The 71,634-nt window shown below is 49.0% G+C and overlaps 1 protein-coding gene across 1 annotated transcript; it reads right to left on the bottom strand.

The window, feature by feature from the left end:
* Window positions 1-41,728: 41,728 nt before the first annotated feature.
* On the bottom strand, window positions 41,729-49,108 carry LOC148161762 (cryptic protein-like). The gene is made up of 6 exons (XM_088020577.1): window positions 49,086-49,108; window positions 48,720-48,772; window positions 48,459-48,632; window positions 47,598-47,712; window positions 47,256-47,365; window positions 41,729-41,850 (listed from the first exon to the last, which is right to left on the bottom strand). The coding sequence occupies exons 1-6, from the start codon at window positions 49,106-49,108 to the stop codon at window positions 41,729-41,731; spliced, it is 597 nt and encodes a 198-aa protein (XP_087876703.1).
* Between the last annotated feature and the right edge of the window lie 22,526 nt (window positions 49,109-71,634).

The raw sequence follows: 71,634 nt of genomic DNA, 5'->3' as shown, positions 1-71,634 counted from the left end.
CGAAAATTCTCAACAAAATCCTAGCTAATAGGATCCAACAATACATTAAAAGGATCATCCACCACGACCAAGTGGGATTTATCCCCAGGATGCAAGGGTGGTTCAACATTCGCAAATCAATCAATGTGATAGAACACATTAAGAAGAGGAGGGAGAAGAACCATATGGTCCTCTCAATTGATGCAGAAAAAGCATTTGACAAAATACAACATCCTTTCCTGATCAAAACTCTTCAGAGTATAGAGATAGAGGAACATTCCTCAAGTTCATAAAATCCATCCATGAAAAACCCACAGCGAATATCATCCTCAATGGGGAAAGGCTGAAAGCCTTTCCCTTAAGATCAGGAACATGTTAAGGATGTCCACTCTCACCACTATTGTTCAACATAGTACTAGAAGTCCTAGCAACAACAATCAGACAACAAAAAGAAATCAAAGGTATTCAAATTGGCAAAGAAGAAGTCAAACTCTCTCTTTTCACAATGACATGATACTCTATGTGGGAAACCGAAAAGACTCCACCCCCAAATTACTAGAACTCATACAGCAATTCAGTAATGTGGCAGCACACAAAATCAATGCACAGAAATCAGTTGCTTTCTTATACACTAACCATGCAACTGTAGAAAGAGAAATTCGAGAAACGATTCCATTTACAATGGCACCAAAAACCGTAAGATACCTCGGAATAAACCTAACCAAAGAGGTAAAGGATCTATACTCTAGGAAATACACAACACTCATGAAAGAAATTGAAGAGGACACCAAAAGATGGAAAAATATTCCATGCTCATGGATCGGAAGAATAAACATTGTTAAAATGTCTATGCTACCCAGAGCAATCTATACCTTCAACGCCATCCCAATCAAAATTCCAATGACATTTTTCAAAGTGCTGGAACAAACAATCCTAAAATTTGTATGGAATCAGAAAAGACCCCGAATCGCCAAGGAAATGCTGAAAAAGAAAAAGAAAGCTGGGGGCATCACGTTGCCCGATTTCAAGCTATATTACAAAGCTGTGATCAGCAGGACACCATGGTACTGGCACAAAAACAGACACATAGACCAAGGGAACAAAATAGAGAACCCAGATATGGACGTTCAGTTCTATGGTCAAACAATCTTTGACAAAGCAGGAAAAAACATACAATGGAAAAAAGACAGTCTCTTCAATAAATGGTGCTGGGAAAATTGGACAGCCACATGCAGAAGAATGAAACTCGACCATTCTCTAACACCATTCACAAAGATAAACTCAAAGTAGATGAAAGACCTCAACGTGAGACAGAAATCCATCAAAATCCTAGAGGAGAACATAGGCAGTAACCTCTTGGACATCGCCCATAGCAACTTCTTTCAAGATACATCTCCAAAAGCTAGTGAAACAAAAGCAAAAATGAACTTTTGGGACTTCATCAAGATAAATAGCTTCTGCGCAGCAAAGGAAACAGTCAACAAAGAGGCAACCCACAGAATGGGAGAAGATATTTGCAAATGACACTACAGATAAAGGGCTGGTATCCAAGATCTCTAAAGAACTTCTCAAACTCAACACCCACAAAACAAATAATCAAGTCAAAAAGTGGGCAGAAGATATGAAAAGACACTTCTCTGAAGAATACATACAAATGGCTAACAGACATGAAAAACTGTTCATCATCATTAATCATCAGGGAAATTCAAATCAAAACCATATTGAGATACCACCTTACACCAGTTAGAATGGCAAAAATGGACAGTGCAAGAAACAACCAATGTTGGAGAGGTTGTGGAGAAATGGGAACCCTCTTACACTGTTGGTGGGAATGCAAGTTGGTATAGCCACTTTAGAAAACAGTGTGGAGGTTCCTCAAAAATTTAAAAATAGAGCTACCCTATGACCCAGCAATTGCACTACTGGGTATTTACCCCAAAGACACAGATGTAGTGAAAAGAAGGGCCATATGCACCCCAATGTTCATAGCAGCAGTGTGCGCAATAGCCAAACTGTGGAAACAGCCAAGACGCCCTTCAACAGATGAATGGATAAAGAAGATGTGGTTCATATATACAATGGAATATTATTCAGCCAACAGAAAGGATGACTACCCAACTTTTACATCAACATGGATGGAACTGGAGGAGATTATGCTAAGTGAAATAAGTCAAGCAGAGAAAGTCAATTATCATATGGTTTCACTTATTTGTGGATCATAAGGAATAGCATGGAGGACATTAGGAGAAGGAAGGGAAAAATGGGGGGGAATTGGAGGGAGAGATGAACCATGAAACTATGGACTCTGAGAAACAAACAGGGTTTTAGAGGGGAGGGGGGAGGGGGGATTGGTTAGCCCAATGATGGGTATTAAGGAGGGCACATACTGCACAGAGCACTGGGTGTTATATGAAAACAATGGATCGTGGATCACCACATCAAAAACTAACGATGTATTGTACGGTGACTAACATAACATAATAAAACAAAACAAAACAAAAAGGAACTAATAAACTCAACACCCAAAAAACAAAAAATCCAGCCAAGAAATGGGCAGAAGACATGAACAGACACTTCTCCAAGGAGACATACAAATGGCTAAAAGACTTATGAAGCAATGCTCCACATCACTAGGCATGAAGGAAATACAAATCAAAACCACAATGAGATCTGACACCAGTCAGAATGGTTAAAATTAACAAGACAGGGAACAACAAATATTGACAAGGATGTGGAGAAAGGGGGAAAACCTTTACACTGTTGCGGGGAATGCAAGCTGGTACAGCCACTCTGGAAATCAGTATGGAGGTTCTTCCAGGACTTAAAAAGAGAGTTACCCTACAACCCAGCAATTGCACTACTAGGTATTTACCCCCAAAGATACAGATGTACTGAAAAGAAGGGCCCCCTACACCTCAATGTTCATAGCAGCAATGTCCACAATAGCCAAACAGTGGAAGGAGCCAAGATGTCGTCCAACAGATGAATGGATAAAGATGTGGTTCATATATGCAACAAATATTACTCAGCCATCAGAAAGCCTGAATATCTACCATTTACATCGACATGGATGGAACTGGATGGTATTCTGCTAAGGGACCTCAGTCAAGCAGAGACTGTTATCATATGGTTTCACTCATAAGGACAAGTGCAGAAGACCATAGGGAAAGGGAGGGAAAACTGAATGGGAAGATATCGGAGAGGGAGACAAACCATGAGACTCTGGACTCTGGGAAACAGAGTTGTCGTGAGCCAGTGCGAAAAGGCCAGGAAAACCCGAGAGAGAGAACGGTGGGGAATGAAGAAAAACAAGAGTCAAGAAAGCTGGGATCTGGAGGTCTCCATGAGCTGATAACTCAATGGAGCCCCGATATGCTTGAGAAGCTTTATTTTATAGTTCAATAACAAGGATGTTTATCCAGAAACGGCACGTTAGTAAGAAACCTTTAAATGGAACAGACAACCACAAGTTCCTCCTGGCCACTTTGCCAAATAACATGAAAGCTTAATCAAGCATTTTTACAGAGGAACTATTGGGTTTGCCCCTCAAGTCCCAGAGCACTTATGTAGGCCAAATCAAATACTGGGTGACATGCAGGGATTGCGGGAGCCGGCCCCTGGCTAAGCTCCCTGACCGCAAGGACCGTGTCAGCTTACAGTCAGTTCCACACGCTGAGGGTTACACAAGGAAGGGTGTTGGGGAGATTGGCTAACTGGGTGACGGATATTAAAGAAGGCACATGATGTGATGAGTCCTGGGTATTATACACACCTAATGAATTTTTGAACACTACATCAAAAACTAATGAAAAACTACACGTTGGCTAATTGAACATAATAAAAAAAAAGGAAATGAATGTTATCTGGGACTGTGATGTCTAACTTCATCACCCCTTGCCCCAGAAATGAGGAAAGCTCCCTCCCAAACCTCAAGCCATGCCTACACACAATAATTTGAGCACATTCAGACGCCCTAGACTTCCTGATGTCAACATTGCTCTGAAGCAAATTACAAGGGGCCCTGTGGAACAATCTAGCTAAGAGTTGCAGAGACTCGTTCAGCCTCCCCTGTTTCAATAAGAAACTATTGTTCTGAGAACACTGGCTCTCAAATTCTTCCAGGAAGAATGTAGGTTGAAAAAAAAGAGCTCAGGGATGTATATGTAGTTATACATGTCAAATGGCAATGGAATAAATTTGGGTTGAATATGGCTAACTTAATTTCTCCTTGCCCCAGAAATGGCACCAGACCCCTCCAAATCCTCCGGCCCAATCTAAACTGGTGGGCACCTTCAAAATATCCTTGGTTTCATGATGTTCAGAGTTCTGAAACTTGACCTCAAGGGACCCTGTTGTCCTAGGTATGCCACAGTCCCAAGAACTCTGCCACACTCCCTAGATTAAAGCAGAAAATATGGTTCTGAGACAATTCTTCTGAAAATGGCCCCCTAGATTGAATCGATTTTGAAAAAAGAGCAAATAAATGGAAATGGACACATGGAGGGCCATGCATAATCCATCTAATCTTAAGAATGAAAGCTTCATGGAGATGAGAATGGGTAGTATTGGGAACGACGTGGATAGAACAATGTCCTAACAATCTGGCCATTTTAGGATTAAGAAACTACAGGGGTCTTGGGCCAAGGGAAAACTTCATGGATACATCTGAGAACTGAGTAAAAAAGAGGCCTTCATCCTTTTTTTTAAGATTTCTTTTATTCATTAGAGAGAGAGAGCACACAAGCAGGAGGAGAGGCAGCGGGAAAGAGAGAAGCAGACTCCTAACTGAGCGCAAACGTCATCTGTTGTGTGTTTTTGTGGAAGCATGAGCAACAGGACCTAGACGTGACCCTGACCGAGACAGAGGCCTGTTGTAAGGAAGGCGGCTCTCGACTCACCTCTTCCCTTAGGAGGTTAGCACTGCTGTACCCTGTGGGCCGGGCTGCCGAGGTACCCGGACACTATCACAAAGAATTCCAGCTGGAGAATTACCAAACTCTGGCTAACATTGCTCCTCTTGAAGGTGGAGGCACAGTGGTTAACAGGGTTCGTGCATGAGAGCCCGGGGAACGGGTCCCGTCCGTGAAACTGAGGGAGAAACAGGATCGTGCAGAAGGCAGCTCTCACTCCCCTCTTGTCCCATGAGGCTGGTCGTGAGGCCTCGTGTGTGCTTGCAGGCCGAAAGGAAGCCACCTCCCTTGAAAAGGCAACACTGTGGAGAACCCCGTTCTGCGCTTCAGTGGCCTTCCCTGAGACTGGAGGCGTTTGGCCGTGAGCGTGCGTGAGAGCACCTGCAAGGGCTCCTGAAACCATATGCTGAGTGAGACTCAGGATGGGGCAGAAGGCAGAAGACGACTCGACGCTTGTCTTCAGGAGAGCCAGCACTGCGGCCCCACTTGGCCCGGCAGTCTAATCGCTGCGTACCAACCCGAAGAAACGGCAGTGTAGAAGGACCGTGTTGGATAGCGTCCCTCTTCGGGCGGTGGAAGGACTTCCCAGCGGGTGTGCGTGAGAGCTTGGGAAACGATGCCCTCGATCACTGGGCGAGAGAAACAGCTTTGTGCGGAGGCGCCCCTCGAATCAGCTCGACTTTCACAAAGCCAGCACTCCTCCTGCATGGGTGCATGGAGGCCCAAGCTCCATGGGCCTCCCTCGAAGGGACAGCCGAGAGGGGGAAACCATGCTTTAGCTCCGGCCGATCAGTAACCGGCAGGAAGCCGTACCCCGTGTGCTGCGGCTGGGAGCCCCGGGCAACGGCCTCCCTACGTAAACCCGAGGGAGAAAAAGGCCGGTGCCGAAGACACCTCTCGACTCAGCTCTCGTCTCTGGGGTTGGTACCGTTTGCCCCATGTGTGCGTGCAGGCCGAAAGCCCACCACCTACCCCGAAGGAACCGCACTGTAGAGAACGCGGGCCTCAGCTAAGCTAGCCGTTGCCAAGGGTGGAAGCCTTCTGCTGTGTGCGTGCATGAGGGCCCCGCCAGTGAGTCCAAAGCGGTGTTCTGGGTGAGACTCAGGCCACAGCAGAAGGCAGAACACGGCTCCCCACCCGTTTCAGGAAGCCAGCCCCGCGGCCCCACTTTGGCAGGCAAGTCGAACTGCTAGGGCACTAACTGGAAGCAGCAACAGTGTAGAGAAACCGTGCTTTAGCGACCGCCGCCCTCTCTGAGGGAGGAGGTCGTGTACGGTGTACCGTGGGCGAGAGCCTGGGGAACGGGTCCCTTTCGTCAGAGCGAGGGAGAAGCAGGCCGGGGCGGAGGGCCCCTCTCGGCTTGGCTCTTGCTCCCTGAAGCTAACACTACTGCTCCGTGTGTGTCTGGAACACTCAGGGCCCAACCCTGACTTGGAAGAAACAAGCCTGTAAGGAGGCCCAGCTTCCACGCACGTCGCCCCTCCACAGGGTGGCCACATTTCCAACTGTGCTTGTGTGCCAACCTGGGGAGCGGGTCCCAGCAGAATTCCAAGGGAGAAAGAAGCACTGGGCCCAAGGCACCTCTCAACTCAACCCCCCCTTTCGCGAAGCGAGGTCGTCCGCCCCCGTGTGCATTTAGTCCCAAGGGCCGACCACCTGGCGCAAAGGAACAAAGCGGCAGAGAGCCCCGTGCCTCCGCCAAGAAGGCCCTTCCTGAGTGCAAACGTCCTCTGTTGTGTGTTTTTGTGGAAGCATGAGCAACGGGACCTAGCCGTGACCCTGACCGAGGCAGAGGCCTGTTGTAAGGAAGGCTGCTCTCGACTCACCTCTTGTCTTAGGAGTTTGGCACTGCTGTACCCTGGGGCCTGGGTGCTGAGGTACCCGAGGTACACTATCACAAAGAATCCCAGCTGGAGAGTTACCAAACTCTGGTCAACATGGCTGTTCTTGGAGCTGGAGGCACAGTGGTAAGAGTGTTCGTGCATGAGAGCCCGGGGAACGGATCCCCTCTGTGAAACAGAGGGAGAAACAGGATCGTGCAGAAGGCAGCTCTCGCTCCCCTCTTGTCCCATGAGGCTAGTCGCGAGGCCTCGTGTGTGCGCGCAGGCCGAAAGGAAGCCACCTCCCTTGAAAAGGCAACACTGTGGAGAACACGTTCTGCCACTTCAGTAGCCTTCCCTGAGACTGGAGGCGTATGGCCGTGAGCGTGCATGAGAGCACTTGCAAGGGCTCCTGAAACCATATGCTGAGTGAGACTCAGGATGGGGCAGAAGGCAGAAGACGACTCGACGCTTGTCTTCAGGAGAGCCAGCACTGCGGCCCCACTTGGCCCGGCAGTCTAATCGCTAGCGTACCACCCCGAAGAAACGGCAGTGTAGAGGGACAGTGTGGTGGATAGCATCCCTCTTCCGGGCGGTGGAAGCACTTCCCAGCAGGTGTGCGTGAGAGCCTGGGAAACGATGCCCTCGATCACTGGGCGAGAGAAAAGGCTTCGTGCGGAGGCGCCCCTCGAATAAGCTCGAGTTTCACGAAGCCAGCACTCCTCCTGCATGGGTGTGTGGAGGCCCAAGCTCCAGGCGCCTCCCTCGAAGGGACAGCCCTGTGGGGGAAACCGAGCTTAAGCTCCGGCCACTCACTGGCCGGCAGGAAGCCGTATCCCATGTGCTGCGGCTGGAAACCCCGGGCGATGGCCTCCCCACGTAATCGCGAGGGAGAAAAAGGCCGGTGCCATAGACACTTCTAGACTCAGCTCTCGTCTCTGGGACTGGTACCGTTTGCCCCGTGTGTGCGTGCAGACCGAAAGCCCACCACCTACTCCGAAGGAACCGCACTGTAGAGAACGCGAGCCTCAGCTAAGCTAGCTGTTGCAGAGGGTGGAAGTCTTCTGCTGTGTGCGTGCGTGAGGGCCCCGCCAGTGAGCCCAAACCGGTGTTCTGGGTGAGACTCGGGCTGCGGCAGAAGGCAGAACACGGTTCCCGACGCGTTTCAGGAAGCCAGCCCCGCGGCCCCACTTTGGCAGGCAAGTCGAACTGCTAGGGCACTAACGGGAAGCAGCAACAGTGTAGAGAAACCGTGCTTTAGCGGCCACGGCCCTCTCTGAGGGAGGAGGCCGTATACGGTGTACCGTGGGCGAGGGCCTGGGGAACGGGTCCCTTTCGTCAGAGCGAGGGAGAAGCGCGACGGGGCGGAGGGCCACTCTCGGCACGGCAATGGGTCCCTGAAGCTAACACTACTTCTCCGCGTGTGTCCGGAACGCTCAGGTGCCAACCATGACTGTGAAGAAACAAGCGCAGCTTCCACAACAGTCGCCCCTCCACAGGGTACACACATTGCCAACTGAGTCCCAGCAGAATTCCAAGGGAGAAAGAAGCAGGGGCCCAAGGCGCCTCTAGGCTCCCCCACCTCTGTCCTGAAGCTAGGTCGCCTGGCCCTGTGTGCGTTTAGCCCGAACAGCCATCCGCCTAACGCAAAGGAACGAAAGGCCAGAGGCCCCGCGCCTCACCCAAGAAGGCCCTTCCTGAGGGCCCACTTCACCTGTGGGCTGTTTGGGTGAAAGCACGAGCAATGGAACCTAGCCGTTACTCGGACCGAGACACAGGCCTGTGAGGAAGGCTGCTCTCTCGACTCCTCTTTGTGGGAAGCGGTTAACACTGCTATGCCCTGTGGGCCTGCCCGGAGGCCTAGGTCCCTTGCCGCTCCGCCTGAAGAATCCAGGCGAAGAGTGCCAGAACTTTAGCTCAGAGCAGTGGAGAGGAACCGTGATGGATAGACAGCATCACGGCTCCGGAGGGTGGCAACGTTTTCACCATGTCTGCGTGAGAGCCTTAGGAAACGATTCCGCGAAATCACAGGGCGAGAGAAACGGCTCCGCGCAGAGGCACCTCTCGTGCCGGCTCTCGGGTCACGAAGCCAGCACTCCTCCAGCATGGGTGCGTGTGGATCCCTGAGTTCCAGGCCCCCTCCTAAGAAGGCAGAGATCCGTGCAGATACCGGGCCTAGAGCTCCCGCCGGTCACTGGGTTAGGGGACGCCGGGTACTGGGTGCTGAGGCTGAGAGATCTGGGAACGGCCTCCCTGAGGCCCACCCTTGTGAGACAAAGGCCGGGCCCGAAGACCCACCTCTTGGCTCAGCTCTGGTCTCTGGGCCTCGTTGCATGGCCCTGTGTGTGAGTGCAGGCCGCAAACCAACCAGCTGACTCGGAGGAACCACACTGGGGAGCATCCTGGCTTCAGCCAGGATAGCCGTTGCTGAGGGTGGAAGCATTTTGCTGTGTGCCTGCGGGCGTGCGCTGCCAGCGAGTCCAAACCCATTTTCGGAGTGAGACTCAGGCGACGGGAGAAGGCGGGACACGACTCCCCACTTGTTTCATGAAGCCAGGCCCGCGGCCCCGCTTTGGCACGCAAGCCTTATGGCCAGCGTACGAACGCGGAGCAAACAGAGTGTATTGAATCGGTGCTGTAGCTACCGCCGACCTCCCTGCGTGAGGAAGCAGTGTTCGGTGTCCGTGCGCGAAAGCCTGGGGAACGGGTTCCATACGCCCGAGCGGGGTTAGAAACAGGCCATTGCGGGAGGCACCTCTCAGCTCAGCTCTTGCTACCTGGAGCTGCTAACTCGACACTGCTCCCCGTGGCTCTGGAACTCTCGGTGCTCAACTCTGCTCTGGAATAAAGAAGCCTGGGAACAAAGCACAGCTGTAGCTCCCGTCCCCTCTCCACAGAGTGCGGCCTCCTGTTCACCCGTGCTTGTGTGCCCGCCCGGGGAGTGGGTCCCTGCAGAATTCCAGGGGAGAAAGGAGCAGGGGCCCAAGGCGCCTCTCGGCTCCCCCAGCTCTGTTCTGAAGCTAGGTCGTCTGGCCCTGTGTGCGTTTAGCCAGAACTGCAATCCGCCTAACGCAAAGGACCCAAGGGCCAGAGGCCCCGCGCCTCAGCCAAGAAGGCCCTTCCTGAGCGCCCAATTCACCTGTGGGCTGTTTGGGTGAAAGCACGAGCAATGAAACCTAGCCGTTACTCTGACCGAGACAGGCCTGTGAGGAAGGCTGCTCTCTCGACTCCTCTCTTGTGGGGGGCGGTGAGCACTGCTATGCCCTGTGTGCCTGCCCGGAGGCCTAGGTCCCTTGCCGCTCCGCCTGAAGAATGCAGGCGAAGAGTGGCGAACTTTAGCTCAGAGCAGTGGAGAGGAACCGTGATGGATAGACAGCATCATGGCTCCGGAGGGTGGCAACGCTTTCAGCGTGTCTGTGTGAGAGCCTTAGGAAACGATTCCCCGAAATCACAGGGCGAGAGAAACGGCTCCGCGCAGAGGCAACTTTTGTGCCGGCTCTCGGGTCACGAAGAGAGCACTCCTCCGGCATGTTTGCGTGTGGATCCCTGAGTTGCAGGCCCCTCCTTCGAAGGCAGAGATCAGTGCAGATATCGTGCCTGGAGCTCCCGCCGGTCACTGGGTTAGAGGACGCCGGGTACTGGGTGCTGTGGCTGAGAGATATGGGAACGGCCTCCATGAGGCCCACCCGAGTGAGACAAAGGACGGGGGCCGAAGACCCACCTCTTGGCTCAGCTCTGGTCTCTGGGCCTCGTTGCATGGCCCCGTGTGTGAGTGCAGGCCGCAAAACAACCAGCTGACTCGGAGGAACCACACTGGGGAGCATCCTGGCTTCAGCCACGATAGCCGTTGCTGAGGGTGGAAGCATTTTGCTGTGTGCCTGCGGGCGTGCGCTGCCAGCGAGTCCAAACCCAATTTCGGAGTGAGACTCAGGCGGCGGCAGAAGGCGGGACACGACTCCCCACTTGTTTCATGAAGCCAGGCCCGCCGCCCCGCTTTGGCACGCAAGCCTCATGGCCAGCGTACGAACGCGGAGGAAACAGAGAGTAGAGAATCGGTGCTGTAGCTACCGCCGACCTCCCTGCGTGAGGAAGCAGTGTTCGGTGTCCGTGCGCGAAAGCCTGGGGAACGGGTTCCATACGCCCGAGCGGGGTTAGAAACAGGCCATTGCGGGAGGCACCTCTTGGCTCAGCTCTTGCTACCTGGAGCTGCTAACTCGACACTGCACCCCGTGGCTCTGGAACACTCGGTGGCAACTCTGTCCTGGAAGGAAGAAGCCTGGGAACAAAGCACAGCTCTAGCTCCTGTCCCCTCTCCACAGGGTACGGCCTCCTGTTCACCCGTGTTGTGTGCCCGCCCGGGGAGTGGGTCCCAGAAGAATTCCAAGGCAGAAAGGAGCAGGGGCCCAAGGCGCCTCTCGGCTCCCCCACCTCTGTTCTGAAGCTAGGTCGTCTGGCCCTGTGTGCGTTTAGCCAGAACTGCCATCCGCCTAACGCAAAGGAACCAAAGGCCAGAGGCCCCGCGCCTCGGCCAAGAAAGCCCTTCCTGAGCGCCCAATTCACCTGTGGGCTGTTTGGGTGAAAGCACGAGCAATGGAAACTAGCCGTTACTCTGACCGAGACACAGGCCTGTGAGGGAGGCTGCTCTCTCGACTCCTCTCTTGTGGGAGGCGGTGAGCACTGCTGTGCCCTGTGGGCCTGCCCGGAGGCCTAGGTCCCTGGCCGCTCCGCCTGAAGAATGCAGGCGAAGAGTGCCCGAACTTTAGCTCAGAGCAGTGGAGAGGAACTGTGATGGATAGACAGCATCACGGCTCCGGAGGGTGGCAACGCTTTCAGCGTGTCTGCGTGAGAGCCTTAGGAAACGATTCCCCACAATCACAGGGCGAGAGAAACGGCTCCGCGCAGAGGCACCTCTCGCGCCGGCTCTCGGGTCACGAAGCCAGCACTCCTCCAGCATGGTGCGTGTGGATCCCTGAGTTGCAGGCCCCGCCTTCGAAAGCAGAGATCCGTGCAGATACCGTGCCTGGAGCTCCCGCCGGTCACTGGGTTAGAGGACGCCGGGTACTGTGTGCTTCGGCTAAGAGCAATGGGAACGGCCTCCCTGAGGCCCACCCGAGTGAGACAAAGGCCGGGGCCGAAGACCCACCTCTTGGCTCAGCTCTGGTCTCTGGGCTTCCTTGCGTGGCCCCGTGTGTGAGTGCAGGCCGCAAACCAACCAGCTGTCTCGAAGGAACCACACTGGGGAGCATCCTGGCTTCAGCCAGGATAGCCGTTGCTGAGGGTGGACGCATTTTGCTGTGTGCCTGCGGGCGTGCGCTGCCAGCGAGTCCAAACCCGTTTTCGGAGTGAGACTCAGGCGGCGGCAGAAGGCGGGACACGACTCCCCACTTGTTCCATGAACCAGGCCCGCGGCCCCGCTTTGGCACGCAAGCCTCATGGCCAGCGTACAAACGCGGTGCAAACAGAGTGTAGAGAATCGGTGCTGTAGCTACCGACGATCTCCCTGCGGGAGGAAGCAGTGTTCGGTGTCCGGACGCGAAAGCCTGGGGAACGGGTCCCATACGCCCGAGCGGGGTTAGAAACAGGCCGTTGCGGGAGGCACCTCTCGGCTCAGCTCTTGCTACCTGGAGCTGCTAACTCGACACTGCTCCCCGTGGCTCTGGAACTCTCGGTGCTCAACCCTGCCCTGGAAGGAAGAAGCTTGGGGCAAAGCACAGCTGTAGCTCCCGTCCCCTCTCCACAGAGTGGGGCCTCCTGTTCACCCGTGCTTGTGTGCCCGCCCGGGGAGTGGGTCCCAGCAGAATTCCAGGGGAGAAAGGAGCAGGGGCCCAAGGCGCCTCTCGGCTCCCCCAGCTCTGTTCTGAAGCTAGGTCGTCTGGCCCTGTGTGCGTTTATCCCGAACTGCCATCCGCCTAACGCAAAGGACCCAAGGGCCAGAGGCCCCGCGCCTCAGCCAAGAAGGCCCTTCCTGAGCGCCCAATTCACCTGTGGGCTGTTTGGGTGAAAGCACGAGCAATGGAACCTAGCCGTTACTCTGACCGAGACAGAGGCCTGTGAGGAAGGCTGCTCTCTCGACTCCTCTCTTGTGGGGGGCGGTGAGCACTGCTGTGCCCTGTGGGCCTGCCCGGAGGCGTAGGTCCCTGGCCGCTCCGCCTGAAGAATGCAGGCGAAGAGTGCCCGAACTTTAGCTCAGAGCAGTGCAGAGGAACCGTGATGGATAGACAGCATCACGGCTCCGGAGGGTGGCAACGCTTTCAGCGTGTCTGCGTGAGAGCCTTAGGAAACGATTCCCCGAAATCACAGGGCGAGAGAAACGGCTCCGCGCAGAGGCACCTCTCGCGCCGGCTCTCAGGTCACGAAGACAGCACTCCTCCGGCATGTTTGCGTGTGGATCCCTGAGTTGCAGGCCCCTCCTTCGAAGGCAAAGATCAGTGCAGATATCGTGCCTGGAGCTCCCGCCGGTCACTGGGTTAGAGGACGCCGGGTACTGGGTGCTGTCGCTGAGAGATATGGGAACAGCCTCCCTGAGGCCCACCCGAGCGAGACAAAGGTCGGGCCCGAAGACCCACCTCTTGGCTCAGCTCTGGTCTCTGGACCTCGTTGCGTGGCCCCGTGTGTGAGTGCAGGCCGCAAAACAACCAGCTGACTCGGAGGAACCACACTGGGGAGCATCCTGGCTTCAGCCAGGATAGCCGTTGCTGAGGGTGGAAGCATTTTGCTGTGTGCCTGCGGGCGTGCGCTGCCAGCGAGTCCAAACCCATTTTCGGAGTGAGACTCAGGCGGCGGCAGAAGGCGGGACACGACTCCCCAATTGTTTCATGAAGCCAGGCCCGCCGCCCCGCTTTGGCACGCAAGCCTCATGGCCAGCGTACGAACGCGGAGGAAACAGAGTGTAGAGAATCGGTGCTGTAGCTACCGCCGACCTCCCTGCGTGAGGAAGCAGTGTTCGGTGTCCGTGGGCGAAAGCCTGGGGAACGGGTTCCATACGCCCGAGCGGGGTTAGAAACAGGCCATTGCGAGAGGCACCTCTCGGCTCAGCTCTTGCTACCTGGAGCTGCTAACTCGACACTGCACCCCGTGGCTCTGGAACTCTCCGTGCTCAACCCTGCCCTGGAAGGAAGAAGCCTGGGAGCAAAGCACAGCTCTAGCTCCCGTCCCCTCTCCACAGGGTACGGCCTCCTGTTCACCCGTGCTTGTCTGCCCGCCCGGGGAGTGGGTCCCAGAAGAATTCCAAGGCAGAAAGGAGCAGGGGCCCAAGGCGCCTCTCGGCTCCCCCACCTCTGTTCTGAAGCTAGGTCGTCTGGCCCTGTGTGCGTTTAGCCAGAACTGCCATCCGCCTAACGCAAAGGAACCAAAGGCCAGAGGCCCCGCGCCTCAGCCAAGAAAGCCCTTCCTGAGCGCCCAATTCACCTGTGGGCTGTTTGGGTGAAAGCACGAGCAATGGAAACTAGCCGTTACTCTGACCGAGACACAGGCCTGTGAGGAAGGCTGCTCTCTCGACTCCTCTCTTGTGGGAGGCGGTGAGCACTGCTGTGCCCTGTGGGCCTGCCCGGAGGCCTAGGTCCCTGGCCGCTCCGCCTGAAGAATGCAGGCGAAGAGTGCCCGAACTTTAGCTCAGAGCAGTGGAGAGGAACCGTGATGGATAGACAGCATCACGGCTCCGGAGGGTGGCAACGCTTTCAGCGTGTCTGCGTGAGAGCCTTAGGAAAGGATTCCCCGAAATCACAGGGCGAGAGAAACGGCTCCGCGCACAGGCACCTCTCGCGCCGGCTCTCGGGTCACGAAGCCAGCACTCCTCCAGCATGGTGCGTGTGGATCCCTGAGTTGCAGGCCCCTCCTTCGAAAGCAGAGATCCGTGCAGATACCGTGCCTGGAGCTCCCGCCCGTCACTGGGTTAGAGGACGCCGGGTACTGTGTGCTGTGGCTAAGAGCAATGGGAACGGCCTCCCTGAGGCCCACCCGAGTGACAGAAAGGCCGGGGCCGAAGACCCACCTCTTGGCTCAGCTCTGGTCTCTGGGCCTCGTTGCGTGGCCCCGTGTGTAAGTGCAGGCCGCAAACCAACCAGCTGACTCGGAGGAACCACACTGGGGAGCATCCTGGCTTCAGCCAGGATAGCCGTTGCTGAGGGTGGAAGCATTTTGCTGTGTGCCTGCGGGCGTGCGCTGCCAGCGAGTCCAAACCCATTTTCGGAGTGAGACTCAGGCGGCGGCAGAAGACGGGACACGACTCCCGACTTGTTTCATGAAGCCAGGCCCGCGGCCCCGCTTTGGCACGCAAGCCTTATGGCCAGCGTACGAACGCGGAGCAAACAGAGTGTAGAGAATCGGTGCTGTAGCTACCGCCGACCTCCCTGCGGGAGGAAGCAGTGTTCGGTGTCCGTGCGCGAAAGCCTGGGGAACGGGTTCCATACGCCCGAGCGGGTTTAGAAACAGGCCGTTGCGGGAGGCACCTCTCGGCTCAGCTCTTGCTACCTGGAGCTGCTAACTCGACACTGCTCCCCGTGGCTCTGGAACTCTCCGTGCTCAACCCTGCCCTGGAAGGAAGAAGCTTGGGGCAAAGCACAGCTGTAGCTCCCGTCCGCTCTCCACAGAGTGGGGCCTCCTGTTCACCCGTGCTTGTGTGCCCGCCCGGGGAATGGGTCCCAGCAGAATTCCAGGGGAGAAAGGAGCAGGGGCCCAAGGCGCCTCTCGGCTCCCCCAGCTCTGTTCTGAAGCTAGGTCGTCTGGCCCTGTGTGCGTTTATCCCGAACTGCCATCCGCCTAACGCAAAGGACCCAAGGGCCAGAGGCCCCGCGCCTCATCCAAGAAGGCCCTTCCTGAGCGCCCAATTCACCTGTGGGCTGTTTGGGTGAAAGCACGAGCAATGGAACCTAGCCGTTACTCTGACCGAGACAGAGGCCTGTGAGGAAGGCTGCTCTCTCGACTCCTCTCTTGTGGGGGGCGGTGAGCACTGCTGTGCCCTGTGGGCCTGCCCGGAGGCGTAGGTCCCTGGCCGCTCCGCCTGAAGAATGCAGGCGAAGAGTGCCCGAACTTTAGCTCAGAGCAGTGCAGAGGAACCGTGATGGATAGACAGCATCACGGCTCCGGAGGGTGGCAACGCTTTCAGCGTGTCTGCGTGAGAGCCTTAGGAAACGATTCCCCGAAATCACAGGGCGAGAGAAACGGCTCCGCGCAGAGGCACCTCTCGCGCCGGCTCTCAGGTCACGAAGACAGCACTCCTCCGGCATGTTTGCGTGTGGATCCCTGAGTTGCAGGCCCCTCCTTCGAAGGCAAAGATCAGTGCAGATATCATGCCTGGAGCTCCCGCCGGTCACTGGGTTAGAGGACGCCGGGTACTGGGTGCTGTCGCTGAGAGATATGGGAACAGCCTCCCTGAGGCCCACCCGAGCGAGACAAAGGTCGGGCCCGAAGACCCACCTCTTGGCTCAGCTCTGGTCTCTGGACCTCGTTGCGTGGCCCCGTGTGTGAGTGCAGGCCGCAAACCAACCAGCTGACTCGGAGGAACCACACTGGGGAGCATCCTGGCTTCAGCCAGGATAGCCGTTGCTGAGGGTGGAAGCATTTTGCTGTGTGCCTGCCGGCGTGCGCTGCCAGCGAGTCCAAACCCAATTTCGGAGTGAGACTCAGGCGGCGGCAGAAGGCGGGACACGACTCCCCACTTGTTTCATGAAGCCAGGCCCGCCGCCCCGCTTTGGCACGCAAGCCTCATGGCCAGCGTACGAACGCGGAGCAAACAGAGTGTAGAGAATCGTTGCTGTAGCTACCGCCGACCTCCCTGCGTGAGGAAGCAGTATTCGGTGTCCGTGCGCGAAAGCCTGGGGAACGGGTTCCATACGCCCGAGCGGGGTTAGAAACAGGCCATTGCGGGAGGCACCTCTCGGCTCAGCTCTTGCTACCTGGAGCTGCTAACTCGACACTGCTCCCCGTGGCTCTGGAACTCTCGGTGCTCAACTCTGCCCTGGAATAAAGAAGCCTGGGAACAAAGCACAGCTGTAGCTCCCGTCCCCTCTCCACAGAGTGCGGCCTCCTGTTCACGCGTGCTTGTGTGCCCGCCCGAGGAGTGGGTCCCAGCAGAATTCCAGGGGAGAAAGGAGCAGGGGCCCAAGGCGCCTCTCGGCTCCCCCAGCTCTGTTCTGAAGCTAGGTCGTCTGGCCCTGTGTGCGTTTATCCCGAACTGCCATCCGCCTAACGCAAAGGACCCAAGGGCCAGAGGCCCCGCGCCTCAGCCAAAAAGGCCCTTCCTGAGCGCCCAATTCACCTGTGGGCTGTTTGGGTGAAAGCACGAGCAATGGAACCTAGCTGTTACTCTGACCGAGACAGAGGCCTGTGAGGAAGGCTGCTCTCTCGACTCCTCTCTTGTGGGAGGCGGTGAGCACTGCTGTGCCCTGTGGGCCTGCCCGGAGGCCTAGGTCCCTGGCCGCTCCGCCTGAAGAATGCAGGCGAAGAGTGCCCGAACTTTAGCTCAGAGCAGTGGAGAGGAACCGTGATGGATAGACAGCATCACGGCTCTGGAGGGTGGCAACGCTTTCAGCGTGTCTGCGTGAGAGCCTTAGGAAACGATTCCCCGAAATCACAGGGCGAGAGAAACGGCTCCGGGCAGAGGCAACTCTCGCGCCGGCTCTCGGGTCACGAAGCCAGCACTCCTCCGGCATGTTTGCGTGTGGATCCCTGAGTTGCAGGCCCCTCCTTCGAAGGCAGAGATCAGTGCAGATACCGTGCCTGGAGCTCCCGCCGGTCACTGGGTTAGAGGACGCCGGGTACTGGGTGCTGTGGCTGAGAGATATGGGAACGGCCTCCATGAGGCCCACCCGAGCGAGACAAAGGCCGGGGCCGAAGACCCACCTCTTGGCTCAGCTCTGGTCTCTGGGCCTCGTTGCATGGCCCCGTGTGTGAGTGCAGGCCGCAAAACAACCAGCTGACTCGGAGGAACCACACTGGGGAGCATCCTGGCTTCAGCCACGATAGCCGTTGCTGAGGGTGGAAGCATTTTGCTGTGTGCCTGCGGGCGTGCGCTGCCAGCGAGTCCAGACCCATTTTCGGAGTGAGACTCAGGCGGCGGCAGAAGGCGGGACACGACTCCCCAATTGTTTCATGAAGCCAGGCCCGCCGCCCCGCTTTGGCACGCAAGCCTCATGGCCAGCGTACGAACGCGGAGGAAACAGAGTGTAGAGAATCGGTGCTGTAGCTACCGCCGACCTCCCTGCGTGAGGAAGCAGTGTTCGGTGTCCGTGGGCGAAAGCCTGGGGAACGGGTTCCATACGCCCGAGCCGGGTTAGAAACAGGCCATTGCGGGAGGCACCTCTCGGCTCAGCTCTTGCTACCTGGAGCTGCTAACTCGACACTGCACCCCGTGGCTCTGGAACTCTCCGTGCTCAACCCTGCCCTGGAAGGAAGAAGCTTGGGGCAAAGCACAGCTGTAGCTCCCGTCCGCTCTCCACAGAGTGGGGCCTCCTGTTCACCCGTGCTTGTGTGCCCGCCCGGGGAGTGGGTCCCAGCAGAATTCCAGGGGAGAAAGGAGCAGGGGCCCAAGGCGCCTCTCGGCTCCCCCAGCTCTGTTCTGAAGCTAGGTCGTCTGGCCCTGTGTGCGTTTATCCCGAACTGCCATCCGCCTAACGCAAAGGACCCAAGGGCCAGAGGCCCCGCGCCTCAGCCAAGAAGGCCCTTCCTGAGCGCCCAATTCACCTGTGGGCTGTTTGGGTGAAAGCACGAGCAATGGAAACTAGCCGTTACTCTGACCGAGACACAGGCCTGTGAGGAAGGCTGCTCTCTCGACTCCTCTCTTGTGGGAGGCGGTGAGCACTGCTGTGCCCTGTGGGCCTGCCCGGAGGCCTAGGTCCCTGGCCGCTCCGCCTGAAGAATGCAGGCGAAGAGTGCCCGAACTTTAGCTCAGAGCAGTGCAGAGGAACCGTGATGGATAGACAGCATCACGGCTCCGGAGGGTGGCAACGCTTTCAGCGTGTCTGCGTGAGAGCCTTAGGAAAGGATTCCCCGAAATCACAGGGCGAGAGAAACGGCTCCGCGCACAGGCACCTCTCGCGCCGGCTCTCGGGTCACGAAGCCAGCACTCCTCCAGCATGGTGCGTGTGGATCCCTGAGTTGCAGGCCCCTCCTTCGAAAGCAGAGATCCGTGCAGATACCGTGCCTGGAGCTCCCGCCCGTCACTGGGTTAGAGGACGCCGGGTACTGTGTGCTGTGGCTAAGAGCAATGGGAACGGCCTCCCTGAGGCCCACCCGAGTGAGACAAAGGCCGGGGCCGAAGACCCACCTCTTGGCTCAGCTCTGGTCTCTGGGCCTCGTTGCGTGGCCCCGTGTGTAAGTGCAGGCCGCAAACCAACCAGCTGACTCGGAGGAACCACACTGGGGAGCATCCTGGCTTCAGCCAGGATAGCCGTTGCTGAGGGTGGAAGCATTTTGCTGTGTGCCTGCGGGCGTGCGCTGCCAGCGAGTCCAAACCCATTTTCGGAGTGAGACTCAGGCGGCGGCAGAAGACGGGACACGACTCCGGACTTGTTTCATGAAGCCAGGCCCGCGGCCCCGCTTTGGCACGCAAGCCTTATGGCCAGCGTATGAACGCGGAGCAAACAGAGTGTAGAGAATCGGTGCTGTAGCTACCGCCGACCTCCCTGCGGGAGGAAGCAGTGTTCGGTGTCCGTGCGCGAAAGCCTGGGGAACGGGTTCCATACGCCCGAGCGGGTTTAGAAACAGGCCGTTGCGGGAGGCACCTCTCGGCTCAGCTCTTGCTACCTGGAGCTGCTAACTCGACACTGCTCCCCGTGGCTCTGGAACTCTCCGTGCTCAACCCTGCCCTGGAAGGAAGAAGCTTGGGGCAAAGCACAGCTGTAGCTCCCGTCCGCTCTCCACAGAGTGGGGCCTCCTGTTCACCCGTGCTTGTGTGCCCGCCCAGGGAGTGGGTCCCAGCAGAATTCCAGGGGAGAAAGGAGCAGGGGCCCAAGGCGCCTCTCGGCTCCCCCAGCTCTGTTCTGAAGCTAGGTCGTCTGGCCCTGTGTGCGTTTATCCCGAACTGCCATCCGCCTAACGCAAAGGACCCAAGGGCCAGAGGCCCCGCGCCTCAGCCAAGAAGGCCCTTCCTGAGCGCCCAATTCACCTGTGGGCTGTTTGGGTGAAAGCACGAGCAATGGAACCTAGCCGTTACTCTGACCGAGACAGAGGCCTGTGAGGAAGGCTGCTCTCTCGACTCCTCTCTTGTGGGAGGCGGGGAGCACTGCTGTGCCCTGTGGGCCTGCCCGGAGGCGTAGGTCCCTGGCCGCTCCGCCTGAAGAATGCAGGCGAAGAGTTCCCGAACTGTAGCTCAGAGCAGTGCAGAGGAACCGTGATGGATAGACAGCATCACGGCTCTGGAGGGTGGCAACGCTTTCAGCGTGTCTGCGTGAGAGCCTTAGGAAACGATTCCCCGAAATCACAGGGCGAGAGAAACGGCTCCGCGCAGAGGCACCTCTCGTGCCGGCTCTCAGGTCACAAAGCCAGCACTCCTCCGGCATGTTTGCGTGTGGATCCCTGAGTTGCAGGCCCCTCCTTCGAAGGCAGAGATCAGTGCAGATACCGTGCCTGGAGCTCCCGCCGGTCACTGGGTTAGAGGACGCCGGGTACTGTGTACTCTGGCTGAGAGCTCTGGGAACTGCCTCCCTGAGGCCCACCCGAGCGAGACAAAGGCCGGGGCCGAAGACCCACCTCTTGGCTCAGCTCTGGTCTCTGGGCCTCGTTGCGTGGCCCCGTGTGTGAGTGCAGGCCGCAAAACAACCAGCTTACTCGGAGGAACCACACTGGGGAGCATCCTGGCTTCAGCCAGGATAGCCGTTGCTGAGGGTGGAAGCATTTTGCTGTGTGCCTGCGGGCGTGCGCTGCCAGCGAGTCCAAACCTGTTTTCGGATTGAGACTCAGACGGCGGCAGAAGGCGGGACACGACTCCCCACTTGTTTCATGAAACCAGGCCCGCCGCCCCGCTTTGGCACGCAAGCCTCATGGCCAGCGTACTAACGCGGAGCAAACAGAGTGTAGAGAATCGGTGCTGTAGCTACCGCCGACCACCCTGCGTGAGGAAGCAGTTTCGGTGTCCGTGCGCGAAAGCCTGGGGAACGGGTTCCATACGCCCGAGCGGGGTTAGAAACAGGCCGTTGCGGGAGGCACCTCTCGGCTCAGCTCTTGCTACCTGGAGCTGCTAACGCGACACTGCTCCCCGTGGCTCTGGAACTCTCGGTGCTCAACCCTGCCTTGGAAGGAAGAAGCCTGGGAGCAAAGCACAGCTCTAGCTCCCGTGAGCTTCTGTGACAGGCAGGGCCCATGCTGAGCCTGCAGCACTGTCCCCTCAATGAGACCTGGTGGGGGCGGGGTGAGGGCTGTAGACTTGGGCTGATTCTGGCCTCAGTATGGTTAACAGGGCTGACAGCAACAGGAGTAGTCAATCTCTGTTGTCCACATTGGTGGCTGAGGCAACAAGCCTTTCCCTCACTGAAATAACAAAACAAAACAAAACAAAAAACGACAAAAAAATTAAAATCTCAACAAGAAAAGTTTTCACAGGAAAATGGACATTTTATACTGCATACCCTTGTATAGTGGCGAGGGCCCAGCTAGAGAAGGGAGCCCTTGGGTGGGTGGGACATGGGTCCTAAAGGTCTTGACTGCGGAGCATGAATATAAAGGGAGACATTTCCTCACGAATGATTGCTGAGGATGTATCGACCCTTCCACAGACGGAGACTTCTCCTTGCCCAGCACGGTGGTGATTGTGTCATGTACATTGCCCATTTAATACAGCATGCCTCTGTGGCAGTGTTTTTATTATCCCCCATGTAAAAGGAGAGGCAACGGGGAGGCTTAGCTTACGTCCCAGTGGCAGTTAGATCTTCGAACAATAGGTAATTTTATGAGAAGAAGCCTACAGGGTGCTCAGTGTGTGAAGTCCGAGGAGGAGTGACGAGGGGACTGCCCCAGTCATTGTCTGATGTTAAGCTCTGGATCCAAGAAGGGAGTGATTGCCAGAATAAGGCCCTTTTATCATCACTGAAGAGGATGCTTTGCAACTCTGGGGCAAATTATCCTGTGATTTTAATATAAAAACAGCTTTGTAGAAATAGCCTGCTTCCTCCAAGGATGAAATAGTCTTTGATAGTGACTTAATTTTCACAATCTTTAAATGTGAGGTTTACTCCAGAGGCTGATAAATAGAGCAATAGAGCCAAGGGAATTGGTGAGCCTGGCTGCCGTGGGCCTCCCAAGGACTAGTTCTGTGAGCTGCCAGGGCCCCGGCGGGACCAGGAGACCTGGCTGGGCAAACTTTCTGGAGGAGGACCCCTCACACCTTCAGGGAAGCATCCGTGACTGCAGGCATGACAAATATACCTTTGAACTTAATGCTTGTTACTTGTTCACTACATAGTTTAGTTATTTATAAAATTAGATGACTCTAAATCAATAGAAACTCCTTGAGTAAAATGGGTTCTACACTAAATAAAACCATGTATGATCTAAAGGGCTATATTTCTTTGAATAAGAAGTTTTAAAACTTCAGTTTACATGATGATATTGAACGAATCCAAACCATTCTGATGACATTAACGTTCTAAGAGTAGTATGCAAAATTGTATTTCCTTTCATTATATTTTGTTTGTGGTCACTTTTGAATATACCCAAGAACCAGGATAATGATTCACTGAACTGGGGTTCAGAGATTAAGTATCAACCTTTGCCAATCTCATTTATTCAGCACCCACCCCCCCATTTTTTTTTTCTGGAGTCTTTGAATCCAAATCTCAGAAATCATGATAACTTCTGTGTCAAATAAGGTTCTGAAAATATACGCTTTACAAGGAACCTGTAGGAAAAGCAAAGGAAATGTCTTGCCAGCAAGACAGGATTGAGAAGCCAGAAAGAGGGATGGAATGTCCCATCTCTGGCTGTTTGCCTAAGGCAGCTCCAGGGAGGGAAAGGGCTGATGGCCTAGTGGTGAGAAAGCTGCTGACACCTGTTTTTCAGCTTTCTGTCATGTGCTCTCATATACCCACAGGTATTGTAAAAAAGGTGCTTTGCATGTCAGGGCAGAGAAGCCCAGGTTCCCTTGGTGAGCAAGGTCCAGCTGGAAGCGGCTGCCTGAGAAGGGCTAGAAGCCTGGTGAGGGGCAGCGGATCCTCGGCTCTGGGGAAGGTTCTTTCTTGTTATCAGCTGTAAACAGATAAGATTGGAGCCAACCCACCCACCAGACCTCCAGTGGAACTTCTGACTCCCTTTGAGCTGACACAAAGTGTGTGGGAATTGGGACACCCTGTCCCAGGACTGAAGACCACCCCACCTCTGTGTCCTCAGTACTTCCAACAAGCTCTGGGGGAAATGTTCTGCAAAAATCAGGTGTAAAGGGATTCTCTGAGAGTGAGGAAAGCAGTAGTTTTCAATGTGTACTGCCTATTGGGGTCTGAGGGGAAGCTCGGAATCCCTCCTAAAGCCACACCTCAAGGCCTCCTGCTCAGAATCCCTGGGCAGAGCCCAGCATCAGGATTGTTTACCCTGCTCAGGGGACTCCAGTATTTAGCCAGGACTGTGATTCTGCGGTCTGTGTTCTAGGTGGCTCTGTGCCCCCAGTGCTGGGAGTGCTCCTTTCTTGTCCTTGCATTCCTACCTTGTGGCCCAGGACCTGATGTATGGTACCACACAATCTGGTGTTGTTCCTATGAATAAAGGAATAAATGGATTTATCACACCTACACCCATTTTTCAGTGAGGAAATTGAGACCTGCGAAGTTAAAAAACTAGCTTGGGGATATATGACTATTGGCTATGTGGAGGCTTGAACCCAGGCTCATCTGATCTACGCTCTGGTTTGATTCAAGTTGCTTTATTTTATTGTTTAATGTAGACCAGGCATACTATTCTCACTGAGTCACACAGATTGTTCCATTTTATTGTCATCCATTCTTATGACATAGACCTTAATTTCTCCATTTTCTAGGTGAGAAAAGTGAGGTTTCAAGAGTTGAGGACTTGGACAGTGTGCCTCACAGCCTTGGCCCAGGAGGTGAAAGCAGAGCTACCCCTCGCAACCATGACAGTGTGCCGCGGACCTCTGCTGGGGGCTGAGGGCTTCTGCGTGGGCACAGTGGAAAAGACTAGATGGAGAGTCACTGCCCCAGTTCTGCAGGTAAGGCAGGGCTTTCTAGAGCAGAAAGTATTTATTTACTCCCACAGGGTAGTTACAGGGCAGTTACAGGATGTGGGCTCTGGTGGACAATGTTGAGAGCACTGCCTGCTAGAGGGAGGGAGGTCTTATAGGAATGACAACCAGGAGGAGCCCTGGGTGGAGCCAGGTGATGCAGGAGAAACGATAGCATAGAAAGGCCAGACCCTGGGGAACCTCTTGGATGCTTATGCAGGAAGTCATGAAGACCCCGATAGGGATCAAGTGGGAATTAAGAGAAAAGAATAAACTCTAAACAGATTTAACGACCAGTATAATTTTTCTCTAATTTTGAAAGATGTAATGTATTCTGATGTTAGGGTTGGGGTGGCCGGTGCCGCGGGCGGCAAAGAATTGTATAAAGAGTAGAGCCACAAGCAGGACAGAGTTGGTTCACTCTCCAAGGAAAGAGAGGGGCCGGACACCAAGAGACATGTGAGCCCCGAGTTTCTGTCAGGCTGGGCCTTTTGAGGGGTGTTGAAGGATGTGAGAGGGTTTCAGCCACGCCCATGAAGGTGCAGGGGAGGGGGCTGATTCTTGGCCAGGTAGAGCAGGAGGTGACAGGTTTTCGAGGTGCTCTGACCTGGATGTGAGTTCTGGTCAGGCTAGAGAGGAATGTGTTTTGTAGTTGGGGGTCTACTTTCTGAGCATATAGGACACTGTGACTTAGAAAAACAGACAGGGCCGACTGCAGACCCTTGTGAGTGTCACCAATTATCAACACAGTGAAAAGACAACATACTGAGTGGGAGAAAATATTTGCAAACTGCCTAACTGATAAAGGCTTAATATCTAAATTATTAGAGAACTCATACAACTCGATAACACAAAAACAAATAGGAGTTACAAAATTGGCAGACTTCAGAATAGACATTTTTCCAAAGAAAACACACAGATGGCCAACAAATGCATAAAGAGATGTTCAACACCACGTATCACCAGGGAAATGCAAATCAAAACCCAAAGAGATGGCACCTGACACCCGTCAGAAATGCTAGTAGTAAAAAGACCAGAAATAACACGGGTTGACCAAAATGTGGAGGAAAGCTCTGTTGTTGGGATTGTCATGGGTGCAACCACTATGGGAAATGGTATCAAGTTTTCTCAAAAAATTAACGTGAGGGGCTCCTGGCTGGCTCAGTCAGAAGAGTGTGTGACTCTTGATTGCGGGTCGTGAGTTCGAGACTCACGTTGAGGATACAGATTACGTCAGGAAAACTAATTTCAAAATAGGACAACCATATCATCCAACAATTCCCCTCCTAGGTGTTAAAATCAAGGAAACTGAAATCGCTAACTCATAAAGATACATGCGTACCTGTATTCATTGCCACCTAATTCATAACAGCCAAGGGGGCGTACTAAGTGAAATAAATCAGAAAGAGAAAGACAAATACCACATGAGTTCATGTATATGTGGAATCTAAAACAAACCAGAAAACAAAATAGAAGAAAACAAAAAACACAATAACTCAAACTCATAGATACAGAGAACATATACATGATTTGCCAAGGTGAGGGGCAAGAAGTGGATAAAATAGGTAAGAAGGTAGAAACTAACAAAAAGAGAGACTATTGGGGCACTTGGTTGGCCCAGTCAGTTGGGCAGCTGCCTTCAACTCAGGTCATGACCTCAGGGTGCTGGGATGGAGCCCCACATCGGGCTCAGCAGGGAGTCTGTTTCTGCCTCTCCCTCTGCCCCTCTCGCCCCTGCCTCTGTGTGTGCTCCCGCTCTCTTTTTCTCAAAGAAATAGATAAAATTTTTAAGAAGGAAAGAGTATATCAAGAGGGAAATTGGAGAGCATATAGGACATCATTATATTAACTTCTAGCTTCCTTTAGTTCCAATACCTTAGTGAATTTATTCTATTCCATTCAATTCTTCTGACCTACCAAAATTCCTCATTATGACGTGGTCGGATTTGTTTAGATGAGTTGTCTATTTCCATAAGTATTTCAGATCAATAAGTACAGAGTATTTACCTTCCTAGGTGTGTGAGTCTTTGGATATTTTTATAGCCTTTTGAAGTATGATTATGTAACCAAAACTTCCATAGATCTAAGTGTATAATTTCAAGACTCTTGATATATGTACATACCAGTAAAACAATCACTGTAATGAAGGTGATGTACATGTATCCATCACCCCAAAATGATTTCCCCCCTTGTTTTATAGTCCATGATTATTAGCTTGATGTGTAATTTCTGTTGGTCCCTGCAGAGTCACTCTTTCCTCAGGGAGAAGTTTTTCTATAGGATGAAAGAATTGCTTGACTTCGTTGCTCTGTGTTGATAGGAGCTCATAATAGAAGTTGATCTGAAGATAAATTTTATGGGCGACTGAGTGGCTCCATTGGTTGAGTGTCTGACTCTTGATTTTGGTTCATGTCACGAACTTAGGCTTGTGAGATTGAGCCTTGCATTGGGTTCCATGCTGAGCATGGGGCCTTCTTGGGATTCTCACCCACCCCACCCTTCCCCCATGCCCCTGCTCATAGTCGCTCTCTATCTCTCTCAAAAAAAATAAATAAATAAGGAGAGAAAAAGAAAAGAAAAAATTTTGAAAATTAGCCAATTAGAAAGTTCCGAGGCCTTTCCTGAAGGAGAGACGATACACTGACAGCTTAGGGAACCTAGCCCTTCTGCGTTGGCCAAAGCCTGAGTGGCAGGGCTGGAATATGTTGTGAGAGTGGTAGACCAAAGGGACAAAATAAAGATATGGATTGGACTGAATTCATTGATAGGAATATGCTCAGTTAAGAGTTGGTATTTAAAGGACAACCCTGACCACTTGCACATGGTGTTGATATTCTGGATGCTATATGGGGTCAATAAGGGCCAAATGCTGGGATTTCCTGGGTATACCATTGAGGAAGGCAGGAAGAAGTCAGGAAGTATAAGAATCAGGCATGTTGAAATGGATCTGTGATGTGCCGTGTGCTCAGCCATCCCTAATCGTGCTTGCTGAAAGACACAGCCATCCATGCACTACCTTCATCAACACACTTACAGATGCATGGGTACAGGAGGTACCAGTGTCCTCGAGGAGCTCTGGGGGAGCTGTCCTACACTGCAGGAGAAGATGGGAGGTGAGGAGTGGGCCGGAGAGGATGCTTCAACCAGCAGAGTCAAGGTGTGTGCAGTCACCCAGGAACCAGAATGGTAACCAGAGGACGGGAACCTCAAGGATGTGTGCTGTTGGACAGTTGATCAGGTCTGTCCAGATTGAAGTTGTTGGGCAATGTAGCAGAAAAAATATATATCTAGATTCAGTAGATACTATAGTGAAGAGTCATGGTCTCTTCCCCAGCTATGAGCCCCTAGAGTGGAGCCCTTTGGGAAATGACCATACAACCTCCTACATGTGTGCCATGCATCTCATCTCCCACCCCAACTTTCCCCAAATGTCCCCCAAGACACAGATACTCACTGGTGGGACCAACTCTGGAAAAAAGGGAAACACTACATTTTCTGGGAACTTTTGTAGAATGATTCCGAACATATGTTGATGCCCAAAGACCAGGACTGTTACATGACCTGCCCAACAGTTGGAGTAGGGGCTTTGGAAGGTGTGGAAATAGAAGAAGCCTTGTCCTACATTTAACAGTTCACTGAGACCACAGCGTCATCCTGTGCTCATTTCCCCCGGTCAAGAATGTGGAATGGAAATACTCATATTAGCACCTGGTGGAATTCCCACTTTGGTTTCTGAACCCTGGTCTGATGTTTATTAGGAAAGAGGAGACCAAAGAGAGGCCCTTGGAACCATGCCTTTCCTCAGACTAAATCAGAGGCCATGCAACATCCATGGAGGGATGAGAGGGATCAGGAAGATTGTGAAGCTCTGCAGAGAGGCAGAGTGGGTTATTCCAACCACTGTTCATTTTACTAGGCTGGTCTACTGTGGATAACAGATGGGTCACGGAGACTCACCCTGACTTTCACAAACTGCATGAGATGAAGACGCAACTGCATCTGTGATTCTGTCTCTGGATTGCCCTGTGGAGGAAAACTGCCAGGTGGAACCCTGCAGCCCACTGGGAACAAACCTTTTGCCCTGAGGTACTGCTTCTGAAGGAATGTCTATGACCAGCAAAGTCAACAATACAAGCTCAGAGCCACATTAAATCATCACTGATGAAAGCAGGCTAGACAACTGTCAAGACGGGCCATCTCTTAAGAAAGGATATTTGGTAAATACATGAAAAAAAATCCTCAACATCACTCTTCATCAGAGTAAAACAAATCAAAACCATGATGAGATACCACCTCACACCAGTCAGATGGTTAAACTGAACAGCTCAGGAAACAACATATGTTAGCCCGGATGCAGAGAAAGGGGAACTCTCTTACACTGCAGGTGGGAATGTCAACTGGTGCCGCCACTCTCGGAATACTGTGGAGGTTCCTCAGAAACTTAAAAATAGAACTACCTACCCTATGACCCAGCAATTGCACTACTAGATATGCATCCAAAGGATATAAATGTAGTAATTAGAACGGGCACACGCACCCCAGTGTTACCACAGCAATGTCCACAAGAGCCAAACTATGGAAAGAGCCCTGATATCTGTCAACTGATGAATGGATCAAGAAGACTTGGTATAGATACACAATGGATATTACTCAGCCATCAACAAGAAGGAAATCTTGCCCCTTGCCACACTGTGAATGGAACTGGAGGGTATTATGCTAAGTGAAATAAATCATTCAGAGAAAGACAAATACCATCAGATTTCACTCATATGTGGACTTTAAGATACAGAACTGATGAACATAGGGGAAGGGAAGGAAAAATAAAAGAGGCTAAAAACAGAGAGGGAGACAAACCATAAGAGACCCTTAACTACAGAGAACAAACAGAGTTGCTGGAGGGGAAGTGAGTTGGGGAATGGGGTAATTGGTGGATGGGCATTAAGGACGGCCCTTGATGTCATGAGCACTGGGTGTTATATGCAACTGATGAATCAATAAATTTTACCCCCAAATAAACAATATACTATATGTTAGCTAACTTGGATTTAAATAAAACTTACAAAATACAAGTAAAAACAAAAGAGGTGTGCAAAAAATGTTAAAAAATCACTCTTCTCGCTAGCTTTTTAAAAATACATAAGTATTTCTCACTTTAAACACGTGTTAATATAAGATGTATGTGGAATTTAAGAAATGAACGGATGAACATATGGGAAGGGGGAAAAGAAAAAAAAAGGAGAGACAGAAACAAGCCACAATAGACTCTTAAGGATACAAACTAAGGGTTGATGGAGGGAGGTGGGTGGGGGGTAGGCTAGATGGGGGATGGGTATTAAAGAGGGCACTTGTTGTGATGAGCACTGGGGCTGTATGGACGTACTGAATCTCTGAATTCTACAACAGAAACCCGTTTTGCACTGTATGATCTCTTAACTAAAAATAAAATTAAACAAACCTGTGTTAAGATGGGTTTGCCATTACTACTTTACGTGAATTAAGAAGTATTTTAAACCTTAAAAACTCTAATATTGTAGATATTAATACATGTAACCCATGTAATGAAAAACTCTTTGATATCTTCAATAATTTTTCAAGTGTGGAAGGAAGGGTCTTAAGGGCACAAGGTGTGAGAATTGGGATCCCGGGAATGCCTCCGGCTGTCCTGCCGCTGCTGCGCCACAAGGGGGCAGCATGCTCCCTACTACTCACCCACAGGGGTCTCCCCACATCCCTGTAGAGCACACCTCCCACCTCCTTTCTTTCCTTCTCTGCACTCTCCTGAGCTGCACAGCCTCTTCATGACAGGAAGTAACCTTCTAAGCGTGGTGCCATCAAGACCAAGGCAGTCACATATTACTCTGTAAATGTTCATCAGATGTCTCCTATGCAAAGCTTATCACCCAAGGCTGAGTGCACAGGAGAAGGCCCCTCTCAGAGTTAAGTAAGTAGTGAGGGAGTGGGACCCAAAGGCAAGACACTAAACAGCAACACGGTGATGAGTGCGAAAGCCCTTTATTTTCTCTACAGGACCGAATGTTAAGAATAGATTCCTGACCTGACGGGCGGAGGAAAACCAACAAGGGAGATACTGAGATACGGGCCAGGAATGTCTGGAAGGATCTGGAATCTCAGGGACATAAGAAGGACAAACACCAGGTTCTGAGAGACATAGAAGAGGAGGGATTGGAAAACTAGAAGCCAGGGAACAGGAAGGGGAACACGGGATTTTTCTATTTGGAAGGTGAGGTTTCCCAGAAGTCAGGAGAGTTTGAGCAAAGACCATAGGTAAAATGGGAAGTAGAGGACATTCTACCTTGGGAGGAGTGCAGGTGGGGCTCTAAGGAGCAGACCTACTGGAGGGGCCTCACTACAGAGGCAGGGGCAGGGTCCAAGCTGCCCCCAGCGGTCTGTCTCAGAGAACACAGGACACTGGTGGGTGAAGGCCATGAGCAAGCTAGGTGGGGGTCAGCCTCGTGTGGACTAGCCCGAAGGGACAGTGGTCTGACTTACCCATGCCCATCCTAATACGCCGGAGACACAGAATGAGCAGTGTGGGGGCAGGGGTGTCAGCAGGCCTGTGGTCAGGAGTCCAGATCCGGAAATCTCCATGGAAGAGCATCTGGGAGTCCTGGGCTGAGATGGAGGGAAGGAGGACAGGGAAGACGGAGGGAGGGAGGTGTACAGGAAGAGGCAGCGGGTGGTGTGGCCAGGAAGGGGTTTGGCCCAGGAGCCATCTGCCCTGCAGGAGAGGGAGCCTGACCTCTCTTGCTGGGGGAGCTGCAGGTCAATGGGGTGGAGGGTGTGGGGGGAGGGAGCAGACAGGGCCCTGGAGCCCTGAGGCATGTGGTATTGGGACAACCCCAAGCCCCCTCCAGACTCCAGCAAAGCCTGGAGGCAGCCCTAGAAATGAGTAATGGCCAGCAAGTCTAGCCTCCTCACTTAGTGAAGAAAAGGGACATAGCCGATGAACATAGGGGAAGGGAAGGAAAAATGAAATCAGGTGAAAATGAGAGGGAGGCAAACCGTCAGAGAGGCTGACCTCTAGGACACAAACCGAGGGTTGCTGGAGGGGAGATGGGTGGGGAAAGGATAACTGGGCGATGGGCATTAAGGAGGGCACTTGGTGTCATGAGCACTGGCTGTTACATGCGACTGATCCATGGCTAATTCTTCCCGTGAAACTCAGGGAAAAAAAAAAAAGAAAAGGAAAGGAAAGGGAGTCCTGGCCAGTGGGATGAATGACTTCCCCCAACGCCCACACAGCAAGTCTGGCAGAGCGAGGGCGGGACCCGGTTCCTAGCTCCCCCTTCTGCCATGACCCTTCCCCCAGGGTCCCACAGGCGAAAAGAGGCAGGGCCTGGCGAGGTCCCACTGTGTGCCTGGGGTCCCCACCCCTCCTTTACACATCAGCTTGGAAGGGGTGAGCTTCCCTGGGGGCCAACAGCAGGACAGCTGCGCAGAGGGGCAGAGACAGCCCCAGTCTTGGTCCTGGGCGTGGGGGAAGGAGGACAGGCACAGGACGAGGGCCGCAGGAGCCACTGTCTGCTCACCTGTTTGCCCATTTGCTTGAACACAGCTAAGGAGACCGCACCCATGTCTCCCACGGACAACCTCCAGGGATCCTGTGCAGACCAGGAAATCTCCCCAGTTCATTGTAGAGGCAAGGACAGGCTGCCTCAAAATGTGCCATTTTGGTATACTGATTCTCTATTTATGTATTTCTGATTTTAGTTTTAAGCAATCTCTACACCCTACCTGGGTCTCAAACTCATGACCTCAAGATGCAGAGTCCCAGACTCCACTGACTGAGCCAGCCAGGTGCCCCTGGCATACTGAATATTTTCAGCAAAAGTGACTTAGGACACAGCTTATGCAAGGACACTTAGACCTTCCCCCTGAAAGCAGGAAATACACCTCCATGGAAAAGTACCCTCCCTGAAGCAGGAGGTAAAGAGACTGCCTTTTCCTCAGAGGTGGGGAAGTTAGAGCCGAAAACGCTTTAGAAACAACCCCTGTTACTTTTTACCAAGTATGGCTCCAGCCCAAACTCTGTCTAGACGTCCTTATTAATCCAAGCTCCCAAAGCTCAGGGTTCTTTGTCCTGTCAATGCCTCACAGATTTACTGTCCCTTTGTCTAAAATGGGTGAAACTGCCTGCCTTGGTCCCTTCTTGGAGTCTCAGTCGCATTATTGGGCCCCCAATCATTGTCCTATTAATCTGACTCACGTAATTTTAATTCTTAGTCCTGCTAAGACCTTGAGGGTGGAGAAGAACTTCCCCTCCCTTCATCAAGCCCTAGTAGGAGGCTCTGAGTCTCCCCAAGGAGAAGACCTCACTTCCCACCACCTGCATCCCAACCTCTGGCCTTGGGGAGCATTGAGGAGGTTGGGTAGGGGGGAGCCCCAACTGCGGGAGCCCAGAATAGGCTGCCTGGGTCAGGACCTGCACTGTGCAGCCCGGCCCTCCCTGAAGTCCGGGTGGGCCTGGGATCACGGGGCCCGCTATGACCTTCTGACCTGCAAGAACCCACTGGCATCACGGGACCCCCCAGTGTGGACTCCCTTTTGTTTCAAAGCCAGTCTAACCTCTCAGTCCTGCTGACTGCTGATCCTGTTCTCGTTGCCCCCCAGGTCACTCTCGTTCTGACTAGATGATACGGGGTCGCGGTCAAGAAACCTCAAGCGCTACATTCAGGTGAACTCTCCCCACGCTTGTCCTGTTCCACATCACTGGCTACTCAGCCCCAAGCTGGCGCATGCGCAGCACTCTCCTCTCAGTTGACCCGAGGCACTGAGGGCACTGCAGGTCCCTGGAGCTGGGGCTGGTCCCTGGTCACCAGTGTAGTGGGGCCCACACACCAAAAATCACCGTGGGATTGAGGGGGTAATTGACATATGCCAACTTCCAAGCACTAAGCTACACAAATGCTCATCTTTTCCCCTACAGTAGAACCACGAGTATCTGCACTGCTTTGCCAGGATGGAGCAGACAATTGACAAAAGCAGCCCCGGCCCCATATGAGAGACCTGGGAATACTTAGTTTGGGAAGTCTTGGGCCCCATCAGTCTGACTGTCACCACTTAAAAGGCACTGAAATATTTGGGGGGGGTTGACTCCCTTTACCCTGGAAGGTATGCAGGTGGTTGGGAAGCATCCTGAGCTACATAGGCCTGCCTAAGCCTGGCTGATGGGTGCTTACTGCACATGCACACACTGTGCATCAACAGGGCAAGAAACAGGAGAGGCTGGTCACTGGAACAGGCTTCTGGGGGCACAAGGCCACCTGCCTCATTCCAAACTCTAATTACACAGTTTTCCATTGAGGGCAGCGATAGAGAAACCAGTCTTGCCAGGACAGAGCCAGACAGGCTGGGTAGGGCATCTTCCAGCAAGACACACTGGGGAGCCTTTATTGCTGGTCAAGCCCAGGAGCCCATCCAGAGTGGGTCCAAATGGGTACTGTCTCTGGCCAATTGAAAACTGCATCCTCCACGGAGTTATCACATTCCCTGATTTCAAACTCTACTACGAAACTCTAATAAATCAAAACAGTAAGGCCCTCAGACATATACGTGAATGGAAAGAGAGCCTAGGAGAAGCCATGCATATAAAGGTTCATAAACTGATGACAAAGGAGGCAAGCCCATACAAGGGGGAAAGGACAGTGTCTTCAATAAAGGGTGTTGGAAAGACTGGACATGCGTAAGAATGAGACTGGACTACTGTCTTCTGGCATACACAAAAATAAATTCAAAATCAATTACAAACTTGACTGTAAGAATGAAACCATAACACTCCTAGAAGAAAACATAGTCAGGAAGCTCTTTGACATTGGTCTTAGCAATATATTTTTTGTACCAGTCCCCTCAGGCAAGGGCCACAGAAGTTAAAATAAACAAATGGGTTAATATCAAACTGAACAGCTTTTGCACAACAAAGGAAACCTACAACATAACGAAAAAGCAACCCGGTGAATGGGAGAAAACATGTGCAAAAGGTACATCCAGTGAGAGTTAACACTCAGAATATGTAAAGAACTTTTCTAGAACTTCATGCCAAATCCACAATTAACCTGATTTAAACATGGGCAGAAGACTTGAATCGACTCTTTCCCAAAGAAAACACAGATGGCCAACAGGCTTCTGAAAAGCTCTTCAACATCACTGATCATCAGGGAAATGCATATCAAAACCACAATGAGATATGGCTTCCTACCTGTCAGAGTGGCTGTTACCAAAAAGACAAAAAATAACAAGTGTTGTCGAGGATGTAGAGAAAATGGAACCCTCACGCACTGTTGCTGGGAATGTGCACTGGTGCAGCCACTAAGGTAAACACTGTGGAAGGTCCTCAAAAAATTAAACATAGAAATACTGTATGACCCAGCAATTCCACTTCAGGGTATATACCTGAAGAAAACAAAAAAACACAAATCCAGAAAGATATAGGCATCCTTGTGTTTCTGGCAGCATTATTTACAAGGGCCAAGATATGGATACAACCCTAAGTGTCTCTCGATAAATGAATAAAGAAGATGAGGAATGTATACATAAGGAATATAACTCAGCCATGACAATGAATGCAATCTTATTTGCATTTGCAACAACTCGGATGGACCTAAGAGTATTATGCGAAGTGAAATGAGTCAGAGAAAGACAAATCTAGTATGATTTCACTTATATGTGGAATCTAAAAAACAAAACAAAGAAACAAAACAAAACGGAACCAGACTCATAGATGCAGGAAGCATGTTGTTGGTTACCAGCGGGGGAAGAAGGGATCAGGGCAGATGATACAGGTGAAGGGGATTAAGCGGTACAAACTTCCAGTTACAAAATAAGTAGGCCATGGGGATGGTATATACACATAGGGATTATAGTCAATATAATTGCAGTCACTTTGTAAGATGACGGGTGGTAACTAGACTTACCCTAAGAATCATTTGTAATGTATAAAACTATTGGATCACTCTGATGTTGATCCACCTTAAACTATAAGATAATGTATATCAAGACTTCTGAGGGCAGAAGGAAGAGACTACGTGCATGAGACCATGGGACAGAAGAAGAGACTCTGTAGAGTATCACCACCTGAGCCCAGCAATGATTGACATCATGACTCTTAATCCTTAGAGCCTCCCTGTGGACGGCATGGAAACTATTTCTGGAGATGATGGATTTCTAGGAGTTTCTGGGGTGAGTAAGTGACAGTTTTCAATCCAGCAGTCTCAGATTTTGTTTTGTGGAAGAAGATACTGACCCTGACAGGGCACACAAAGTCCATTCAGATGTAGCGTATTTCATACATATACGTGATCTGAAAGGAAAACTCAAACCACAATTTGTCTCATTTTATGCTTATACCTACTAGAACAATGTCCTAGGTTTGCTATCTTCCAAAGGTCTTCATAAGACAGCAAGACCCTATTGTTACTGGTCAAGTCGACAGGAACCTAAGTGGTGCTTTTCCTCTCCCATTGCTGTTTTTTTCTTCCTCCACCTGCAACATATGGCCCCCTCGTTCATCCTCTTCGGAAGGCAGCCAGGTGCCCTTCTTAATGCTCAGTCCCTGAAGAACATCTTTGGCTTCTTTTTTATATTACAGTGCCTTTTGCATATGACACAGAAACCAAGGCAGGGACAGGTGAGGAAGACAGATTTTCCACAGGGGAATGGCATTTCCACTTTTGGCAGCATTATCTGAAGTGAAACTTATCCCACTTGGGGAACTTTGGAGTGAATGTCCCCCAACTCTGCCTGCAAGGCTCCTCCTTTCTCAGATTCCTACCAGAGCTGGGTGTGGGTTGTGGCTGCCCCAGGGCCTGACTGCCCCAGGAAGGAGACCTGCTCCAGAACTCCAAACTTTGAAGACTGTGGGAGCATTCCCTCTGGGACTGCCTATAATCACAAGACTTTAGGAGTGAGGGAAGGAGAAGCGGTGAAGCATGGGGGCGGGGGTGGGGCAAGTACCCATTGGATGCAGAAAGGACTTGAGTGCTGAGCAAGGACTGGGGTACTAACGTCTTGGGCCTGGCAAGCGCCCCCCCACAGGAGGCTGTAGAGCAAGGACTAAAGTCACAGCTGGTGCCAAACTCGGAGGGGGAAAGTACAGTCCCTTCCAGGCAGTGGAGACGTGAGAGACAGTGCATGGGCTTTAAATCAAGGCACCAAAACTTCAGTGCCCTGTTTCTCGGATGCTGACCCTGTGCCGATTCAGTCCTCAAGGCTCTGTTCCCTCACAGAGCACACAAAGACAGTTATGGTGCCTTTCCTCTTCTCATGCTTGATCAAATGCCATCTAAAAGCCTGCTCAGGGTGAGGTTTATTATTAGATGAGGTTATTATTGACTCGGCAACAGAGATTCGGAAGTATGGTTTTTGTTCATTTCCAGCCCTGTGAACGTGTTCTTTGGAGGTGATGACATTTCCCCCCAGGTTTATGGGGGTGTCCCTGGTGTACAATAAACTCCGGAGGCCCAAGCAGTACCAGGCTTCCCTGAGACAATGCATGGGGTCCAAGTGGAGGCTCATTACGAACAATCCTTGCCTTGACCTCTGGGCATTCCCTGGAGAACTGGCCTTTGGGGAAGTTCAGTCAACATGAGTTACACATTTACCGTACCAGCATTTGTAGGAGCTCTCACAGTGATGACCCAGTGCCAGTGCTTAAGTGGTTCTTTAGTCCGTTATAGTTCTACTGTATGAATAGCTCTTCCCTAGTGTCTTCAAATGCGGCCTCTATTATTATTTAGGTATGGCAAGGCCAGTGCAAAGATAGCTTGTTATCCTTACAGATGTCAAGGAGGACGGGCACACCATGCCACGTGGGGAAACAAAGAGTCAGTTAGAGTCAGAGGGGGCAATGGGAAAAATGTACCAGGAATCTGGACCATGACAGCCTCCACACCCCAGAGTCTGCTGAAATTTTTCAAACTCCCCAATCCTAAGGCTTCTCACCTTGTCTTGCCCATTCCTTCCTAAGGAAACCACATTTAAGACTTTTGCCTCTACTTTCCCTTGTAGCCCAGTCTCCTGAATGAGCCTGGTGCTTCCCCATGTGGCTCTGTGTGATGTTCCATGCCTCCTATTTCTAGGGATCTGCACGTATAAACTTCTTCCTTCATAACAGTCTTTTCTGTGCCTCTATGTCTCAACAGACTCGACTAAAACTAAACCCAGGTACATTTTAACACAGCAAAGGAGTCACTCATGTCAACAAGCGGTGAAGTTCTCACACATGTAGTACCAGAGTTCAAAGAGGTTTCAGTTCATTAATTTCATTTGTAGGAGCATTAGAAATTGTTTCACAGTAGATCGCATATCAGACGTAATGACAATACCTTCATCGCAGAAAGAGTGAATTATGATACAGCATTATTTGTCAGATTATGGTTGAATCACAACCATAGGTTGCATTCTGATGCAAAATTGGGTAAAAACTCAACAACAGCTTATTGGTACATGATATTTACAACAGAATATTATATATGTTGCTATTATTATTATGTATAAATTCTGATCTATCTATATGTTATATATAACAAACTGAATCTACCTTACTATTAATAGAGAGATATGTGTGCTTCGAATGTATAACATATTTGTAAATATATACAGTAAATATTATAAGTAACAATATACATTTTTTATAGATCCATTTCTTTCTGGAGAGCTGGTTATGGAACCTTTGCTTGCATGCCAGTATCTACACACCAGCAGAAGTACTGCAGACATTTCCAAGCATGCTCCCATCCAGCTTGCCAGGAGTCACTGCTGGGGACTCAGCCATCGCTGTGATGACAGACTTTCATAACGTCTAGTCGGGATCCAGTTGCTGTACAGGGGATCAGTGCGGGGGCCCAGCCGTTCTAACTGGGGGAGACACCACTCCTTGTTTTCCTTTCCAAAGGCAGAGGGTCCAGGTGAAATGACAAAGCCTGTGCCTATAAAGCTTATAGAACTTAATGATAAGGATTCAAAGATAAATTCAATGGAAAGGTCAGTCACAGGGCCTATTGCCCGTGTGATACAAAGCGACTTGTGCCAGGCTGGCTTTTGCAGACCTCAAGCATTGGACATACATTCAGAGCTCCACTTAATGCTCCCAGCCAAGAAATCAATTGCTTCCAGGCTGGGGTGGAGGGACTGTGATGTGGCCGAAGGTACAAGAGGGCTCCTGGCCCGGCAGGCATTCGCTTTGACTCTGCAGTAAACTCTAATGCAGAAGTGGGTTAAAGGCTCTGAAAGGTCAGGACATTGACACCCCGTGACTGGTATCACCCCTTGTGGCTCTCCCTGTTCCTTCTCTCAGTGTCCTCAGGGCCTCCCTTAGCAAGAGCCCACATGGCCTTGTGGAAACAGATCCTACTTTTCTAGACTGTGCCAGGGTAGTCTGAGTGAGACGGGAAAGTGGCAAGGAGAGAATCACTTCTATAAACAGTCCACAGTGGAGAGAGCTTGTAAGTGCTGTCTCCAAAGGAGGGCCCCGCATCAGCTGTCATGGTGAGCAAAAGCAGGGCTGTGAGAAGGCTCATCCCTGGGATGGGGCAGCGCTGAGATCCTGGCCTAGGAAGGCTGTCTCTGTGTGCTTTCCTCAATGGCAGGGTGGAGATAAGACAGGTGACACATTTATGTGACATTTCCAACCACGAGCCCTGGATCCTTTTTTGTGTCCTGGGAAGTGTCAGCTTTTTAATGATCTCTCTGGACCCCTGGGGAGCTATTTACAGGGAAAATACCTTTTATCCTCAAATTCTCCATGTGCCATGAAGAAGCTGGTGGCTTACTTTTCACAACTACTGGATGATAGTTTATGTTCTTTTCTGAGTTTGGTGGGTAAAGTTTTCTTAGGGAGAGAGGGAGGGAGGGAGGTAGATGATAGATAGATGATGATAGATAGATGATATAGATAAAAATGGTTAATTTGGGTTTCTTATTTATAGTCAGGAATTATTCTATTAAAAGGATCCATTTTCTACTTAAAAGGTAAATGAGTGTTTACATCTTACATATTCCTACTAATAATTAACACATTTTGCTTTTGCTTTGGACCACAATTATAGCCTCTCAAATGTGGCACAATCCTCTCAGTTCAATTTCCTAAGTGCAGCCTTGGAAAGTAAGACAATGTGTCCTTTTGTCTGCCTATGTTTTTCAGCATACTTCCTATTGGTATAAAAGTGTAAAAAGCATTTGGTAAATATTCTACACATAGTATAAACATATTCATCGAGTTCTGAGGAGAAGTTTTCAAAGTTCATCACTTGTTTGTTTCTAGAATAATTGGGCTGATATAGAAGGTACAGCTCAGAATGCACTGGAAACCATTTAAAGACAACCTTGCTGTCAAAAATCACAATTGCCTAGAAATATTTATGTCTCACAATGTTAGTAATTACTTTTTCAGGAACCATAGTCCAAATCAACCCTTTACTGACCTGACCTGACTTTCTCCCCAAGAAGACATGAAATGGTCTACGGGTATCTGAATAGGGGGACTCAATGTCTCTACTCATCAGGGAAATATAAATCAAAACCACAATGACATATGCAACCTGTTAGGATGGCTCTTATACCAAAGACAAGAGCTAATGAGTATTTATGAGGATGTGAACAAAGGGGAACACTTGTACACTGACAGTACAACCATCGTGGAAAACAGATGAAGTTCCTCAAAAAATTAAAAATGTAACTACCTCATGATCTAGCAATTCCACTTCTGGGTATATATGTGAAGGAAATAAAAACAGAGACTTGAAGAGATACCTGCAATCCCTTGATCACCGCGGCATTACTCAAAATGGTGAAGAAAGGAAGACAACCTAAGGATCTGTCAACCGATGACTGGAGATATGTGTACTTCCACATGTGTGCACGCTACGTGTAGCACTGCGGTAGCAGCCTGGGGGAACTCAGCGGGACTTCCGTTCCAGAGCTCACAGCGAGCACTCTGTTCCCCTCGAGGTGTAGTGTTCTCTCATCCAGGGGGAGTCAAAACTCCCCCTGCAGTGCAGCATTTGACAGTTGAGCACTGTGGTAACTGTCTGGGGGCAGGGCACCTTTCTGTCCCCAAAAGTACTCCCGCACGTGCGGCGTTACGTCATCACATGGGCAATATGATGTCATGGGATGGCCTTTCCGTTGAGTTCGGCTGGGAACATTTTAAATGAAATTGCATAAGCCTTATAAAATACCAATATCTTGATCAATCAATATTTCAATGCAGGCCGTATTATCTATTCCCGAGTCCTTTCCTTGCTCCCATTTTATTCTTATTTGTTTACCTGAATAATTGGTAATATTCTTCTTGTTTTCACTCCGATTTCTCATTGTGGGAACTGTCCAAACAGGGCTGTGAAAATTATCAGAGAAATATCATTGGCAGATCCAGCTTAGAAGCGCCTGACTCCCGAGTACGGTGCAACTGATAGGAAGATGGGCCTTCAGTCCCTTTATTTTTTGCAAATTCATATTGATTTCACCTTGGGGTTCAGACTGAGGCTGGATGCTTGCTTCCTAGACTGTCTTGAAAGCATAAGCAGTCCTAGAGTTGTATGAGTTAATTATTAACCCAGCTTCATGTGGTTGTTGGCTATGTTCCTTACTTATGGTTTATGCTCCTCTCACAGCACCATGTATGATTGATCATTAACCCTGCTTTTTCCACTCTCTACACCCGTTTGCACATTAATCATAGAACCCTGATGGAGACCAGATGGTAACACCTGTCTTGAAATTATCTGATGCACGCCAGCGTAGCAGATCCTGGATGGCACTGCATTGTTTGGAAGAATACATACCTTTGGGTTGTTTTAAAGCTCCCCCCACCCAAGGCTTCAAGAAGCCCATTAGCTTCCGCTCATGTATCCCTCTCCTTCCCCAGTCACTACATATATACAGTTCCCAGATCCAACAGAGCAAGGCAGCTTTGGGAACAAAGAGCAAGGCGCATCACGTGCATGGACAAGTTTGAGTCTGGAACAAGACTCGGTGGCTGGCCTACTGCAAGGAAGCTGTGCTTGCCTGGTGGGCTAGTAGATGGCTGGACTCCAAGATTGGAGGGCTAGCCTAGAGCCTGAGGCTGTAACCTCTTTGTGCTAATTCTCCCTCTGCCTTGCCTTGAGAATGGGCTCTGCTGTGTACAATCTTCTCCTTTTAAGGAGATGGTGATAATCCCAGTAAGTGCTAATTGCCCTGAAAAGGGTGTCACAAGGGCACTGGTTAGTAGAGGAAGCTGCAGAAAAGGAGGTGGGCTGACTGGCTGTCAGACTCAGGTCTTGGCTCCCTCCTTCCCACCCTCCCTCCCCTCTCTTGCCTTCCTTATCCATGAAGCTTTTCTGAAGCTGCAGCTCTGCTTGACCCGGAGCACAGCCCATGTGGGCCCGTGTTTACCTCCCGAGGACTCAGAGAGTGATGCGGGAGACAAACAGTGCCCAAATGCGCGACATGACGTGTTGCCACAGCCATGGTGCATCTATGTGTGTGGAGGGGATGAAGGGGTGCTCGAGGAAGAGTTGTCATCTGCGAGGGGCCATGTGCTCAGTTTACTCTGAAATCATCAGAGAATTTAGGGTTGAATAGGCCCCAGCACAAGTGTTTACTCATGGTGTCTAAGTCACAGACCTTCAAATAAGGCTTAGGGAAGCGAGACAGTCTTCCACGGAAATATTTATTAAACAATGAAAATATTCATCGAATGCGTCAGTTGATAGGAGATGAGACAAACCTATTCCCTACAACGCAGAAAATGAGAGGCTGCCCAAGTCCCGGCTTTCCCAGAGAGGACCATGCTAGCTCAGGCTGCGCGGGGATGCCAAGGCTCTGCCGATGTGGAACTGGGGGTTCGGTCCTCTAGGGTCTGGTCAGCAGTCTCCCTCTTCCCTGAGGAGGCTTTGGAAGAACAAGCACGGAAGAAGGAAGAGAACACTCAGCATGCGTTGTGCACTCAGTCCACTGGAGCGTGCGGCGACAAAATCTTCCAGGTCTGAAAAAATAATCCAGGTGAGAAAGGGGTCAGCCCATACTGAGCTTCAGTGTTGACTCTCCGTGGTGGAAGGAAACAGGCTGCCCACAGGAAAGGATTAAGGCCCTGCTGGCAGTCATTTCTTGGATAGAAACTCACAGGATCCTGCTTTAGTCAGCTTTGGTTAGACCAAGTCAGCCTTGCCCGCGGGGGTCCACAAATTGGGACTGTGAGTGCCATATGGTGTCCCTCTCGGGAGGCCCATGGTCACCCACTGAGCTCAGAGAGACAATATTAGAACTTCCACTATACATTTATAGAAAATGTAAAACTAAGCCTTACAATATTTACTGTACTTCTTAGAATCTACTGAATCAATTGTTCTATGGCCATTAACTCACCTCCTACCAAAAAGGAAACTCTGCCTCCAGGGGATGACTTACTGTGACCTAGGATTTGTATCACATCCTTATCAAAAGGCCTTTTTTAGACTTGGTCAAACACAGCACAGATTTTTATCGTGTGTATTAGTCCTGTGCAAATGTGAGAAAGAAGATGTAAGTAAAATTAAGTCTGCACCTGCTCTGCATGACCACTGTCTCACACCACTGAATGCGGAACATACTCAAGTATTTTTACTGGAGGGGAGTGGGAAATTAAAACAGATAAAAGGATGAAGACCACCCTGAATGAGGAGAACGCCATATTTCAACGTGGGGTCCAGAACCAGCATTCCTAAAACTCTCCAATTTGCAGATACCTCTGGGAGCCAGACGCCTTCCTCTCCTGCCATGACACCCAGAGAATCTTACCCATTGCAATGGCACCTAGCGTGGGAGACTGTCCCTGGAGGGCAGGACAAAGGGTCTCTCTCTCTCCCACACAGCATGTTGTTGCTGGCTGGGGCCATGACCCTGGAGGGCCACCTCTCCCATAGGCCGAATAGGCTGGTTCTGGCCCTATGATGGTTGTTTCCTTGTTTGGGTTGGTTGGTGTCAGACATACCGTTTTTAAAACTGAGTTGGAAGCATGAGGTGAGGCTTGAGCTGACCCCAACCTGACATTCACATTCCCTGTTTACCTCTGAAGGCACTTGAGTTTGCTACTTCACCCTGTCAGTACTTAGACTCTAAATTTTGGAACACTAAACTGGTTCTTGAAGCTAATGAAGTACTTAATTTTGGGGGGCTAACCACCCCATGGTATAATGAGTTTTTGGCCTGGCTCAACACTAAGCTTCCTGTCTGCTGGAAGCCTGTTTTTTGTTTGTTGTTTTTTTTTTTTTAACCATAATTAACTTAATGCCCCTCAATTAGTGGATATTGTTCACAAACTATAAAACACATTTCAGGAAACTTGCATATAATGTTAGATTATGAAATAATTTTTGAAACCTCACTATATTGACTTGAACACTGCTAATGGGGATGAGAATAAAATAATAATTATTTTGTGCATCATATATAACAGGTGAAGTCCTTTTCATCTTAACAAATCAATGGGGTAAATATTCAGCTCTAATTTTGCAGTTGAAGAGACTGAAACACAAGCAAGTTATTCAACCTTTCATCAAAATCATAAGGATTATAACAAGTATTTTGGGGGATTTGAACAAGTATTTTGGAGGGATTTTTCCAATGCTTTTTCTATTATCCTACACTGTCTCTTTAAATGCAAAATTAACAAATGTAAATGAAGAAAATAGTAGAGGTAATGAGAGTTGCCTGCCTCAAGCATATCGTTTAGAATACTCAAAATGGTTTCTTTTGAAAGCAATCTAATAATAGGTAAGGGCTTATATGGTGTTTCTTCTTTGGAGCTGTATTTGGAACTAACTGGTCAAAGACAATCCGTTCAATATTTATTGAGAATATTATTCACAAAACACCATTTACAACATGTAACAGGAAAATGACAAAATAGCTCACAGCAACAAACAAGATTATTTGGCATTCAGTTTATCCTTCAACATCTCTGTGAGAGGGTAGAGGGCAGGTTGAGAAACTAATAGCGTTCTTCTGAATCAGAATGGAAAACCATGCCCTTGAAAAGACATTCTATTTGGCATTGAGAAAGCCTGTCATTCTTGGACCCACAGAGCATCAGGTCAAGAAGGACCTTAGGAGGTCCCATGGCCTTCAGGTCCCTGGAGGTGCTGGTGGGTCATGATTTTGTAGTATGATGTTATCTACTGGCGACTCACCCATTCACAGGTATCCTTGATTCACCTCTTTTCCTTATATTATGAACATAATTTTCCATTCTATCTTCCATATGTTCTTCAAAATCCTCATAACACCCCGTTAAAGGATTTACAACACCTATAGATTTAGAATATGGCCCTATTTTCAATATTCAAAATAACACTATCAAAAATATCTTTAGTTTGTATTGATAATTATTCCTATAGGAAGAGTACAGAAATGGCACAGTAGTTGAGATTCACATTCTGAACCTTATGCACCGTTGGTGGGAATGTAAACTGGTGCAGCCACTCTGGAAACAGGTACGGGGGTTTTCAAAAAATTATTAATAGAACTCCGCATGATCCAGCAATTCCCTCTCTGGGCATTTATCCAAAGGAAATAAACATACTAACTCAAAAATATATATGCACCTTTGTGTTCACTGCATATTTTTTACAATAGCCAAAACATGGAAGCAACCTAAGTGAACACTGATGGATGAATGGACAAAGAACATATATGATATAAATAAAATGAATGTGACATAAGTGTGGATAAAAGAAAATATATGATAGATAACACAAACACACACAATGGAATATTTGTCAGCCACATAAAAGAAGGAAATCTTGCCATTTGTGACAACACGGATGGACCTTGAGGGCGTTCTGCTAAATTAAATAGATGGAACAGAGAAAGACAAATACCATAAGCTTCACATCTGGAATCTTAAGTAAAAACAACACAACTCACAGATACAAGAAGTTTGGTGACTGCCGAAGGTGAGGGTTGGTAGGTGGGCAAAGTGGGTGAAGATCCAAGATCAAAAGGTACAAATTTCCAGTTTCAAAATAAATAACTCATGGGGATGTAATGTACAGCATGTTGACTAAAGTTAATAAATCTATATTTGAAAGTTAGTAAGATTGTAGATCTTAAAAGTTCTCATCACGAGAAAGAAAACCATAACTATGGAAGGTGATGGATATTAACTAGACTTAGTGTGGTGATCATTTCACAACGTACAGAAATGCCGAGTCATTATGTTATACACCTGAAACTAATATGCTGTTATATGTAGATTATATCGCAATTAAAAAAAGTGTTTGATGTACTTCAGGGATGTCCTCATGTAGAGCATAAATGGTAGCCATTTTATTCAGAGTAATATTCTTACTATTCATAGAATAATATTAATTATATCAATATGCTATGGTATGTTCCTTGGCAGTATTTTTAAATAATTAAATGTTATAAAATGTATTATTTCTCAATTTGACAATTAGCCTTTTGTGATTATCTCTTAAAGAAACATCAGATCCTGTTTATTAGCGGTAGGCGTTAACTCCTCTAAGCCTCGGTTTCCTCAAATATAAAAAGTACGATAATACCTATTTCATGGGCTTAAGAGAATCAAACGGGATAAGGTGGAGACAGGGCCTGAACTATACTGAGAGCCATCATCATTCTCATCACCATCCCTCCTGTCATCATAACCTCCGTCAGCAAGCCAGCAGGGTCATCCGCCCTGAGGAAGGAAGGTCCAACAGTACAAAAGTGCTCCTGTCCTCTCGGCACCTGACAAATTACTGTGAAACATGACTATTTTGTTTAGCTGTGATGAGCAGAAGTCACATGGAGGAGCCACTGTCCCAGTCCTTGGCAGACAGCAGTCCCAGCCTTGGAGGTCTCCAAGGATAGAAAACAGTAAGCAGAGGGTCTGGAATCTGGTCCCTGCCCTGTTGCTTCTGAACCCAAGCTGGCCTTGCACAGGAGACTGCAAATGCCCACAGCTAGCCCCGGCCCCACATTCCTGCTGGGAGCGCCAAGGGCATGTAGGAAATGACTTCACCTGTAGGACCACACAGGTGCCACTTGCCATCCCGATGCCTGTTCCCTAACTTGTGTCCTTCTTTTTCTGAGCCACAAAAGGAGCAGCCAGTGAATCAGGGGCATAAGCCCGGCAAACAGAAGGAGCAGGGTGCTTTGGGAAACCCGGTGGGCAGGAGACAGGGAGGACAACCCGCAACATCGTGCAATGCTGTACTATCATCTCTCTCTCCCTACTGGCACTGGCCACACCACGCACAGCTGCATGAGAAGGGAGGGGCAGGAAGGGGGGGTTGATGGGCTGTACCTTCATTTAGCATCTCTTGACAGCTCATCCTCCCCAAGGTTGCAGCACAGGGAGGGAGGGGCAGGAAGGTGGGCTGGAAGCTGAGCAGTCATTAAGTGCGCTCCTCCACTACTGGGCCCACCAGGAAGGCAGGGGCAGGAGGCTGGATTGGAGGGTCCACCCCCAGTAGTGGTGCCCCTCCCCTGCAGTCCTGACAGTGGACAAAGGGGTGGGGGGTGCTGTTGAAGGGCTGTGATATCAGGAAGTACATCCCCTTCAACTGTGGGATTTGGCCAGGGTCGAAGAAGGTGGACGGAGGAACAGAAAAGGGGGTCTGGGAGCTTTGACTGCTCACTGCACAGCCAAGGCCCCCAGGGCTGATGAAGAGGCTGAAGGGATGTGCCTTCATTCACTGTGCTTCTCACTGGAGTCCAGGCAGAGCATGCTGAAGAGGGGAAAGGGTGCAGGATGTGGGATGGAAAGACTGTGCTTCCTTTTCCTAAGTCTGTTTTCTGACCCAGGAAATTCATGTTCCTGAGTTTAACAAGGGAAACATGTGCCTTGAGTTTGCTCCCTGCTCAGAATTCTCACAAATGAGTGTTCACCCCATGTGTTCTCCACACCCTCCTGGCTTTTCCTATGCCTGGCAGGTCTGAGGGTGGTTACAAGGTGCCTTCCTTCTCTGGGAGCACTGCCTGGTTGGCTCTAAAGGGCGGCGCCTGGCCATCCACGCCTGTCCCTGTCCTGCTCCAGTGCCCTCCTCATTTCAAAGTTAAGGAGACGGTGTTGGCGTGGTGTCACTGGAGATTGAGTGGGCAACCTCTCTGCCAGGCTGGCTCTGCTTACCAGCTGCTGTGCTCCCCAAAGTCTGCTCACTCAAAGGCCACTGTTTGGAAAACACATTTAAACCCAGCAATCGGGGCAGAGTAAACTTAGGAATCACTCTAAATAATAATGATAACATGCTATGTGATTCACAACCAGTGTGACTTTCCTAAGTGATCAATCAACCCAGCTTCTCATTTCTGTGTCGCCTGGCATAGCTACATCTCTGCGGATTGGAAGGTACCAAGGAGCAATGCCCGGCGTGCGGGGACTGTGTGCTCAGGACGCGATCCTCTTACCGCAGCTGCCGGGCGTCTGCTGGGGGAGACAGTGCAGAGCTGCGAACACACACCTGCAAAGGCGGCAGCGGTGGAGGGTCCAGGCTCCGTGCATCAGGGCGCCGCATTCCCTGAGCGGACAGAGAGGCACCATCGGCGGGATCGCCCCGCCCGGCCCCCCGCCCTTCGTGTCCGCTCCCCTCCACGCCCCGCCCCGCCCCGCGCGTGCTCAGCGCCTGCGCCCATCCACTCTCCTCCCCCAACCTCTACCCCGGCGCCCCCCGCCGCGCCCGCTCCCCTCCACAAGGTCAAGCGCCCCTTCTCCCCCCGGCCAACTCTCAGCCCGCTCCCGCAGGCGCGCACCTCTGCCTCTGGTCGTGCTCGCAATAACGGCCGGTGAAGTGGGCGGGGCATACGCAGAAGCTGCCCAGGACGCAGGTGCCGCCATTCCTGCAGCAGCGCAGCGGCGGGGGCGCGCCTGTTGGGGGGACCTCTGGGTGTTGGCGCCGGCTGCCTCCTGGCCCTTCGCGGGAGACTCCCCCCGAGAGGGCCTCATGAGCCTCCCCGGAGAGGCCCTAAAGTTTACCTCCCTGCCCATGTGTGTTTGCTCAGGTAAACCCTACTTGTTAATTTAAGGATTCAAAACAAACTGCCAGGGGTCCTGGAGGGTCAGGATCTGGCTCAAGGACCCTGCAAGTCAGATTTTCTCTCTTCCTTCCATTCATATGTTAAAGTCAGGCTGTGACTTTCCTGGACAGTGATTAAAACCAGGCCTTCAGGGCAGGGACCACCCACAGGTTTTGAGGACTACAGAAAACCCTCCCAACCCCTTGTCCCTGCCAGAGGAACATGACACCACCACCCCCCCCCCCCAAGCCAGAGACGTGGGGTCTGGAGCCTGAGAGTCTGCAATAAGCCAATCAAGGGTCCGCTTTTCACTTCGGGTGCAATAGTTGCTTGAATATCTTTAAATCACACTCCTCTAGACCTGAGCAAATGCAACCTCATACCAATGAAAGGGCACAACTTGTTTTCACAGCAGAGGAGCACCTCACTCGGACATACTTTTCACTTTATAGTATATCATCATGTGAAGATGATAAAATGAGCTCTGTTGGGGCTTTCATTTTATCCTTAATGTATTCCAAGTTGTTCTCCGATCCTAAACTGGGAGGCCAGTGACGGAGATGACCACAAAGCTTTTCGGGGGACAAGGCGACTTACCACCTTGGAAAGCCCTGAGGTAGGGACTTGAATCCTGGGGCCGCCAGCCATCCGTGCTTCCATTCCCCTCTCCAAAATTATTCAGCATCCAGTTGAGTGTTTTCTGCTGGAGCTTCTGTGCTGTAGCATTGTTGATTTCTTCTCTGTTACCCTTATGTTTCTCTCCTTGATAACCTTTTGAAAACATTGAAAGTATGAGACTGATGATGACTAAACAATAAATATACAATAAAAAGGGAGTATAAATAAAATGCTTCTTACTGTTGTCTCCCAAGTGGATGATGTGTAATGCCAAACTGACAAAAAACAGAAGCCTAGAATGTTTAAAGAAAAATTTTGAAGTTTAAAATATTAAAAGTAAAAGTAGAAATGTACATATGCTTAAAATGTAAAGCAATCATATATAAACATAAGTATATACAATATGTAATGTATAATAAATATTATGCCATCATTTTGTAACTTGTAGATGTAACTTAATTAATGTTGTCGTGACTTAGATTTTGAGACCAAGGAAGTGTGCATGTCCCTTAATGAGAAGGAACATTTGTGCATGCACTGCAGTTTATTCTGGAGGCTTTTGAATGCCCCTCTTGGCCCTCAGATCTGGATGATGTGTGTCCTTACCTAACAGGGTGTCTCTGGGTCATTTCCCGCTGACGCGTCTGGTGTAAGCGTCTCTTTCTCTCTTCAGTACATTGAAGATCAATTTCCAAGGAAGTGGAGATCTGTTTCCAAGGAAGTCGAGTCTTACCACGTTTTGTATTTGAAGGGATCTTTACTCCAGGTCCTGGAATAACTGCATTAGGACATAAGACGGATAGGGAAAGAAGATATAGATCTTTCCTACCATTCTCTAGGCCGTGAGAAACAGCAGTGAGATCTCTGCGTTCTGCTGTGGAAGCCCATGAGGCAGTGAGCTGCTGTGACAGGCAGGGCCCATGCTGAGCCTCCAGGACTGTCCCCTCAATGAGACCTGGTGGGGGTGGGGTGGGGGCTGGAGACTTGGGGCTGATTCTGTCCTCAGTGGTGTTAACAGGGCTGACAGCAACAGGAGTAGTCAATCTCTGCTGTCCACATTGGTGGCTAAGGCAACAAGCCTTTCCCTCACTGAAAAAACAAAACAAAACAAAACAAAAAACCACAAAAAAATTAAAATCTCAACAAGAAAAGTTTTCACAGGAAAATGGACATTTTATACTGCATACCCTTGTATAGTGGCGAGGGCCCAGCTAGAGAAGGGAGCCCTTGGGTGGGTGGGACATGGGTCCTAAAAGTCTTGACTGCGGAGCATGAATATAAAGGGAGACATTTCCTCATGAATGACTGCTGAGGAAGGAAGGGGCGTGGGTGTGAGGTAGGAGAGAGAGAAGGGAGGGAAAGAGAGAGACAGAAAGAAAGAAAGAAAGAAAGAAAGAAAGAAAGAAAGAAAGGAAAGAAAGAAAGAAAATGAAAGAAAAAAGGAAGGAAGAAGGAAAGAATGAAGATAAGAAAGAGGAATGAAGGAAGGAAGGAAGAGGAAGGAAAGGAAAGGAAAAGAATAAAAGGAAAGAAATCGAAGATGTATGCGTACTATGATGCAGACAGTAAGTATGGAGTCATGCAGGTGATAGCCAGTTAGGTCTAGCAGGTAAAGACAGGAGAGGATATGGGATGCTAAACCAGGAGAGACAAGTAGTGTGTGCTGAGAGTGTCTACACTGTCGGCCAGCAGCGTTGGGCTACCCCGGTTTACCAGGCCCGTTGGGCTTAGTCAGGTCCCCTGAACCTGCAGCGTTCTCGGGGTGGACAGAGCTCACTCCTCAAAACTCTTTCTGAGGTGGCAGCTTCAAACTGGCTCAGTCACTCCCCACTTAGAGTGGCTGCCTGATGGGGTCCCGGGCTACCATAATCAAGGCTCTTGGGTCTCTCTTACTGGACGGAATCTCAACCCATCCTGCACTGCCTTGCCTGACAGGCAGTCCAGATTCCTCTAGGTGTGTCTTCACGGGGAAGAACTGGCACATTTGTGCAGACTAGCACTTGGAATTAGGCTGTGTCCTGGTCCCCCAGTAGCTCACTACTAGAACTCAGCCTGTCCCTACGGATGCCCTGGTTCAGATTCCAGGCTCCCCTAACCTGTGTCTCCCACGCATGTGCAGTATGTACTCTGTCAGCTGGCCTTTGGCTCTTGGGGCCTGTTAGGCTCAGGCTGGTCCCCCAAAGCTGCATAGCCTCCAGAGGGGACAGTGCCCGATGCCCCCCGAATCTTCCTGAGGTGGCAGCTTTAAACTGGGGACTACCAGTCCCCGTTTGGACTGACTGCCTGATAGTGGCCTGGGCTGACCAGTAAGCAAGTCTCTCAGTGAAGGAGACCCTAGCCAGGGGGCTGGGCTGATGCAGGCAAGGTGCTACCATTTCCTCCATCTCGGCCTTCAGGGGGACCATGCCCACTTGTGCCGAGTAGAGCTTCCGATTAGGCACAAACTTGGTCCTGCAAGAGCTGAATCCTGTGATCAGGACTCCAAGACCCTTGCCAGTTCTAGATCCCTCCTGACACTGGTCTGCACAGCCGCACATGCCCAGCACGTAGTCCTTCTGCAGACCTTGGGCACTGGGGCCCTCCGGGCCTGGGGAGTTAGTGCCTGTCCCCAAATGCCTGCACAGTGTAGAGGATGGGAGAGCCCCCCCCATCATTCTGAGGCAGTAGGTGCCAATTGGTGGCACTCATGCATCATTTGAAGCTGTTACCCCTGAGTCTGCATTGTGTGAATGGAGGTCTCAGTTCCTGGATCCTCCAGGAGAAGATTCATGCAGGGATCTGATCCGTGCTTGAATTAAGACAGTCAGCAGGGATGTAGCAAGCACCAAACACCTAATTAAAGTGGAAGTCCACTCTCAAGGTGGGAGGATGGGAAAGTTCCGTGAGGTGGGACTATGTAGGAAAGAACATTAGGGGTCAAATCCAATGGCCAAGAAAGAATTCTTGAGACCTCTTTGGTGCAAAAAGGTGGTTTTTTGAAAGCTCGGGGACAGGACCCATAGGCAGGAAGAGCTGCACTGGGGTCATGAGGAACGGCCCATTATATACTTTCAAGTTGAGAGGGGGTTAGGGATAGGGTAAGTCTCTAAGGAACTTTGGAAGCAAGGTTTCCAGGACCTTGAGGGGGCTACCTATTGTTGGGAAAAGGCCATTTATTACCACCTAATAAAACCTGAGTCATGAGAACCTTCAGATGTATATCGGTGGGCTATCTGCTTGGGGGGTGATTACCAACACATATCTTGGGGGGTTTAGAGATAAAGGAAGTTTCCAAAGAAAGTTTGATATGCTAAAGTTGGACCTACAGGATCTGGGGGTTGGGGGTGCTTCCGGGCTAGGATTGCCTTTCCCCCTTAGCAAAGTATCAATAGAGGCAGCTGAGTCCCTAGAAGAAATGTCCCTCTACCTGTTTCAAGGGCTTATCAGTGGGCTGTAGGTATAAGGAAATTTAATAATTTTTCTTCTGCCTTTGTTTCCCACATCAGTGCTGGCCCCCGAGGTTGTGTTGGGATTAGATATCGTAGGGTCTCTCAGGGCTGGAGTAGCTGTGGAGGGACAGGGGTGGGCTCTCTAATAGAGGCTGCTTGGATCATGTGGGAGACTCCTTCCACAGGTTGGGAGGTGGAGTTGTTGACTCTACAAGATTTCTACCCCAGTAGAGCTCCTGGTTTCCTCCATCCCAGACTTCGTGGCAGGATCCATCCTTCATGCAGCATTTCTAGGTGCCTATTTGGTGACAGCCCTGCTGTGGCTGCATGGTGGACAAACCCCAGATCCTTGCACCGTGGAGCCTCCTCTGGAGGACCCTAGCACAGTGCGGTGGGGGCACAGCTGGTGAGTTTCTTCCTACCATGGGGCCCAAGCAACCCAGTGGAGAGGGACTTGCGGTGAACAAGAATGGATGAAGAGGAGGCGGAGCAAGATGGCGGAGGAGTAGGAGACCTAGATTTCGTCTGGTCTCAGGAATCCAGCTGAATAGGGATCAAACCATTCTGAACACCTACGAACTCAACAGGAGATCGAACAGGAGAGTAGCAACAACTCTCTGAACAGAGAAGCGACCACTTACTGGAAGGTAGGCCGTGCAGAGAAGTGAATCCCAGGCGATATTCGGGAGGATAGACGGAGGGGGAGGGGCCTCCGCCGGCCGCCTCTGGCAAGTGATAGAGCCGCGGAGCACAAAATCGGACCTTTTAGAAGTTGGCTCGGCGGAGGGACGTCGCTGCAGTGGCTAAGCGGGGGGTGGAATCCTCCCGGGACAGTGTGGTCTCAGGACCCTTGGGGTCACAGAGAGACCGGGGGTGCCCGAGTGCGCCAGAGCTCCCAGGTATCAGAGCAGGGAAGCCGGCTGCAGATACGGAGCAGAGGCGCGGGCTCTCAGCTCGGGGTTGCCATAAACTGTGATCTGCGGCCCAGTCGGGGCACGGCTCCCCCAGCAGGGACCCAACAAGCAGCAGATCCGGGGAGACTCCCCTTCCTTCCCGGGGAGGAGCGGTGCGGGAACGCACTGCAGGGATCTGCTGGGTTTGGGGACTCCGCGCGGGGTCGGGTGCCAGAGATAGCAACGCTCGATCACAGGCCGGGTGAGCACGGAGTGCGGCCGGAGACCGGGGACACGGAAGTGACTGCTTTTCTCTGGGGGCACACTGAGGAGCGGGGCCCCGAGTTCTCAGCTCCTCCGAGTGGAGATTGGGAGGCCACCATTTCTGCCCTGGTCCTCCAAAGCTGTACCGAGAGCTTGCAGGGAACAAAAGCTCCTGAGAGCAAACCGGAGCAGCTTCCTTAGCCCGGACCGACAAGGGCGGGGCAATTCTGCCTCCGGCAAAGACATTTGGAAACCACAGCAACAGGCCCCTCCCCCAGAAGATCAGCCCAAACAGCCAGCAAGCCAAGACCAAGTTGATCGATCAAGGAGAATAGGAGAACTCCAGCGCTAGGAGAATATTGCCCATAGATTCACGGCTGTTTTTTTTTTTTTTTTTTACCAAGATTCATTATTTCATCAAAGTTAATTTTTGTTGACTGTTTTTTTTATTTTTATTTTTCCCTTTTTCAACCAACATCTTATAAATCCCTTTTTAAAAAAAAAAACATTTTTTATTTTTCATTTTTAGAGTCATATTTTATCCCTTCATAGTAGTTACCCTTATTTTTGGCATATATATATAAGTTGTTCTCTCTTTAAAATTTTGAGGTACAGTTTCTTCTAACAGATCAAAATATACCCTAAATCACTAGTGTATGGCTTTGTTCTAGTCTCCTGCCTGATCACATTCTCTCCCTTTTTCCTTTTTTTTTTTCTTAAATCTTCTTTCTTTTTTCAAACAACTTATCTTACCAAGTCCTTTTATAAGATCTTTTATAATTATCATCTTTACAGTCATCTTCCATCCCTTCATTGTATCAACCCTTATTTTGTACATATATGTCTTTCTTCCTTTAAAATTTTAGGAGGCACTTTTTTCTAACAGACCAAAATACGCCCAAAATCTAGTGTGTGGCACTGATCTATGCACTAGCCTGATCATATTTGATCATATTCTGCCTTTTTTGTATTGCTTTGTGTTTGTTTTTATCTTTTTTTTTCTTTTTTTTTCTTTTTTTTTTCTTTTTCTCTTTCTGTTTTCTTTCTTTCCCTTTCTTTTCCCCTGGTTTCAGGTCTTTTCTGATTTGTATAGAGTATATTTGCTGGGGACGTTGTAAACCTGTTAACATTTTGTTCTCTCATTCATCTATTCTCCTCTGGACAAAATGACAAGACGAAAGAAATCACCTCAGCAAAAAGAACAAGAGGTAGTACCGTCAGCCAGGGACCTACACAATACGGACATTAGTACGATGTCGGACCTAGAGTTCAGAATCATGACTTTAAAGATACTAGCTGGGCTTGAAAAAAGCGTGGAAGTTATTAGAGAAACCCTTTCTGGAGAAATAAAAGAACTAAAATCTAACCAAATCGAAATCAAAAAGGCTATTGATGAGGTGCAATCAAAAATGGGGGCACTAAATGCTAGGATAAATGAGGCAGAAGAGAGAATCAGTGATAGAGAAGACCAAATGATGGAAAATAAAGAGGCTGAGAAAAAGAGAGAGAAACAACTACAGGATCATGAGGGCAGAATTCGAGAGATAAGTGATATGATAAGACGAAACAACATTAGAATAATTGGGATCCCAGAAGAAGAAGAAGAGAGAGAGAGAGGGCAGAAGGTATATTGGAGCAAATTATAGCAGAGAACTTCCCTAATGTGAGGAAGGAAACAGGCATTAAAATCCAGGAGGCACAGAGAACCCCTCTCAAAATCAATAATAATAGGTCAACACCCCGACATCTAATAGTAAAACTTACGAGTCTCAGAGACAAAGAGAAAATCCTGAAAGCAGCTCGGGAGAAGAGATATGTAACCTAAAATGGTAGAAACATTAGATTGGCAACAGACCTATCCACAGAGACCTGGCAGGCCAGAAAGGACTGGCAAGCTATCTTCAGAGCACTAAACGAGAAAAATATGCAGCCAAGAATACTATATCCAGCTAGGCTATCATTGAAAATAGAAGGAGAGATAAAAAGCTTCCAGAACAAACAAAAACTAAAGGAATTTGCAAACACGAAACCAGCCCTCCAAGAAATATTGAGAGGGGTCCTCTAAGCCAAGAGAGAACCTAAAAGCAGCAAAGAGCAGAAACGAACACAGACAACAGACAGTTAACAGTCACCTTACAGGTAATACAATGGCACTAAATTCATACCTTTCAATAATTACCCTGAATGTAAATGGGCTAAATGCCCCAATCAAAAGACGCAGGCTATCAGATTGGATTAAAAAACAAGACCCATCCATATGCTGTCTGCAAGAGACTCATTTTAGACCCAAAGACATCCCCAGATTGAAAGTGAGGGGGTGGAAAACCATGTACCATGCTAATGGACACCAAAAGAAAGCTGGGGTGGCAATCCTTATATCAGACAAACTAGATTTTAAAACAAAGACTGTAATAAGAGATGAGGAAGGACACTATATCCTACTTAAAGGGTCTATCCAACAAGAAGATCTAACAATTGTAAATATCTATGCCCCGAACATGGGAGCAGCCAATTATAAAAGGCAATTAATAACAAAAGCAAAGAAACACATTGACAACAATACAATAATAGTGGGGGACTTTAACACCCCCCTGACTGAAATGGACAGATCATCTAAGCAAAAGATCAACAAGGAAATAAAGACTTTAAATGACACACTGGACCAAATGGACTTCACAGACATATTCAGAACACTCCATCCCAAAGCAAAGGAATACACATTCTTTTCTAGTGCCCATGGAACATTCTCCAGAATTGATCACATCCTAGGTCACAAATCAGGTCTCAATTGGTACCAAAAGATTGGGATCATTCCCTGCATATTTTCAGCCTACAATGCTTTGAAACTAGAACTCAACCACAAGAGGAAAGTCGGAAAGAACTCAAATACATGGAGGCTAAAGAGCATCCTACTAAAGAATGAATGGGTGAACCAGGAAATTAAAGAAGAATTTAAAAAATTCATGGAAACCAATGAAAATGAAAACACAACTGTTCAAAATCTTTGGGATACAGCAAAGGCAGTCCTAGAGGAAAGTATATAGCAATACAAGCCTTTCTCAAGAAACAAGAAAGGTCTCAAATACACAACCTAACCCTACACCTAAAGGAGCTGGAGAAAGAACAGCAAATAAAGCCTAAACCCAGCAGGAGAAGAGAAATCATAAAGATCAGAGCAGAAATCAATGAAATAGAAACCAAAAGAACAGTAGAACACATCAACAAAACTAGGAGCTGGTTCTTTGAAAGAATTAACAAGATTGATAAACCCCTGGCCAGACTGATCAAAAAGAAAAGAGAAATGACCCAAATCAACAAAATCATGAATGAAAGAGGAGAGATCACAAGCAACACCAAAGAAATACAAACAATTATAAGAACATATTATGAGCAACTCTATGCCAGCAAATTAGATAACCTGGAAGAAATGGGTGCATTCCTAGAGATGTAGCAACTACCAAAACTGAACCAGGAAGAAATAGAAAACCTGAACAGATCTATAACCACTAATGAAATTGAAGCAGTCATCAAAAATCTCCCAACAAACAAAAGCCCAGGGCCAGATGGCTTCCCAGGGGAATTCTATCAGACATTTAAAGAAGAATTAATACCTATTCTCCTGAAACTGTTCCAAAAAATAGAAATGGAAGGGAAACTTCCAAACTCATTTTATGAGGCCAGCATTACCTTGATCCTAAAACCAGACAAAGACCCCATCAAAAAAGAGCATTACAGACCAATATCCTTGATGAACATGGATGCAAAAATTCTCACCAAAATACTAGCCAATAGGATCCAACAGTACATTAAAAGGATTATTCACCACGACCAAGTGGGATTTATTCCTGGGCTGCAAGGCTGGTTCAACATCCACAAATCAATCAACGTGATACAATACATTAACAAAAGAAAGAGCAAGAATCATATGATCCTCTCAATAGATGCAGAAAAAGCATTTGACAAAGTACAACATCCTTTCTTGATCAAAACTCTTCAGAGTATAGGTATAGAGGATACATACCTCAATATCATAAAAGCCATCTATGAAAAACCTACAGCGAATATCATTCTCAATGGGGAAAGGCTGAGAGCTTTTCCCCTAAGGTCAGGAACGCGGCAGGGATGTCCACTCTCACCACTGCTATTCAACATAGTATTAGAAGTCCTAGCCACAGCAATCAGACAACAAAAAGAAATCAAAGGCATCCAAATCGGCAAAGAGGAAGTCAAACTCTCACTCTTTGCAGATGATATGATACTGTATGTGGAAAACCCAAAAGACTCCACCCCAAAACTGCTAGAACTCATAAAGGAATTCAGTCAAGTAGCAGGCTATAAAATCAATGCACAGAAATCAGTGGCATTCCTATACACCAACAACAAGACAGAAGAGAGACAAATCAAGGAGTCGATCCCATTTACAATTGCACCCAAAACCATTAGATACCTAGGAATAAATCTAACCAAAGAGGCAAAGGATCTGTACTCAGAAAAGTATAAAATACGCAGGAAAGAAATTGAAGAAGACACAAAGAAATGGAAAAACGTTCCATGCTCATGGATTGGGAGAATGAACATTGTGAAGATGTCAATGCTACCTAGAGCAATCTACACATTCAATGCAATCCCCATCAACATACCATCCACTTTTTTCAAAGAAAGGGAACAAATAATCCTAAAATTTGTATGGAACCAGAAGAGACCCAGAATAGCCAGAGGAATACTGAAAAAGAAAAGCAAAGCTGGCGGCATCACAATTCCGGACTTCCAGCTCTATTACAAAGCTGTCATCATCAAGACAGTATGGTACTGGCACAAAAACAGACCCATAGATCAATGGAACAGAATCGAGAGCCCAGAAATGGACCCTCAACTCTATGGTCAACTTACTTTGACAAAGCAGGAAAGAATGTCCAATGGCAAAAAGACAGTCTCTTCAACAAATGGTGTTGGGAAAATTGGACAGCCACACGCAGAAGAATGAAACTGGACCATTTCCTTACACCACACACAAAAATAGACTCCAAATGGTTGAAAGACCTAAACGTGAGACAGGAGTCCATCCAAATCCTAAAGGAGAACACAGGTAGCAACCTTTTCGGCCTCAGCCGCAGCAACTTCTTCCTAGAAACTTCACCAAAGGCACGGGAAGCCAGGGCAAAAATGAACTATTGGGATTTCATCAAGATAAAAAGCTTTTGCACAGCAAAGGAAACAGTCCACAAAACCAAAAGACAACCGACAGAATGGGAGAAAATATTTGCAAATGACATATCAGATAAAGGGCTAGTATCCAAAATCTATAAAGAACTTATCAAACTCAACACCCAAAGAACAAATAATCCAATCAAGAAATGGGCAGAAGACATGAACAGACATTTCTCCAAAGAAGACATCCAAATGGCCAACAGGCACATGAAAAAGTGCTCAACATCGCTCGGCATCAGGGAAATCCAAATCAAAACCTCAATGAGATACCACCTCACACCCGTCAGAATGGCTAAAATTAACAAGTCAGGGAATGACAGATGTTGGCGGGAATGTGGAGAAAGGGGAACCCTCCTACACTGTTGGTGGGAATGCAAGCTGGTGCAACCCCTCTGGAAAACAGTATGGAGGTTCCTCAAACAGTTGAAATTAGAGCTACCATTCGATCCAGCCATTGCACTTCTGGGTATTTACCCCAAAGATACAAATGTAGGGACCCGAAGGGGTACGTGTACCCCAATGTTTATAGCAGCAATGTCCACCATAGCCAAACTGTGGAAAGAGCCAAGATGCCCATCGACAGATGAATGGATAAAGAAGAGGTGGTATATATATATATATATATACACAATGGAATATTATGCAGCCATCAAAAGGAATGAGATCTTGCCATTTGCAACGACGTGGATGGAACTGGAGGGTGTTATGCTGAGTGAAATAAGTCAATCAGAGAAAGACATGTATCACATGACCTCACTGATATGAGGAATTCTTAATCTCAGGAAAGAAACTGAGTGTTACTGGAGTGGTTGTGGGTGGGAGGGATGGGGTGGCTGGGTGATAGACATTGGGGAGGGTATGTGCTACGGTGAGCGCTGTGAATTGTGCAAGACTGTTGAATCACAGATCTGTACTTCTGAAACAAATAACGCAACATATTTTAAGAAAAAAGAAAAAGAAGAAGATAACAGGAGAGGAAGAAAAGGGGAGTATGTCAGAGGGGGAGACGAACCATGAGAGATGATGGACTCTGAAAAACAAACTGAGGGTTCTAGAGGGGAGGGGGGTAGGGGGATGGGTTAGCCTGGTGATGGGTATTGAGGAGGGCACGTTCTGCATGGAGCACTGGGTGTTATGAACAAACAATGAATCATGGAACACTGCACCAAAAACTAATGATGTAATATATGGTGATTAACATAACAATAAAAAAATTAAAAAAAAAAGAATGGATGAAGATAGGGGCGCCTGAGTGGCTCAGTTGTTAAGAATGGATGAAGACCCCAAGAATGGGAAATGTGTGACTTCAGCCCGAGAGGCCACCAGCTTCCCCTGGAGCGCACCTGCTTGCAGGGCAGCACAGAGTAGGTGGGAGGGCCTCGGGCCCGGATTTGGGGTGCACAGTCCCCAGCTCACTCCCCGAGAATCACATTGAGGCAGCAGCTGCAAATCCTTATTTGGACTTGTAGCCTAATCAGGTCCAGGGCTCTTCCAGAACCAGGGAACCCAGAGGACTCTTCTTGGAAGAATCATCTTCCAGCCAACTAACTCTGCCCTGGGAATATATTCCAGTCTCTTCCAGCTGTGTCTTTGGGAAAAGTATGCTCGTTTCTGCAGGTTATGTCTTGAAGTTAGACATACCCCTTATCCCTCTAGAGACGGATCCAATGACCTGGCCTCCTCAGACACTCGCCTTGTTCCAGATCCTGGGCATCCCTGAACTGCCCGGTCCATGTACAGTACGTCTGGACTGTTTGCCTGATTGGGGACCTGGTGTCTCCCTTGCCAGACAGCCCAGCTCTCTCTTACTGGAGGAATTGCCAGCCAGTGGCCCTTCCTTGCCGTAGCTAGTTCAGTATCCTCCAGCTGTGCCTAAGGTGAGCCTAGGCTGCATTGTGCATATAAGGCATGTGACTGTACAAACCCCTTGTACCCTGAGAGCCAGCTCCTGAAACCAGAGTCTGCAAACCCTTGCCCTGTTCCAAATCCCTGGGAACGCTGCACTGAGCAGCCCTGCATGTGCAGGGCACACTCCTTCAGCAGGTCTTGGGCACCTGGGGCCTTAGCCCCAAGTAACTGCCCGGTATGCTTGGTAGGGGGAGCCCAGCCCCAGAATCTTTGTGAGGTAGCAGTTTTATTTTTTATTTTTTTTCAATTTAATTACTTTTTTTAATTGGAGTGTCATTGGTATACAATAAAAATGAGATGGTGTACATCAGAGTGATCCGATAGTTTTATACATTACTAAATGATCCTTAGGGTAAGTCTAGTTACCGTCTGTCATCCTACAAAGTGACTGTAATTATATTGTCTATATTCCCTACGTGTATATTCATCCCCATGGCCTATTTATTTTATAACTGGAAGTTTGTACCGCTTAATCCCGTTTACCTATATAATCTGCCCCGACCCCTTCCTCGTCTGGTAACCAAAAGCTTGTTTCCTGTATCTATGAGTCTGGTTCCAATTTGTTTTGTGTTTTAGATTCCACATATAAGTGAAATCACTCTAGGTTTGTTTTTCTGTGATTCATTTCACTTAGCATAATACTCTTAGGTCCATTCAAGTTGTTGCAAATGTTAAGATTGCATTCATTTTCCCAGCTGAGTTATATTCCTTATGTATACATGCCTCATCTTCTTTATTCATTTATCGACAGACATTTAGGGTTGCATCCAAATCTTGGCCCTTGTAAATAATGCTGCCAGAAACACAAGGATGTGTATATCTTTCCGGATTGGTGTTTTTTTTTTGTTTGTTTGTTTGTTTTCTTCATGTATATACCCAGAAGTGGAATTGCTGGGTCATACAGTATTTCTATGTTTAATTTTTTGAGGACCTTCCCTAATGTTTTCCGTAGGGCTGCACCAATGCACATTCCCAGCAACAGTGCGCGAGGGTTCCATTTTCTCCACATCCTCAACAACACTTGTTATTTTTTGTCTTTTTGGTAATAGCCACTCTGACAGGTAGGAAGCCATATCTCATTGTGGTTTTGATACGCATTTCCCTGATGATCAGTGATATTGAACATCTTTTCGGAAGCCTGTTTGCCATCTGTGTTTTGTTTGAGAAACAGTCGATTCAAGTCTTCTGCCCATGTTTAAACCAGGTTATTAGTGGTTTTGGCATGACATTGTATAAGTTCTTTACATATTCTCAATATTAACTCTCATTGGATGAACGTTTTGCACATGTTTTCTCCCATTCACTGGGTTGCCTTTTTGTTATGTTGTAGGTTTCCTTTGTTGTGCAAAAGCTGTTCATTTGATATTAAGCCATTTGTTTATTTTAGCTTCTGTGGCCCTTGCCTGAGGGGACTGGTCCAAAAAATATATTGCTAAGACCAATGTCAAAGAGCATCCTGGCTATATTTTCTTCTAGGAGTTTCATGGTTTTGGTTCTTACAGTCAAGTCTGTAATTCATTTTGAATTTATATTTCTGTATGCTGTAAGACAGTAGTCCAGTCTCATTCTTATGCATGTCCAGTCTTTCCAATACTCTTTATTGAAGACACTGTCTTTTCCCCCTTGTATGGACTTGCCTCTTTGTCATCAGTTTATTGACCTTTATATGCATGGTTTTTCCTGGGCTCTCTATTCCATTCCATTCATGTATATGTCTGAGTGCCCTACTGTTTTCATTATTAGAGTTTCACACTAGAGTTTGAAACCAGGGAATGTGATACCTCCAGGAGGCTGCAGTTTTCAACTGGCCAGAGTCAGTACCCATTTGGACCCACTCTGGATGGGGTTCCAGGCTTGACCAGCAGTAAAGGCTCCCTGGTGAGTCTTGCTGGAATTCCAGTGCCCTACCCAGCCTGTCTGGCTCTGTCCTGGCAAGATTGGTTTCTCCATCTCTGCCTTCAGTGAAAAACTGTGTAATTAGAGTTTAGAATGAGGCAGGTGGCCTTGTGTCCCCAGAAGCCTGCTCCAGTGACCAGCCTCTCCCGTTTCTTGCCCTGTTGATGCACAGCGTGTGCATGCACAGTAAGAACCCCATCAGCCAGGCTTGGGCAGGCTATGTTGCTCAGGCTGCTTCCCAACCACCTGCATACCTTCCAGGGTAGAGGGAGTCAACCCCCCAATTTTTTGGAAGCAGCTTTTAAAAGGTGACATTCTGCCTGATGGGGTCCAAGTCTTCTCCATACTCAGTATTCCCAGGTCACTCATATAGGGCCGGGGCTGATTTGTCAGTTGCCTGCTCCATCCTGGCAAAGCAGTGCAGATACTCGTGGTTCTACTGTAGGGGAAAAGATGAGCATTTGTGTAGCTTAGTGCTTGGAAGTTGGTGTATGTCGAGTACCCCATGATCTCATGGTGATTTTTGCTGTGTGGGCCCCACTACACTGGTGACCAGGGACCAGTCCTGGCTCCAGAGGCCTGCAGGGCCCTCAGTGCCTCGGGTCAGCTGAGAGGAGAGTGCTGCGCATGCGCCAGCTTGGGGCAGAGTACCCAGTGATGTGGAACAGGACAAGCGTGGGGAGAGTTCTCCTGAACATAGGGCTTTTGAGGTTCCTTGACCGTGACCCTGGGGCATCACATCAGGACGAGAGTGACTTGGGGGGCTGTGAGAACAGGATCAGCAGTCGGCAGGACTGAGAGGTTAGACTGGCTTTGAAACACAAGGGAGTCCACACTGGGGGGTCCCGTGATGCCAGTGAGTTCTTGCAGGTCAGAAGGCCATAGCGGGCCCCGTGATCCCAGGCCCACCCGGACTTCAGGGAGGGCCGGGCTGCACAGTGCAGGTCCTGACCCAGGCAGCCTATTCTGGGCTCCCGCAGTTGGGGCTCCCCCCTACCCAACCTCCTCAATGCTCCCCAAGGCCAGAGGTTGGGATGCAGGTGGTGGGAAGTGAGGTCTTCTCCTTGGGGAGACTCAGAGCCTCCTACTAGGGCTTGATGAAGGGAGGGGAAGTTCTTCTCCACCCTCAAGGTCTTAGCAGGACTAAGAATTAAAATTACGTGAGTCAGATTAATAGGACAGTGATTGGGGGCCCAATAATGCGACTGAGACTCCAAGAAGGGACCAAGGCAGGCAGTTTCACCCATTTTAGACAAAGGGACAGTAAATCTGTGAGGCATTGACAGGACAAAGAACCCTGAGCTTTGGGAGCTTGGATTAATAAGGACGTCTAGACAGAGTTTGGGCTGGAGCCATACTTGGTAAAAAGTAACAGGGGTTGTTTCTAAAGCGTTTTCGGCTCTAACTTCCCCACCTCTGAGGAAAAGGCAGTCTCTTTACCTCCTGCTTCAGGGAGGGTACTTTTCCATGGAGGTGTATTTCCTGCTTTCAGGGGGAAGGTCTAAGTGTCCTTGCATAAGCTGTGTCCTAAGTCACTTTTGCTGAAAATATTCAGTATGCCAGGGGCACCTGGCTGGCTCAGTCAGTGGAGTCTGGGACTCTGCATCTTGAGGTCATGAGTTTGAGACCCAGGTAGGGTGTAGAGATTGCTTAAAACTAAAATCAGAAATACATAAATAGAGAATCAGTATACCAAAATGGCACATTTTGAGGCAGCCTGTCCTTGCCTCTACAATGAACTGGGGAGATTTCCTGGTCTGCACAGGATCCCTGGAGGTTGTCCGTGGGAGACATGGGTGCGGTCTCCTTAGCTGTGTTCAAGCAAATGGGCAAACAGGTGAGCAGACAGTGGCTCCTGCGGCCCTCGTCCTGTGCCTGTCCTCCTTCCCCCACGCCCAGGACCAAGACTGGGGCTGTCTCTGCCCCTCTGCGCAGCTGTCCTGCTGTTGGCCCCCAGGGAAGCTCACCCCTTCCAAGCTGATGTGTAAAGGAGGGGTGGGGACCCCAGGCACACAGTGGGACCTCGCCAGGCCCTGCCTCTTTTCGCCTGTGGGACCCTGGGGGAAGGGTCATGGCAGAAGGGGGAGCTAGGAACCGGGTCCCGCCCTCGCTCTGCCAGACTTGCTGTGTGGGCGTTGGGGGAAGTCATTCATCCCACTGGCCAGGACTCCCTTTCCTTTCCTTTTCTTTTTTTTTTTTCCCTGAGTTTCACGGGAAGAATTAGCCATGGATCAGTCGCATGTAACAGCCAGTGCTCATGACACCAAGTGCCCTCCTTAATGCCCATCGCCCAGTTATCCTTTCCCCACCCATCTCCCCTCCAGCAACCCTCGGTTTGTGTCCTAGAGGTCAGCCTCTCTGACGGTTTGCCTCCCTCTCATTTTCACCTGATTTCATTTTTCCTTCCCTTCCCCTATGTTCATCGGCTATGTCCCTTTTCTTCACTAAGTGAGGAGGCTAGACTTGCTGGCCATTACTCATTTCTAGGGCTGCCTCCAGGCTTTGCTGGAGTCTGGAGGGGGCTTGGGGTTGTCCCAATACCACATGCCTCAGGGCTCCAGGGCCCTGTCTGCTCCCTCCCCCCACACCCTCCACCCCATTGACCTGCAGCTCCCCCAGCAAGAGAGGTCAGGCTCCCTCTCCTGCAGGGCAGATGGCTCCTGGGCCAAACCCCTTCCTGGCCACACCACCCGCTGCCTCTTCCTGTACACCTCCCTCCCTCCGTCTTCCCTGTCCTCCTTCCCTCCATCTCAGCCCAGGACTCCCAGATGCTCTTCCATGGAGATTTCCGGATCTGGACTCCTGACCACAGGCCTGCTGACACCCCTGCCCCCACACTGCTCATTCTGTGTCTCCGGCGTATTAGGATGGGCATGGGTAAGTCAGACCACTGTCCCTTCGGGCTAGTCCACACGAGGCTGACCCCCACCTAGCTTGCTCATGGCCTTCACCCACCAGTGTCCTGTGTTCTCTGAGACAGACTGCTGGGGGCAGCTTGGACCCTGCCCCTGCCTCTGTAGTGAGGCCCCTCCAGTAGGTCTGCTCCTTAGAGCCCCACCTGCACTCCTCCCAAGGTAGAATGTCCTCTACTTCCCATTTTACCTATGGTCTTTGCTCAAACTCTCCTGACTTCTGGGAAACCTCACCTTCCAAATAGAAAAATCCCGTGTTCCCCTTCCTGTTCCCTGGCTTCTAGTTTTCCAATCCCTCCTCTTCTATGTCTCTCAGAACCTGGTGTTTGTCCTTCTTATGTCCCTGAGATTCCAGATCCTTCCAGACATTCCTGGCCAGTATCTCAGTATCTCCCTTGTTGGTTTTCCTCCGCCCGTCAGGTCAGGAATCTATTCTTAACATTCGGTCCTGTAGAGAAAATAAAGGGCTTTCGCACTCATCACCGTGTTGCTGTTTAGTGTCTTGCCTTTGGGTCCCACTCCCTCACTACTTACTTAACTCTGAGAGGGGCCTTCTCCTGTGCACTCAGCCTTGGGTGATAAGCTTTGCATAGGAGACATCAGATGAACATTTAAAGAGTAATATGTGACTGCCTTGGTCTTGATGGCACCACGCTTAGAAGGTTACTTCCTGTCATGAAGAGGCTGTGCAGCTCAGGAGAGTGCAGAGAAGGAAAGAAAGGAGGTGGGAGGTGTGCTCTACAGGGATGTGGGGAGACCCCTGTGGGTGAGTAGTAGGGAGCATGCTGCCCCCTTGTGGCGCAGCAGCGGCAGGACAGCCGGAGGCATTCCCGGGATCCCAATTCTCACAGTTTGTGCTCTCAAGACCCTTCCACACTTGAATTATTGAAGATATCAAAGAGTTTTTCATTACGTGGGTTGCATGTATTAATATCTACAATATTAGAGTTTTTAAGGTTTAAAATATTCTTAATTCACGTAAAGTAGTATTGGCAAACCCATCTTAACACAGGTTTAATTTTTTTTTTAATTTTATTATGTTATTTAGTCAGCATATGATACATCAGTAGTTTTTGATGTGGTGAACCACAATCCATTGTTATCGTATAGCACCCAGTGCTCCATGCAGTACGTGCCCTCCTTAATATCCATCACCCGGCTAACCAGTCTCCCCTCCCCCTCTCCTCTAAAACCCAGTTTGTTTCTCAGTGTCCATAGTCTCTCATGGTTCATCCCTCTCTCTGATTTCACCCCCCCTTCATTTTTCCCTTCCTTCGCCTAATGTCCTCCATGCTATTCCTTATGTTCCACAAATAAGTGAAACCATATGATAATTGACTTTCTCTGCTTGACTTATTTCACTTAGCATAATCTCTTCCAGTCCCATCCATGTTGATGTAAAAGTTGGGTATTCATCCTTTCTGATGGCTGAGTAATATTCCATTGTATATATGGACCACATCTTCTCTGTCCATTCAACTGTTGAAGGGCATCTTGGCTCTTTCCACGGTTTGGCTATTGCGGACATTGTTGCTATGAACATTCGATGCATATGGCCCTTCTTTTCACTACATCTGTGTCTTTGGGGTAAGTACCCAGGAGTGTAATTGCTTGGTCATAGGGTAGCTCTATTTTTAAATTTTTGAGGAACCTCCACACTGTTTTCCAAAGTGGCTGTACCAACTTGCATTCCCACCAACAGTGTAAGAGGGCTCCCCTTTCTCCACAACCTCTCCAACATTTGTTGTTTCTTTCCCTGTCCACTTTTGCCATTCTAACTGGAGTAAGGTGGTATCTCAGTGTGGTTTTGATTTGAATTTCCCTGATGGCTAATGATGATGAACACTTTTTCATGTGCTTGTTAGCCATTTGTATGTCTTTTTCAGAGAAGTGTCTTTCCATATCTTCTGCCTATTTTTTGACTATTTGTTCTTTGGGTGTTGAGTTTGAGAAGTTGTTTATAGATCTTGGATACCAGCCCTTTATCTGTAGTGTCATTTGCAAATATCTTCTCCCATTCTGTGGGTTGCCTCTTTGTTTTGTTGACTGTTTCCTTTGCTGTGCAGAAGCTTTTTATCTTGATGAAGTCCCAAAAGTTCATTTTTGCTTTTGTTTCACTAGCTTTTGGGGATCTATCTTGAAAGAAGTTGCTGTGGGTGATGTCAAAGAGCTTACTGCCTGCCTATGTTCTCCTCTAGGATTTTGATGGATTCCTGTCTCACATTGAAGTCTTTCATCCACTTTGAGTTTATCTTTGTGAATGGTGTTAGAGAATGGTCGAGTTTCATTCTTCTGCATGTGGCTGTCCAGTTTTCCCAGCACCACTTATTGAAGAGACTGTCTTTTTTCCATTGCATGTTTTTTCCTGCTTTGTCAAAGATTATTTGACCATAGACTTGAGGGTCCATATCTGGGTTCTCTCTTCTCTTCCATTGGTCTATATGCCTGTTTTTGTGCCAGTACCAAGCTGTCTTGGTGATCACAGCTTTGTAATATAGCTTGAAATCGGGCAACGTGATGCCCCCAGCTTTCTTTTTCTTTTTCAACATTTCCTTGGCGATTCGGGGTCTTTTCTGATTCCATACAAATTTTAGGATTGTTTGTTCCAGCACTTTGAAAAATGTCGTTGGAATTTTGATCGGGATGCCATTGAAGGTACAGATTGCTCTGGGTAGCATAGACATTTTAACAATGTTTATTTTTCCGATCCATGAGCATGGAATATTTTTCCATCTTTTTGTGTCTTCTCCAATTTCTTTCATGAGTATTCTGTAGTTTTTAGAGTACAGATCCTTCCTCTTTGGTTAGGTTTATTCCGAGGAATCTTATGGTTTTTGGTGCTATTGTAAATGGAATCATTTCCCTAATTTCTCTTTCTACGGTTGCGTTGTTAGTGTATAAGAAAGCAACTGATTTCTGTGTGTTGATTTTGTATCCTGCCACATTACTGAATTGCTGTATGAGTTCTAGTAATTTGGGGGTGGAGTCTTTCGGGTTTTCCACATAAAGTGTCATGTCATCTACGAAAAGAGAGTTTGACTTCTTTGCCAATTTGAATACGTTTTATTTATTTTTGTTGTCTCATTGCTGTTGCTAGGACTTCTAGTACTATGTTGAACAATAGTGGTGAGAGTGGGCATTCTTGACGTGTTCCTGATCTTAAGGGAAAGGCTTTCAGCTTTTCCCCATTGAGGATGATATTCGCTGTGGGTTTTTCATAGATGGATTTTATGAACTTGTGGAATGTTCCCACTATCCCTATACTCTGAAGAGTTTTAATCAGGAAAGGATGTTGTATTTTGTCAGATGCTTTTTCTGCATTAATTGAGAGGACCATATGGTTCTTCTCCCTCCTCTTATTAATGTGATCTATCACACTGATTGATTTGCATATGTTGAACCACCCTTGCGTTCCAGGGATAAATCCCACTTCGTTGTGGTGGATGATCCTTTTAATGTATTGTTGGATCCTATTAGCCAGGATTTTGTTGAGGACTTTGGAATCCATATTCATCAGGGATATCGGTCTGAAATTCTACTTTTTGATGGGGTCTTTGCCTGGTTTGGGGATTAAGGTAATGGTGGGCTCATAGAATGAGTTTGGAAGTTTTCCATCTGTTTCTATTTTTTGAAACAGCTTCAGGAGAATAGGTATTATTTCTTCTTTTTTTCTTCTTAAATTTTTATTGTTATGTTAATCACTGTATATTACATCATTCGTTTTTGATGTACTGTTCCATGATTCATTGTTTGTGCATAACACGCAGTGCTCCATGCAGAACGTGCACTCTTTAATACCCATCACCAGACTAACCCATCCCCCCAACCCCCTCCCCTCTAGAACCCTCAGGTTGTTTTTCAGAGTCCATCGTCTCTTCTGGTTCATCTCCCCCTCCGATTTCCCCCCCTTCATTCTTCCCCTCCTGCTATCTCCTTTTTTTTTCTTAACATATATTGCATTATTTGTTTCAGAAGTACAGATCTGTGATTCAACAGTCTTGCACAATTCACACCACGCACCTTACCACATACCCTCCCCAATGTCAATCACCCAGCCACATCATCCCTCCCACCCACCCCCCACTCCAGCAACCCTCAGTTTGTTTCCTGAGATTAAAAATTCCTCATATCGGGCGCCTGGGTGGATCATTTGGTTAAGCAACTGCCTTCGGCTCAGGTCATGATCCTGGGGTCCTGGGATCGAGTCCCACATCGGGCTCCCTGCTCAGCTGGAAGCTTGCTTCTCCCTCTCCCACTACCCCTGCTTGTGTACCCTCTCACACTCTCTCTATCAATTAAATAAATAAAACCTTTTTTAAAAAATCCTCATATCAGTGAGGTCATATGATACATGTCTTTCTCTGATTGACTTATTTTGCTCAGCATAACACCCTCCATTTCCGTCCACTTTGTTGCAAATGGCAAGATCTCATTCCTTTTGATGGCTGCATAATATTGCATTGTGTGTGTGTGTGTGTGTGTGTGTGTGTATCCTATTGCATAATATTCCATTGTGTGTGTGTATATATATATATATATATATATATATATATATATATATATATATATATACACACCACATCTTCTTTATCCATTCATCTGTCGATGGACATCTTGGCGTTTTCCACAGTTTGGCTATTGTGGACATTGCTGCTATGAACATCGGGGTACACATACCCCTTCGGATCCCTACATTTGTATCTTTGGGGTAAATACTCAGTAGTGCAATTGTTGGATCATATGGTAGCTCTATTTTCAACTTTTTGAGGAACCTCCATAATGTTTTCCAGAGTGGCTGCACCAGCTTGCATTCCCACCAACAGTGTAGGATTCCCCTTTCTCCGCATCCCCACCAACATCTGTCATTTCCTGACTTGTTAATTTTAGCCATTCTGACTGTTGTGAGGTGGTATCTCATTGAGGTTTTGATTTGGATTTCCCTGATGCCGAGCGATGTTGAGCACTTTTTCATGTGTCTGTTGGCCATTTGGATGTCTTCTTTGGAAAAATGTCTGTTCATGTCTTCTGCCCATATCTTGATTGGATTATTTGTTCTTTGGGTGTTGAGTTTGATAAGTTCTTTATAGATTTTGGATACTAACCCTTTATCTGATATATCATTTGCAAATACCTTATCCCATTCTGTCGGTTCTCTTTTGGATTTGTTCACTGTTTCTGTTCCTGTGCAAAAGCTTTTTCTCTTGATGAAATCCCAATAGTTCATTTTTACCCTTGCTTCCCTTGCCTTTGGTGATGTTTCTAGGAAGAAGTTGCTGCGTCTGAGGTCGAAGAGCTGGCTGCCTGTGTTCTCCTTTAGGATTTTGATGGACTCCTGTCTCACGTTTAGGTCTTTCAACAATTTGGAGTCTATTTTTGTTGTGGTGTAAGGAAATGGTCCAGTTTCATTCTTCTGCATGTGGCTGTCCAATTTTCCCAACACCATTTGTGGAAGGACTGTCTTTTTTCCATTGGACATTCTTTCCTGCTTTGTCAAAGATTAGTTGACCATAGAGTGGAGGGTCCATTTCTGGGCTCTCTATTCTGTTCCATTGATCTTTGTGTTTGTTTTTGTGCCAGTACCATACTGTCTTGATGATGACAGCTTTGTAATAGAGCTTGAAGTCCGGAATTGTGATGCCGCCAGTTTTGCTTTTCTTTTTCAACATTCCTCTGGCTATTCGGAGTCTTTTCTGGTTCCATACAAATTTTAGGATTATTTATTCCATTTCTTTGAAAAAAATTGATGGTATTTTGATGGGGATTGCATTGAATGTGTAGATTGCCCTAGGTAGCATTACATCTTCACAATTTTCTTCCTCCAGTCCATGAGCATGGAACATTTTCTTTTTTTATTGTTATGTTAATCACCATATATTACATAATTTGTTTTGGTGTACTGTTCCATGATTCATTGTTTGTTCATAACACCCAGTGCTCCATGCAGAACGTGCCCTCCTCAATACCCATCACCAGGCTAACCCATCCCCCCACCCTCCTCCCCTCCAGAAACCTCAGTTTGTTTTTCAGAGTCCATCATCTCTCCTGGTTCGTCTCCCCCTCTGACTTACTCCCCTTCATTCTTCCTCTCCTGCTATCTTCTTCTTTTTCTTTTTTCTTAAAATATGTTGCGTTATTTGTTTCAGAAGTACAGATCTGTGATTCAACAGTCTTACAAAATTCACAGTGCTCAACGTAGCACATATCTTCCCCAATGTCCATCACCCAGCACCCCATCCCTCCCACCCCCGACCACTCCAGCAACCCTCAGTTTGTTCCTGAGATTAAGAATTCCTCATATCAGTGAGGTCATATGATACATGTCTTTCTCTGATTGACTTATTTCACTCAGCATAACACCCTCCAGTTCCATCCACGTCGTTGCAAATGGCAAGATCTCATTCCTTTTGATGGCTGCATAATATTCCATTGTGTATATATACCACCTCTTCTTTACCCATTCATCTGTCGATGGACATCTCGGCTCTTTCCACAGGTTGGCTATTGTGGACATTGCTGCTATAAACATTGGGGTGCACGTACCCCTTCGGGTCCCTACATTTGTATCTTTGGGGTAAATACCCAGAAGTGCAATTGCTGGATCGAATGGTAGCTCTAATTTCAACTGTTTGAGGAACCTCCATACTGT

The sequence above is a fragment of the Eumetopias jubatus genome, unplaced genomic scaffold (assembly GCF_037043125.1).
Source record: "Eumetopias jubatus isolate StellerSeaLion01/CBP00866 unplaced genomic scaffold, mEumJub1_p1.0 scaffold_74, whole genome shotgun sequence".
NCBI classification, from domain to species: Eukaryota; Metazoa; Chordata; class Mammalia; order Carnivora; family Otariidae; genus Eumetopias; species Eumetopias jubatus.
The sequence above is the reverse complement of the archived record's forward strand: the minus strand, read 5'-3'. Positions and strand labels throughout refer to the sequence as shown.

What these genes read in the sequence shown, in the direction of transcription:
- LOC148161762 (XM_088020577.1), bottom strand. Translation starts at nt 49,108, where the DNA reads ATGACCCAGAGACACCCTGTTAG. An exon ending in ACCCAGAGACACCCTGTTAG is followed by an intron (nt 48,773 to 49,085) that starts GTAAGGACACAC and finishes TAAACATTCTAG; the next exon opens with GCTTCTGTTTTTTGTCAGTT. An exon ending in CATCCACTTGGGAGACAACA is followed by an intron (nt 48,633 to 48,719) that starts GTAAGAAGCATT and finishes TGTTTTCAAAAG; the next exon opens with GTTATCAAGGAGAGAAACAT.